Source organism: Arachis ipaensis, chromosome B9, assembly GCF_059453495.1.
Source record: "Arachis ipaensis isolate K30076 ecotype BB chromosome B9, ASM5945349v1, whole genome shotgun sequence".
NCBI classification, from domain to species: Eukaryota; Viridiplantae; Streptophyta; class Magnoliopsida; order Fabales; family Fabaceae; genus Arachis; species Arachis ipaensis.
Genome location: NC_142444.1, coordinates 39,297,929 through 39,370,017, shown reverse-complemented (window position 1 = coordinate 39,370,017; position 72,089 = coordinate 39,297,929). Strand labels below are relative to the sequence as shown.

The 72,089-nt window shown below is 37.7% G+C and overlaps 3 protein-coding genes across 3 annotated transcripts; 2 read left to right on the top strand and 1 right to left on the bottom strand.

Annotated features, from left to right (window-relative positions):
- Window positions 1-11,769: 11,769 nt before the first annotated feature.
- LOC107619613 (17.3 kDa class I heat shock protein) lies at window positions 11,770-12,698 on the bottom strand. The gene has a single exon (XM_016321913.3). The coding sequence runs from the start codon at window positions 12,432-12,434 to the stop codon at window positions 11,982-11,984; it is 453 nt and encodes a 150-aa protein (XP_016177399.1). The 5' UTR covers window positions 12,435-12,698; the 3' UTR covers window positions 11,770-11,981.
- A 2,782-nt stretch (window positions 12,699-15,480) lies between these two features.
- LOC148544376 (uncharacterized) lies at window positions 15,481-53,764 on the top strand. Its single transcript, XM_088498925.1, has 5 exons — window positions 15,481-15,885; window positions 47,115-47,281; window positions 47,681-47,729; window positions 52,080-52,361; window positions 53,699-53,764. The coding sequence occupies exons 1-5, from the start codon at window positions 15,481-15,483 to the stop codon at window positions 53,762-53,764; spliced, it is 969 nt and encodes a 322-aa protein (XP_088355051.1).
- LOC148544377 (uncharacterized) lies at window positions 17,092-38,045 on the top strand. The gene is made up of 3 exons (XM_088497942.1): window positions 17,092-17,289; window positions 37,169-37,513; window positions 37,590-38,045. The coding sequence occupies exons 1-3, from the start codon at window positions 17,092-17,094 to the stop codon at window positions 38,043-38,045; spliced, it is 999 nt and encodes a 332-aa protein (XP_088354068.1).
- Window positions 53,765-72,089: the final 18,325 nt, after the last annotated feature.

Genomic DNA, 72,089 nt, shown 5'->3' with positions numbered 1-72,089 from the left:
ATGAAAAAAAAAAGAGCAGAAAGTGTACTTAAGAACTCTGGACACCACTTTCTGGGGATTTTAGCAAAGTTGAATCACAATCCGAAAGGGTTCACCCAGTTAAGTGTCTTTGGCGTTTATGTATCCGGTGGTAATATTGAAAAACAAAGCGCTTAGGGTTACGACCAAGACTCAAAAGAAGCTGTGTTCAAGAATAAAAACGAACTAAATTAGGAGAATCAATAATATCATCTAGATTCTAAGTTCCTAAAGATGCCAATTATTTTGAGCTTCAATAGAAGGTGAGATGCCAAAACTATTCAGAAGCAAAAAGCTACTAGTCCCGCTCATCTAATTGAAACTGAGCTTCATTGAGAACTCTGAAATTTATTGTATCCTTCTCTTATTTTTAATCCTACTTTGTTTTTGGTTGCTTGGGGACAAGCAACAGTTTTAGTTTGGTGTTCTGATGAGTAGATATTTTATACGCTTTTTGGCATAATTTTCATATAGTTTTTATTATGTTTTGTTTAAGTTTTATTATATTTTCATAGGTTTTCGTGAAAAATTCACATTTTTGGATTCTACTTTGATTTGTTGTATTTTATGATGATTTCAAGTATTTTCTGGCTAAAATTGAGGAGTTTTGGCAAAGTCTGATTTAGAGACAGAGAAAGGACTCTAGATGCTGTCAGATTCTAACCTCTATGCACTTGAAAGAGCATTTCTAGAGCTGTAGAAATCCAAATGGCACGCTTCTAATGGCTATGGAAAGCTAACATCCAGGGCTTTCCAGAAATATATAATAGTTTATACTTTACTTTGGAAATGAAGGCCCAAAATTGGCATTCAACGCCAGCCACCAGCCCTATTCCTGGCATCCCCGGAAAATGGATTTTCGCACTATAGGACTAGTTATCTTATTTCTGTAATTGTTAGTTATCATATTATTATATATAGAACAAGGATCACCCTTGTTTAGGGGACCTTTATGCCATATTTTCGAATACATTACTTTTCTGTACAATATGAGTCACTAACCTCCTAGGTTAAGGTTAGGAGCTCTGCTAATTCTTATGGATTAATAATATCACTATTCTATTTCAATCTATGCTTGATTCTATTCTAAGATGTATCTTCGATCTTCATCCTAATGGATTGGGAGTGTAACTTGACCGTCATCCCTATTCACATGGGTTCTTGCGGTCCTTGACGGGATAGTATTGAACCATAAGCTTGATTATACATCTCTTAGACGGCTAATCCACGACTTCGTTGGGGACTTCTCGAGACATCAGTTCAACCGAGGTACGGGGCGATTAGGGCCTTTGTGGTATACGCTAGAACCAAAGAAGTAGCATTCTCAGATCCGGAAGATCCGACCTTGTCTGTGGCATTTTGAGTAGGATCACCAAGGGAATGGACTGCTAGAGCTTCACCCCCGTTCAGATTGGATGACCGCTGACCCGGCGTTTGATCTGAAGTAGAGGAGATTAATGATTGCTGACCTGACGTTAATCATATACAGCCTGCCATGGAATGAATCAATCAGAAGTTGGAGTAGATGGTGATAAAAGTTGATCCAGAAGGAAGAAGCAGCTCCGAAGCCTCAACCATTCCCATACCATTGATTTCACACCTATCTAGTAACGTTTTATTTAATTATCTGTTTTATGCATTTTCTCGTGACAACTATATCTTCTATCCGCCTGACTAAGATATGCAAGATAACGATTGCTTGCTCAAACTAACAATCTTCGTGGGATCGACCCTCATTCACCTGAGGTATTACTTGGACGACCCAGTGCACTTGCCAGTCTATCTGTGCAAAACTTTCGGAGTCAGTTTCGTGCACCAGTAGGCAATTAGCAATTAACATGAATAAACAATTAAGCAAGCCAAGCCAATGCACACTCAAACAAAACATACAAATGCACATGATGCATGCCTTTTCTATTGGCCGTGAGCTCACATGTCAGTTAAATCGCAAGAACCCGACACATCCGGTAGCTAACCCGGATATGGTCTCCAGGTTGCGCATCCCCAGGAGGAACTTTAACGAAGGAGAGTGCCTTTCCACCTTCTTCTGGAGGTTTCACGAAGGAGAGTGCCTTTCCACATCAAAGGAGTGTGTCTTTCGACTTTGCAACCAGAGAAGAATGTGGGGAAAAATAATACGAAGGAGAGTGCATTTCCACCTTTTCCACATCCACATCATGACAAGAGAGGGAATCCTCCGTCCTCAACTTGCCATCCGATAAGACTTTCAAGTTAACACATACGTGGGATCACACCTAGACCTTGCCATCTCGGCCATTCCGGCGATACTCGGTCATTGCCAATCTCAACATTTTACCTCTCAATACAGTCACATCACGAATCAAATCTTACCATTCTCAATTCATTAATCATACACCATCATCAATTCTACACTTCTCCAACCATAATTTATCCTTCCAAACCTTCCTTCACTTCCAAATAACTTCCTTTTTCATAGCTTAATCTCTTCACTACACTTAAAAATAATCTTTAGGGTGTAAAAGAGTGAAAATAGAAGTTTAGAGGTTAAAAATTGGGTTTTAAAAACATAAAATATCACTTTGCTGAAAACAGGGGTCTCGGATACGTGTGGGTGCGTTTTTCATTGATCGTGTACGCAAGCACCTTGCTCGCGTACGCGAGATTCCCAACCCGAAAGGGTTGGTCGCGTCGGGTGCAGGTGGTCGCGTACGCAAGTTCTGCAGAATAGGTAAAAATACTAAGTGCTGCAGAATTTAAATTTTTACACACCAAACTTCCAACTCGCGTAACTTTCTTGTTTTAAAATATTTTTCATTCATTTTTCAAACTGCATAAACTTTATTAACCCAATTTTCATATGAAATAAGTTTGAAAGAATTTAGGGGTCCGAAAGCCAAGTTATGACTTGCCGAAATTTGGCCAAAAATCAGATTTTCACAAAATCTTCCAAACCTTTATTTTCACAAAACACAACTCATTAACCATATTCACACAGCCCTATCCTACACTAAAACATACTATATCATAACCACACAGCCCCACATTCTTCATATCAATCATATCTCAATTTTGAATAATTTTATTCACAACATTTTGCAATCATACTTAATACAATCATCAACATTCAATGTTATTACATATCACCATCAACATCATCATCCATGAACTAGTCCCACTAAAACAAGCACATTCATATCACAATTATTCAATCTATCATACCTCATCAATTCATCATACATTATCAACTATAACTAACAATCAAGCTTCAATATTCATGATTCAACTTATCCTAGGTCGTCTAGCCTAAATTTTCACAAGACATTATATATTAAATACGAGAAACCAAAACTATACCTTAGTCGATTTCCTTATATAACCCAAGAACACCTCAAGCGTTCCCCGCACCGCAAGCTATTAACCACAACCCTTCACCCCAACGAACCCTAACTTCCAAAATTGATCTCAAGCTTCCGCCATCTTCAAATGAGTTCCAATTTCACAAGTTCGACCTCCAATTTGAGTTTACACCAACAATATTCAATCTAAACCACATATATCACTATAATTAATCCTTAAACTGAAAATCTCAAAAATTCACAAGAGGGTTAGGGTTCTTACCTTGTCCACAGCTCAAGTGCTAATTCGAACCTAAACACCGAAATTAACAATTTTCAACATAATTGTTCCTCAAAATTCAAAATTGGGAAGGAGAAAGTTGAGGAAGAAAACGTGACTTTCTTACCTAATCAAGAACTGGGTTTTATAGAGCTTGACGCTACGGTCGCATAGCCGCAAACGGTGCTGTGATCGAAACTCCGGATAAAAAAATATGTGAGATTGAATCCAAATCAAGGGTTTGAGTTCCTTCCCTTTGTTCTTCCCCTTGCCAGCGTGTGTTCCCTTTGATTTGGGAAGCAAGAGAGGTAACACTCTCATAATATTAGTGGGTTGATTGGGCCATGGGTCTAATACGGACTCGATTCATTCGGTTCGGTTTGTTTGGTCTAATTTTGGACTAAATTTTTTAAAACAATCTCGCTAGGGAACCAAGAGGGGTATAGCCAACAAGAAGCCAACAAACATATTTAAATTACACTCTATACTAATTAATTCTTATTAATTATTTAAATTTTATTTTTTAAAAATACAAAATTAATGATTATTAATTACCTCTTTTTACTTTCATTCATCTTTTACCATTTATTACGCAAACTCTAATTTCTCTTTTAAACAAAACGTCCAAACTAAAAAAAAACACCAAAACATAAGATAAAGAATAATCCAAATCTTAAGAGAAAAACATACAAAACAGAGGAAAAAGAATTATCCAAAACTAATAAAAAGAATCATCCAAAATTTAGGAAAAAGAAACATAAAAAACAAGTTAAAAGAATCGTTCAAAACTAAATAGGAGAGGAGAAGAAGAAGAGCCGTAGGGTGACCAGCGACAACATCTTGAACGGTGTTGCATGTACGGTGGGAGACTCGTGGTGGCACGTTGCTAGGAGAAAGCCACAGAGACCGCGCATTGTGAGTGGAAGAGTCGCCATGGATCAGAGTAGTTTGATCACGCGTCGCGAATGGAGGACCGGTGGTGGCTACGTCGCAACGGATGGGGTCGCGGTGGTGCAGATGCGTTGGGACGATGGGCGACGGCGTCGACGAAAGAAGGACGGTGACGGGACACGTGGAACACGCTCTGCAGTGCAACGAAAGACATGACGGTGGTCGGTGGGCGACGGCGAATTTATGGAGAGAGAGATTTGACTGTTTCCAAATGAATGAAAATGGATTACATTTTTTATGGATTGTATTTATTGTGTATTATAAATGTGATTAGGATAAATGTAGAACGAATTTTTTTTGAATTTTGATTTTTAAATTTTGTTTATTTATAAAATTTAAATTATAATAGAGTTGGCTTATGTTAATTTGTAGGAGAATTATTTTCCTATACTTTTCTTTTTTAAAATTAATGTCAAAATTCTTATTTTAATTAGTTCTATTTCATTAAACTAAAGTTTTATTTTCTAATTTTTTAAATTAATAAATATTTTTTTAACTACTTATTTTCTAATTTTGTGGATTTTACACTACCATTACTTTTTTTAACACGATTCTTCTTCTTCTTCCTTTTCCTAGCAGATCGATTCTTCGAGGGTGTCCCACAGATCCAATTCTACCGCAACGAACCAGTTTATTGTCGCTGCTTCTGATGTATCTATTAAGAATCGCCGATCATCATCATGTTTGAATTGCTTTTCACCAAGGCAGTCACTATTGATCACTTGCAATCGGTGATTCCTTCTTTCTAAGACGTGAATTTTTCTCTTCACCGATAGATTCATTTTTTGACATCACTGTACAGATCTAGCTCTACTGTAATAGACTAATTTTTTTGTCGCTATTCTACCGCAACAAAAAATTATTTTTTGGTCTTGTTTTTCTAATATTACCATTGCGGTGAGAGAGAAAAAACTATCAACTTACCATATTTTACTAAACTTTAATCACACATCAGTATTTTTATTTAGGACGACTTCTTGTAAAAATTTTGCAGTTACATGTCACCAATTTATTAATTAGTCAATTTTTAGTCTTTCTTAGCCACCAAATTTTTGGCCACCAAAAAATTACTCTCTATTTAGAAATAGAAATATAAGCAAAAGACAAAAGTAAAAATTCTCTTCACAAAATATTCTTATTCTCTAATTAAACCGAACGACTTTCTGTGAACTGACTACATTAGTTTCTCCGATTAGATTTCCTTCCATTCTTCTTTTTGGCACTTTATGCTTTTGCAAAACTTAAAACTTAGTTTATTTATTTTCTTTGTTTACTTTCTGATTATTTAAGTCCTTTGAATTTCTATAAAATTTCTTTCTTCGAATTTTTATAAAAGTTTGTTATTGTTTTACTCAAATTTTTGTTCCATTGTTAACAACAAATAAATCAACACTTTTCAAATTTTGTTTCACAATCTTAATTTAAGGAGCAAAAATGACTCCTTTTGTGGATGTCTCAAGGTCTCAATTATAGTTTCGAAAGTAAAATTAAAGATGAAAAGAAAACATGTAAGGTGCCGGAGGCAAAGTAAAATGCAGAAATTAAAACAAACAGGAAATTAAAAAGAAGATGAAGGAAGGAACATGAACGTAAAAGAGAAAAAGACGTAAAAGTAGAGGAATTTTATTAATAAAAACTGAAAAAAAACAAAGTACAAGTGTTTGAGTTAAGAGGAATTACTTAAGATTCCCAATTTTACTCTGTGATGCCAAGGGGCTGAGAGCGTTTTTTGGGTTTCTAAGCATTTTTCAAGAAGAACTGAACTGATTACAATGTTTTCCTAAAGCTCTATTTATAGACTAGCCTAATATCAGCTAACAGTTACCATTTGTATACCACTTGCAGAAAATTTGAATTTCTTGTAACTGTTCCCGCACTTCTTGCTTGATGTTAATTTCAAAATTTAAATAAATAACCAACTATCAAATGATCTAATTTAATTTAAAATAGATATAAATATTATATATAGGAACATTACCAAATAACTAATTATTTTTTTTTATAATTTTCTTATAAAAATTATATTTTGTCTAACAAGATGCCCCCCAAGATTTCTCACTTGAAGATATGCAATGATTGAAAGTGAGAAAACTTAGTTGTTTATTGACATTTTTCTTTTCTTTTTGATATTGAGAGTCAATTGACATTTTAGACACATCCGCTTGACAGATTAAATGCCTACTAGTAATAGACTTAACAGAATTTCTAAGTCTATAAAATGTTTTACATTAATAGTTGAACTGTCAATGGGGTCTATTCTTTTGTATGAAATTTTTAAGTGTGTCAAATGATATCTGTTCTAATTTTGGCACATTAAATGTGTATCAATTGACCTTTCTTTTGACCTTTAATATTTCAATTAAGAGTTTTTTTTTTGACACACACTTTCATTGTTTTAATTGACACAATTTTTCTAACTTCAGAAGTAACAAAATCTTAACTTCGTGAAGTCGTTTCTTTCATATGTTAAACTCCAGGTGTCAATTAAATTTGATAAAATTTTTAATCCTATAAAATCTCCACACTAACATTCTAATAGTTTTGACTCCAAGCGCTAAGAGACTCAACAGAATTTCTAAGTCAATTAGGCTTTTGTATTTATGAAGTACATACCCAAATGTCAATGAGAGATTATTTTTGTCCAAGATCTTAAACTTGATGCATTTTTTTTAAATAAAACCATTCATATCTATTTTACACATCTCAATACTTTCAGGATTAAATGTCTTGGTGTCAACTGTCAGTGGCTTGACTTCAGGATTATACATCCTGAACTCCACATGCATCTCATCATAGTAACAGGTACTATTATCAGCAAGAACTTCTTCCACTCCTCCATCTTCATTCCAGAAAATCAATTTTTGATGTAAAGTGGATGGAATAGCACCCATTCCATGAATCCAATCACGTCCCAAAAGCAAGTTAAAACCAACCTTTGAAGGAACCACAACAAATAGAGTTGGCCTATTGACAGAACCAACCTCAATTGACAGCAGAACCACACCTCTAACAGAAGAAGTCTTTCCATTAAAATCTGTCACCCCAATGCTACTTTTAATCAGATCTTTTTCAGTCTTTCCAAGCCTTCCCATCATTCTTTCAGGCATGAGATTAACAGCAGCTCCCCCGACAACCAAAATCTTATTGACTATCCTTCCGTCAACACGAGCCTTGATATGCAGTGGATGCAAGTGTTCCTTATCATTTTCGGTAGGCTTCTCAAATAATCCTCCACCACACATATTGTCATCTAGCAATAAGCATTCGCTTCTAGGGAAGACATCATAACAATCATCTTCTAATGACTTTACTTCCTGGACTTGACTATACTCCTCAGACAGTATTGACACCACAACTATAGGTTGCTTAACACCAAATATTGCTTATAAGCTGTCATCAAAACCAGTGTCAAAATTATCAGTAATTAAATCTTCATCCTTTTCTCTCTTGTTTTCAACCATTACCCTCTTCCTAGCAAGATTCTTCTTGATATTTTTATTGCACTTAGGGTGATTAGAAGAATTGCCTGTTTCTATAGACTTGGCCATGGTTGGCAAAGGAGGAAAATCTACTCCGTGTCCCTTGTATGGATCCAAAGAAACATACTCAGGTATATTCTCTTTCTGCTCAAAAGTTGTAAAAGGAGAATATTTTGGAATATTTTGACAATTTGACCAAGGAGAATAATTAGGAACCTGCTGCATGTGAGGATTATAACAAGAATAAATTGGCTTTGAGGGAACAGGCACATTTTTTGGAATATATATACTACCTCCGTCTTGTGCATGATTCATGTTCCATAACTGAGACTCATAGTACCTAGGCTTAAAAGGTCTAGGCTTCACCCATTTGCTTTTTCCTTTTGCAAAAGCAGTAGGTTGATTCTGCACATTTCTCACATTCTGGACCCATTTATTGTTTAAAATTTTGGTGGGAGAAACTCTTGTCTTTTAAGAAAATCCATCAGGTCTTCCATCAATCATGACCACAGTCTTCATCTTCTGGTTGACGGGTTGTACTCTAGTGTTGTTGACGCACTTGTTCAAAGGAGTTTGACCGCCCAACTTTTGTTTTTCCTCGACTATCTTCCGCTTTAGCTCGTTAGTTTCATTTTCTTTTTCAGCAATCTTCTTTCTCAACTCAGCCTTTTCTTTCTCTTCAACTTTGTGCTTTTCAAACTCTTTTGCAGCTTCCTTGTCAAAAACAGCATTGCACTTTGGGCACATGACGATGGTGCTATCAGATTCTTTAATTCTCAACAAAAAATCTAACAAATCCTCACCAGGACGAGAATAAATTGGCTTCTTGTCTTGCTCAAAGATCCTCAGGTCTTTATTTTCATCTTTAGCACTAACCATTGTGGCATCAACTTCTACCATGTTGACTGACAAGTTGAATGGCTCAACATAATTTGAGTCAGCAGCAAATGATTCAGTGTCCACCTTCATAGTAGTTTTATCTTCAAACTTCAACCTTCCCTCCTCAATTGCTTTTTGTATCAAATCCTTGAAACGGACGCAATTATTAGTGGTGTGTGAGAACACCTGATGAAACTTACAAAATTTTTTATTCTTTATTTCATCAGCTGAAGGCATCTTTTTTCCTTCTGGTAAAATAAGCTACTTATCTTTTAATAAAACTTCAAATATTTGATCTGTCTTAGAAATATCAAAATAATAAGTCTTATTTTCAGTTTTGGAATATGAAGAAACCTTTTCTTTTCTTTTAACAGGCTTCAAAGATTTGCATATATAAGGAGGACCCCCACGCAATTCAGCAATATAAATCTCTTTCTCATCTGAATCACTACTATCGGAAAAATAATCCACATATGCAACCTTTTTAGAACTTTTTTTGAAATTTTCTTTTTCTTTTTTAATTTTTTCTATTTGTCTTACTCTTTCAGCTAACTGGGAAAGATCTAAAGTATGTTGATTGACAAGTTTCTTCCTAACTCCAAATTCTAACCCATTAGTAGCCATTTTGACAACTTCAGTTTCCGGAATCGGAGTAAAACACTTATTTCTCATGTTTCTAAATCGCGCCAAATAAGTATCAATGGATTCTCCTTCTGCACGTTTGACAGAGAATAAATCCGTAAGACTAACTTTCAATTCGCCTCGGAAAAATTGATCATGAAAATTTCTTTCTAACTGCGCCCAAGAATGAATAGAATTTGGTCTCAAGTTGGAGAACCATGTAAATGCATTTTTTGTTAAAGAAGAAGGAAAATATCTCATCTTGAGTAGAAACTGCTTCCCCAATTTCAACAGTATATCGAGCAATATACTCTACTGTAGATTCATTTTCTTCTCCAGAAAATTTTGTAAGGGATTTTGGAATTTTCCAACCCCTTGGGAGCTCTGCTTGTTGGACACATTCAGGAAAAGCAGATACAAAATATGGCATATTTAAGCAACCAACATTAAATCCCAAATGGTTTAAAACTTGTTCAACATTTCTTGCTAGATTATAATGCCCCCTAAGTTGTTTTGCCTCAGTCTTTCTAACATATCGTCAGCATTTTGACCATGTCTAGGCATATGAACATCATAATTAGGAATTGCTCCACCGTTCTAATTGACATTATCAAATCTTAAACCCACTTGACTTGCCTATTTAATTGTTCAATTCTAGTGTTTCTGTTTTCTAAAAGATGATTTAAAACGGTCACCATTTGATGAGTTAACATGTTTACTAGATCATGGTGGCTTTCATCCATCTGTTGCCTAATATTTGTTAAAGATCCAACAGTTTGACTAGGTTGATTAACAGGCATTGCTCTTGACATGTCAGCAAATACAAGTCTGGAATTTTCTACCCTAGTGACAGTGGATGTAGTAGAATTAGATGCACTGTTATTTCCTGTATTAATAGAATGTGAAAAATTTTGTTGTGATACGTGTGAACCTGACGCCCCAAAAATAGGTACATTTGACATGCCATATGGATTTTGATAAATAGGATTTTGAAAAGTTGAGTAGAGAGGCACCGGCAATTCTTGTGTCACCATGGAGGGAATATACCCCGGTGGCAAGCCATATGGCGGCCACCCCACAATATTTATGTGAGTTGCATTTAACCCTGTATGGGTATGGCAACGCCATCATGCCTCACTAACATCAAGGTAGGCTCTGCGTTTGAAACCACAGGAGAATTTTCGGATTCATTTCCTCTAATCTCATCACTAGAAGTAGAAGAAGATGCTGCAGAAGTATTTGACATGTCAACTGACGCTGATTTCCTTGGCTCTGGACGCACGAACTTACCACTGCACAACTACATGCAAATTCAAAAACTCTTGCTTTTTCTTTTGACAAACTACAATCTATTGACAATGTCTCACCGGGCGTGCCAATTTGTTTTACTCAAATTTTTGTTCCATTGTTAACAACAAATAAATCAACAATTTTCGAGTTTTGTTTCACAATCTTAATTTAAGGAGCGAAAACGACTCCTTTTGTGGGTATCTCAAGGTCTCAATTGTAGTTTCGAAAGTAAAATTAAAGATGAAAAGAAAACATGCAAGGTGCCGTAGGCAAAGTAAAATGCAGAAATTAAAACAAACAGGAAGGAAGAAACATGAACGTAAAAGAGAAAAAGACGTAAAAATAGAGGAATTTTATTAATAAAAACTGAAAGAAAGCAAAGTACAAATATTTTGGATTTTTAAGCGTTTTCCAAGAAAAACTGAACTGATTACAATGTTTTTCCTAAAGCTCTATTTATAGACTAGCCTAATATCAACTAATAGTTATTATTTGTACACTACTTGCAAAAAATTTAAATTTTTTATAACTGTTCCCGCACTTATTACTTGATATTAATTTCAAAATTTAAATAAATAACCAACTATCAAATAATCTAATTTAATTTAAAATAAATATAAATATTATATATAGAAACATTACCAAATAATTAATTATTTCTTTTTATAATTTTCTTATAAAAATTATATTTTATCTACCAGTTATATTTTTAAAACACTTTATAATTACAAGTTACATTCTCCAAATGTTCATCTGTAATTATTTGCATTTATATTTATTTATATTTGTAATTCTACCAGGTTAATTTACAACATTTACTTCTTCAGGGCAAAAAAAATGACTTTGATGCTTTTCTAAAACTGGTACTTGCGAGAAAAAAAAACTAATTTTAGTCGTAAAAAATATAATTATACTCCCAAATCTAGATCTTAAACCATCATTTATACTTTAATTTTATCAATTCTTTCTCTGATTTCAAAATAACATCAATATAATAACATTACAAGACCAACTAAAACTGGCAGAGAATACAATACAAAATACCTCACCGTTGAATTTCCCATTTATTCACATGACACACAGGAAGCAAAATACAAGATTCAAAAGCAAGAGATTTCTAGACTAGTGTATACTACATAGTTTTGCTTAACCAGTGATCTGAATGGGCTTAACATCAGGCTTCTTGACCTCTGCCTTGGGAACAGTGACAGTGAGAACACCATTCTCCATAGATGCCTTCACCTCATCCATCTTGGCATTCTCCGGAAGCCTGAACCTCCTCATGAACTTGCCGCTGCTGCGCTCCACACGGTGCCACGTGTCGTTCTTGTCCTCCTTCTCAACGTTCCTCTCACCGCTGATCTGAAGGACACTGTTATCTTCGATCTCAACCTTCACTTCCTCCTTCTTGAGACCAGGCAGATCAGCCTTCAACACGTGCGCTTCAGGTGTCTCCCTCCAATCCACACGGGCGTTCACGAACGCAGAATTCTCGGAAGAAAGAGCGCTTGGGAACTGAAAGTCCCTGAAGGGGTCCCACACTTCGAGGGAGAAAGGGTCGCTCCTTCTGCCACCAAAGAAACTTGGAATCAGTGACATCTCTTTCGCAAGCAGAGAATACAGGTGTAGCTGTTGTTGTCAATGTTTGTGCTCCGACGGTGTTGCAGGTGGTAGAGGACACGAGGTATTTATAAATTATAATGGAGGAAGGGAATGAAGCTGTAGCTTCTAGAAAGATCGTACCTATTCCTTCATCTATTCAATTCGAACTTTCGAAGCTGTTCTGGATTCGTCTGGGAGAAATGAATCATGAATTTGATTGAACGAGAAGGCTCTAGATTGAACATTACAGCCTCTTGTGCGCCAAGCCCATCACTTAAAGGCATCCTTAGAAAGAAACAATCGGCCCAACAACAAAATATAAGGCTGCGTTTTGGTTCGGTAAACATTCACAACAAAACATAAATGATAAAGTTATAAATTTTTATATTTTGTTTTATGATAAATTAAAATAAATTAAAAACTTATGTTATTTTATTTTATTTTTTTAAAAATTTAAAAAAATATATAATAATAAAAAATATAATTATAAAAAATTAATAAGAATAAACAACAATAATAACAAAGTACTAAATAGTATTGGCTACATAGATTAAACGACATTATTGAGTCGTTTATATGTATATATGTAGATTTCATTTGATAACTTTATAAATGGTCTTTCTAGGAATAATAAAAAAATTAAAAATAACTTATATTTTTATTAATGTCTTTATATCTTTTTTATGAGATTAAATACAAAATACACTAATTTAATTTTTTAATTCAATTTTTTTAGATACAATATTTCTATTCATATCTCATCTATTAAATATAATTTTATATCTCTTATCTCAGTATCCTATACTTATAAATTAGTGCAATCTAATATACAATATGCCATCAATATTTACAAAATAAAGCAATAAATTTCAGTGCAGGGAGCCACCTTCATGGAAAAAGGGCAATAATCCCTCCCAAATTTTTTATTTTTTGGTTTAACTCTCTTTCAATTTTTAATTTTTTTAATTTATATTTTTTATATTCACTTCTCCCAAAAAAAATTTCTAACTCCGCCCCTCATAAATTTGTTCTTACCAATTTAATTTCTCTGAGCTACCAGCAGTTCAATAGAGATATGTGCGCCAACCAAAGTTTATTTAGCACTAATAATAATCAAGCCAAATTCAAGGTTAATATACTAAAAACATGTTTGCTCTCGTTTGATAATATTTAATTATTTACTTAAGAGCAAAAGAACTAAATATGACCACATTATGTATTGTTTTTACACAAGAGAATATATTTACATGTAACTGTGAAATGTAAATTACGTTGATGATTCGTTGTATGATAATGAAAATAGTTAAATACTGTTAATGTTTGGGGACGGAGTGAGTATGTTCTATTGTTTAATTAATAATGTTACTTCTCTGTCGTATGTTATTTTCAAATTATTCTTAATACAAATTTTTCTTATCATTATAAAAAAATTTAAAATTAAAAAATTATATAAAATAAAAATAATAATATCAATTTGGGGACTAATTTTAGATTTATGACTTTTACTAATTTTTTAATTATACTATTATAATATTTGAAATTGAGCTTTAAATATCATAGTAATCTCTTGACTTCTTTCTGAAGCTAACTCAACAAATGCAATGATAAACTGACACTCTTTTGCCATGCTAGACAAATGTGAGACGGCCATGCTTTTGTTTGGCGATCAATAAAGATCGAATTAACATCATTTTGAAATCGTTTTTTATATGCCCATAAGACTCAAAACGACATCGTTTCAAATTTATTATGCACCAACAAAAAACGTCACTTTTTCACATTAGTCCAGCATAATAAAAGAGTGCCAGCTCATTATTGTATTTGTTGAGTGAGCATCGAAAGGAGGTTAAAAAATCAGTAATACTCAGAACTCAATCTCATATATCACAATAATGTAATTAGGATCTTAGGGATCAAATTAATAAAAATCGTAAATCCGAAGAACCATTGTGAAGATTTAGTTCAAACTAAAAATGACAACATACTTCCCAATACATGATATTCAACAATAAAAAATTAGTAATATTATGCCTGTTGTAAATGATTTTACTTGTGGAATATTTTGACATTAGGATGAGTTAACATTCTGTTTTTATGAGGCTAGAATTGGTGATACTGAAGTTCTTATTTTTGACGACAACAATAATATTCTCAAAATATTTTAAAAGTAGATAAAAATAACTAAAAGATATTAATTTTTATAAGTGATGACAAATAATTTTTGTATTTAACAAAACGATTATGTATTTAATGGATTTTTTATTTTAATTAAATAAATATATAAATTATAAAATACATAAAATATAAAGTAATTACTTAAATGCGTAACCTTACACATATCGGTTATTGAGAGGTAAGATAAAAAAAATATGCATATCTCGGCGTCTAGAACACTGTTCTGTGACTAAGCGACGCTGTGACATATCCTGAATGCATCTGAGATATGTTTTACATGGGAGATCGGGTACTGAGCACCCGAAATACGTTTAAATTCAGAAGGGGTTTCAGTACCTGAGATACGTGCTACATGCCTAATTTGGGCCTCAGCATCCGAGATATAGTCAAACGTGTAATTTGGCTCTCAACACTCGAGATATGTGTATTATGGTTTAAGTGTCTCTGCACCCAAGATATCTTAGAGAATAACTCTATTTATAGAGGCCATCCATCAACCATCTCCTTACAAATCACAAATCAATCTTTTCTTCTCTTCTTTCCATTTTGTTCCCATAGAGAATAATCAGTTCTTTTTTGTTGTGGTTTATTCCAATGAGATAGTAAAACACGGTGATGAAGAAGTGATTTTCGAGTCTGATTCAATTCTGATGTTGCATACTAATCGGATTGATATCCTACATGTGCTAAAGATGATCATATTGAGCAATATAGGGGGAATAGGTACCAAGAAAATTGGCAGGTTGCATATAGATTTCTAGACGCGCTTCCAAGCGGTGGATTTATCAACAGGTTATTTTGGATTGATGGAGATCAGCATGTGAGAGTAATGTTTGACGTACATGCATGGCTAATGTCATAACATGTGATGGAGAAGTATGCTACAGTGTGTGATATCGTTGTTGGTGGTGGACCATCCCCTTCGAGTTCTGAAGTTGTCCTGCTAGATGCAATACCGATCCAGTACGCCCAGCCTCGTGATAGTGCCGACAAGGACGATAGTGGGTGTGATTCAACTTATATTGCTGGGTCCAAGTCGTCTGGCAATACTTCTTCCACTGATGGATATGTGCCAGAGACTCCCACCGGCAGTGGTGCTCGGTTTCTCCTGCCTCCCCCTTTGCCCATTCCTCGATTGTCAGAAGTTCCTAATCATTATCATACTTTGAATTTGGATGCAATGCAGCTAGACGATCCTTTCAATGTCGGTGAATGGGATGATTACAATACGGATGGTGGGGTGGAATTCCGAGTTGGCCATAGATTCTTTAACGCCCCGTTAACCTAAGCCTTATATATCCAAGAATTTATATAACTAGAAGCCCGATGAAGGAATAAAGCTCAAAGTCGCATAAAATGGAATTACAAAACGTGAAGCGTTCACACATGATAACTAAACGTGTAGGCACGGACAGAACAAGATATAATATATATATATATATATATATATATATAACTTTATAGATAGCTCCAAGATACACAAGGTAATAATTAAATTAACAAGATATATATATAAGTATGATATACCAAAAAGAGGACAAGTCACAGCCTGCGGAGTTTAGGCTGGCTAGTCAAATTGAAATACAAAATAGTTTTGGAAGTTTAAAACATATTATACAACTTGTTCCGTTCAGATCTAGCCGAGGTATATCTCTCCCAACAGGACTGCTTATCTGTTAGGGGAGCTATACGTCGTCCGGAAGGTAGCCTTCAGGAATAATCTCGGCACGATGAAACACGGCGGCGGGAGCACCTGCAAAAAGTACTCCAATGCTCAAGTAAGTATGTGAGTTATGAGGAAATAAGAGAAATAAATCAGAGTGAGTTTGTAACCTATTTTTCCTGGGCTATTAGGTTCGGTTTTATAGGTGAACAAAGTGCCTTGCTTGTTCCGATAATAGTGGCTTGGATAGTGAGTGCCTTGCTTGTTCCGATAATAGTGGCTTGGATAGTGAGTTCTGTTGTTGTTAGTAACGGCTAATGGATAGTGTTTGACTTGTGCTTAGTTTTGGTCAAGTGGTTATTTCAGATATGGTTTGTTTGTTTCCGACCTTTATGGTCGGTCTTAGTTCTAATCTTATCTCCGAGTTTATGGGGTACACATCATAGCCCCCAAGCTTGTCTGTCTCTATGTTTTATGGGGCAGGCAAGCTTTATGTGTTTGGTGCTTTTGTTGAATTTTTTGCTTAAGTTGGGCTTTGTTTATTGGGCCCATGCTTTTGGAGGTCAAGGGGGAGTCAAGGGGTTTTCTATCTTGCTTGGCGCGCTGCGATTAATGTGCTTCCCCTGCGTTTGGTTTTTCGAGGTTTGTAAGAGTTATGTTTTGATTTTCCCACTAAGTTAGTGGGCCTGGTAATAGTATTTGGTTTGTAGTTTTGGAACTGGTGCTCTGTTTCTTCATCTTCTGTCATTCATATCTTCGAGTATGACTTCCAGAGGTTAGTTCTTCCTTCATTTACTGTTTCTTTTCGTTTTTGCTATGGCGAGAGAGAAAGATAAGAAAACGGCTGTTGAGGAGAAGAAAGATAACCCATATCATTGGGTTCATGATGATGTGAAGACTCGATCGTCTTCGTATGTTGATTCTTCGTTGCTGCATGAGCTCGAGGGTTTGGCTTTCGTAAGAGAGGGTTCTGATATAGGTGTTGAGTTGCTTCACTGTTTGAGTGATGATAGGGTATTTGAGAGGAGAGGGGATTGGGAGTATTTTTATATGTACACACCTTGTCTGTTGGAGTTAGGTGTTAAATTTCCCTTTTCTTCCTTTGAATGTGACGTGCTGACCCAATTGAATTGTGCACTGTCTCAGCTACATCCAAATTCTTGGGCGTTTCTTCGTACTTTCGAGTGTCTGATGGAATTTTTGTTGTTTCCTTGTTCCCTTCCTTTATTTTTCTCACTGTTTTAGTCCAAGGGGGTTAGGAGAGGGCAGTGGGTATTGATGTGTGAACTTTTGTTGATATAGAATTTCTCAATTGAGTTCTCGTTGCAAGTATAGTTCTAGACCAACAAAGAGTCCTCACATACAAAAATTTGGTTGTCACAAATAACAAACCCCAAATAAGAATTAACCGAAGTATTTGAACTCCGGGTCGTCTCACAAGGAATTGCAATGAAATGCTCAATTATTGGCTATAGAGGTGGTAAGGGGGTTGGTTTTATCATTTTTGCAAGAAAAGTAAATGAACAATTAACTAATAAAATAAAAGAAAACAACTCTTGGCTAGACATAGGTAATTGAGATCACCATCCTTGTCAACAAACCATATATTGATAATTATGAGGTACCAACCTATTAAGTCTACTTCCAAAGCCTTAAGTACGTAATATCTACTCCTAGGCTTGAAGTACGTCAAATAGGCTTGATCACATCAACCCATAAGTCCCAACCTACCTACTAATTAGATTAGTAGTGGTTGGCGTCAATGAGTATCAAATTGATCACCAAGGGTTCTCAAATCATCAATTCAATGAGACCCAATGACTCAAGATCACTCAATTCCCTTGGCCTAGGCCAAGAGTCAAGAGAACTACCCAAAAACTAGAGGAAACATTTTATCAAACACTTAGTGTGCAAGAAAAGTAAACATCATAAAATGCAAGAATTAAAGGAAACCATAACCAACATAAGCAAGAAATCAATAATAGCAACTAAGATCAACATAAAAGAACATGGAAACATAAAAATTGCATTAAAGAAAATTGAGATCCAACAAGGTTCATGAACATAAAAGCAACAAATTAAAGGAAATGATCAAGAAAAACTAAGAAGATTAAGATGTAATAACAAGGAATTAACAAGGGAAAACTAAATCAAAACAAGAATTGAAAGTGGATTTAAGAAAATTAAACCTAAACTACCCTAAATTCTAGAGAGAAGAGAGAGCTTCTCTCTCTAGAATTCTACCTAAAACATGATGAAAACTAAACTATGACTACTTGGTTCATTCTCCCCTCAATCCTTGGGTTCAATAGCATCAGAAATGAGTTGGATTGGGCCCAAAATGAGCTAGAAATTGCTGGCCACGATTTCTCTTTAGTGGACCCACGTGCTCCATCGGCGCGCGCACGTACATGGCGCGTGCGCGCCCCTATGCGTCAGACAACATATGGCAAATTTTATATTATTTCATATCCCCGGATGTTAGCTTTTCAACGCAACTGGAACCGCCTCATTTGGATCTCTGTAGCTCACGTTATGGTCGATTGAGTGCAAAGAGGTCGGGCTTGACAGCTTTACGGTTCCTTCATTTCTTCATGAGTTCTCCCACTTTGCATGCTTCTCTCCTCACTTCTTCCATCCAATACTTGCCTTATGAACCTGAAATCACTCAACAAACACATCAAAGCATCGAATGGAATTAAAGTGAATTAAAATCATCAATTTTAGGGCCTAAAAAGCATGTTTTCACATTTAAGCACGAATTCAGGGAGAATTGCAAAACCATGCTATTTCGTTGAATAAATGTGAGAAAATGTGATAAAATCCCCCCAAAATAAGCACAAGATCCACAAAATCGGGGTTTATCAAATCTCCCCATACTTAAACCGAGCATGTCCTCACGCTAAGAATAAAGAAGGAGAAGAAAAGGGGTATGAACATTTATTCAATACAAATAAACTATATGCACATATCTATATGAATACAACTAAATGTAAAATGATTCTACCTACTTGGTCAAAAGTAAATCAATCTCCAAGAACATATATAAGCAAGTAGGGAAAAAGTTATATGACGACTCACAAACTCTACCAATTCAAATATAAAAATGAAGTTCAAATAGACTTACAAGAAGAAAGCTCATGAAAGCCGGGAACAAGGAATTGAGCATCGAACCCTCACCGGATGTGTATCCGCTCTAGTCGGTTAAGTGTATAGGGTCAATTCACTCAATTATCCTCTAATCATGCTTTTCAAGATTTGTTTTTCATCTAACAATCAACAATTATTCAATGCATACATTCATCATGAGGACTTATTCATAGGTTGTAATGGGGTTAGGGTAAAGGTAAGGATGCATATGGTCAAGTGAGCTTGAAATTTGAATCTTTGATTAACTTAAGCTCTCACCAAACACCTATAACAACCTATACAATTCTAATATAATGCCTAACTACCCATGATTCCCACTTTTCCACATACTCATGCATTCTCTTCAATTCACATTCCATATACATTGATTTTTATTGAACTTTACTTTGGGCCATTTTTGTCTTCTTTTTATTTCTTTTTCTCTCTTTTTTTTCTTTTTCTATTTTTTTCTTTATATATATATATATATATATATATATATATATATGTTCTTTTTTTCTTTTTCTTTATATTTTTTCTATATTTTTTTTTCATTTTTTTACACATTTTTTTCAAAGTATATACAAACGTATCAATGCATATGGTTTTACATATTTAATGCATAAGTATGTACCCAATTCCCAAAAATCTTCAACAAAAATATAAATTACACTTTTACCTCAACCAATGTCCTAAGTTTCCCATACCCAAATGTTACACACACTCACTAGCCTAAGCTAATCAAAGATCCAAATTAAGGACATTTATTATTTTTCACTTAGGGGTAGTGATGTGCTATAATTAAGAACAAAAGGGATTCAATAAGCTCAAAATTGGCTAATAATGGTTGATGAAAGGTAGGCTATTTGGGTAAGTGAGCTAAATGAAATGATGGCCTCAATCATATAAATGCATGTATACATGGAATAATGGACATAAAGAATCAAACAAATCAAAGATTACAATCATAGAAAGAGAACAATACACACAAGAATGGAAAATAAGTGGTTATAAGATGTAACCACACAATTAGGCTCAAAACTCACATGCTTGTGTTCTTAGCTCAAAAAGCATGTTCCAAAAAACATTCTTCAAGCAAGTTCAACACAAAAAAATTTTTTTTTTTTTCAAATTGTTAGGGTGCCCTAAAAATAATTTTTTTCTTGGAAAATAAATCATCACCCTAACCAAGTAGTCCTAACATAAAAAGAAATGGTGAAATATGTACAAATTCTAACTAACATGCAACCTATCATGCAATGCAACAACTAACTATGAAGGAAAATCAAGAATTGGTGTTGAAAGAAAGAAATTGTTACCCATGGAGATCGGTCGGACGACCTCCCCACACTTAGAAATTTGCACCGTCCTCGGTGCATGCAAAGAAGAGTAAGGTGGATGGGTTGCTACAATTAATGAGCTCCTTCAAAGGGTTGTGCGGGTGAACTTGTTTGTTGCCCCATTTAGAAGCTTCCTCATTCCTTTCCTTCTTGGTGGCCAACCTAAAAGGAAAGAGAAAGAAGGATAATTAAGCCTATAACAAAGATATCAAAGCAAATAGAACATAGGCAGGGGCTAATGCCAAATAAGAGTAAGGTTTTCACTACATGTTAGCTACGCATGTAAGTGAGAGAGCAACATAGGCAAATGGCATATCAATTAATACTTGATGCAAGAGGAAAGTCAAAGCATAGGCAAATGATATGAAGAGCATGTTGCATCAAGCTTAATCACAATTGACACAAACAAGATTAGTGATAAGCATGAGAGCATTTGGTCCCATCCTAACACAATGACAATAATGTACAAAAACAAGGGATCATGAGTTAGGAAGGACTAAAGTACTAATCTTGTGTGTAGAGCAAATATTACAATTAATGCCAAACAAGTCACAAAGCACCAAGATTAACCAAGAAATCCTCAACAATTGAATATAAGAATCCAACACCATTATGAAAACAAGAACTTAGAAAAGAAAACATGAACAAGCTATAAAAACAAAATTAAAATGTAATGAATGATAATATACCAATCCAACTTATAAAAGAAGATGAAAATAAGAAAAATAAAGAGTGAAAATTTTGAAAAGAAAGTAAGAAAGGAAGAAAGAAGAAGAAAGAAAGAGGAAGAAACTAGAAGGAAAAGAAGAGAAGAAGGGAAAAAGAAAGCAGGGCAGAACAGGGAAAAAACAGGGCGCGGAGGGCGACGCGTACGCGTCACGCACGTGTGCGCGTAGGGGGCAGGCGGGACAAGCGACGCGTACGCGCATAGCACACATGCACGCGGATGTAAAGATGGCGACCGACGCGTACGCGTTATGCACGCTTGCACGTGGGTTGCGGACACAGAGTGAGCACAACTTTGGCACAACTCTCTGGTTTTTGTACCAGGAGTGCGATATGCATCATCGGCGCGCGCGCACACATCGCGCTTGTGCGCCGATGCCCTTTTTTTTTAAGATGCTTAGAACAAAAACAGGGCACTCTCCTAATCTACAAGCATTCTAAAACAATCACAACTCAAATTTAATAACAAATCTTTTTAGTTTTTGAAAAAAATTTCAAACATACTAAAAAAAAACTTATACTACAAGTAAAACACTACTCAACAACAACTAAGCTACAACTTAAGGCACAAATCTAATCAAACAAACCAACAACCAAAATATTAAAACAAGAGTATGCAAAGAAGAAAACTACCTAACAATGGCAACCCAATTCATCCATTGATTATATTTACAAGAGAATGGAAAGAGTTTACCATGGTGGGGTGTCTCCCACCTAGCACTTTTAGTTTAAGTCCTTAAGTTGGACATTTGGGAAGCTCCTTGTTATGGTGGCTTATGCTTGTACTCATCTTGAAACTTCCACCAATGCTTCGACTTCAAGTAAGCTCCAAAATTCAAAATCAATGGCACCAAGCTTTGATGAAGTTCCACACAAGCTAAGGGCTTCCAAAATTGATCTTCATCTATTCCCAGATCCCAAATCTTGTTTCTACACCCATCTTCAAGTTGATCATCACAATTCCGATTGGGTGAGAAGTGATCCGAATTCTCAAGTAAACACCAAAGCATCTTTCTAGACCCCTTTAGTTGAGAACTATACCAACCATTGCACTTAGACCTTAAGCTTCCAACCATAAGGAACCTTGATTGGCATTTCCACCCACTAATAAATTCTCTTTTGCTCTTAACCCCACAAAGAACTCTAAGTTGTCCATCCGTCTCAATCAAACTATATTCAAGTGGGAAAGTAAAGATTAGAGGTAAGAATTTTACCCACTTGAATGTTATGTTGGATGGTGACTTAGGAAGGGGAACCTCCAATGGTCTTGTAAGTTCCATTCCCTTGTGCTCTTCTTTGACTACCTCCACCTCTTGGCAAGCTTTTTCAACTTCAATTCCTTGCCCACCAACTTCTTCCACACATTCTTCATTAGTGGAACTTGCCTTTTGATCATCCTCTTCCAATCTTTCATCATTTATACTATGCCTTGGAGGTTGCGCATTATCCTCCTCAACACCAAATTCAAACTCATTGGAAGAAGGTTCAACAACTTCCACAAAATCATCAACAATGTCACTTGGTGTGGAAGTGCTCTCAAGTTTGAAATCCACCTCTTGCTCAACTTTGCCTAGCTCTTCAACCACTTCTTCTTCTTCAATAATCTCTTCCTCCTCCACTTGTTGCAAGACATACCCCATCTCCTTGTCCTCATGTTGAGATTCTAAAATCTCCTTCATGTTTCTTTCTTCGGTTGATTTCTCACATTCATCCGTGGAGATGCATTGCTTGTTGCATGAGTCCCATGAGTCCAAGTTGGCTTTAATTTTGGCAAGGTTAGCCTCGATAGCTTTATAATTCTTTTGGGCTTCCTCTTGCTCCTTTTGACGGATTATTGCTTGAAGCCGATCCATTGCTTCCTTGAGACGATCCATTGGCTCTTGGATGGATGTGTATGGGTGTTCTTCCATGGAGGGTTGTGGTGGAAAGGAAAATTCATTATGTGGTTGAAAGTTATCATACATGGGAAGTGATTCATCTTGGTGATAATATAGAGGTGGTGGTTCTTAAGGGTATTGGTGGTGGAATTGGGGTGGTTCTTCATATGGTTCATATGGTTCACAAGGTGGTTGGTATAGTGGATATGGGTTGGGGTCATATGGGGGTGTTTGGTGAAAAGGGACTTGTGAGTAAGGTGGTGCAAAATTATGTTGAGGAGGTGGTTCATAGGCATATGGTGGTGGTTTTTGACAATCACAATAAGGGTCACTATATCCATTAGATTGATATGCATTAGGATGAGAGTTATGCCCATAAGAATCCGGAGGTTGTTGTTGCCAAGAAGGTTGATCAATACCTTGAGGCTCCTCCCATCTTTGATTGTTTCATCCTTGATGCATATTGTCATTATAGTTCACATTCCCTACAACATAATTTGAGCCAAACTCATAGCCAAAGGGGTGAGAATTCATAGTAACAAAATAAAAGCAAAAGCTAACAAAAACTAACAAATAAGCAAAAGACAAACATATTCACAATATTCACAATAGCCAATAACATAACACCATTGCAACTCCCCGGCAACGGCGCCATTTTGATGTGTGAACTTTTGTTGATATAGAATTTCTCAATTGAGTTCTCGTTGCAAGTATAGTTCTAGACCAACAAAGAGTCCTCACATACAAAAATTTGGTTGTCACAAATAACAAACCCCAAATAAGAATTAACCGAAGTATTTGAACTCCGGGTCGTCTCACAAGGAATTGCAATGAAATGCTCAATTATTGGCTATAGAGGTGGTAAGGGGGTTGGTTTTATAATTTTTGCAAGAAAATAAATGGCAAGAAAAGTAAATAAACAATTAAATAATAAAATAAAGGAAAAAACTCTTGGCTAGACATAGGTAATTGAGATCACCATCCTTGTCAACAAACCATATATTGATAATTATGAGGTACCAACCTATTAAGTCTACTTCCAAAGCCTTAAGTACGTAATATCTACTCCAAGGCTTGAAGTATGTCAAATAGACTTGATCACATCAACCCATAAATCCCAACCTACCTACTAATTAGATTAGTAGTGGGTTGGCGTCAATGATTATCAAATTGATCACCAAGGATTCTCAAATCATCAATTCAATGAGACCCAATGACTCAAGATCACTCAATTTCCTTGGCCTAGGCCAAGAGTCAAGAGAACTAACCAAAAACTAGAGGAAACATTTTATCAAACACTTAGTGTGCAAGAAAAGTAAACATCATAAAATGCAAGAATTAAAGGACATCATAACCAACATAAGCAAGAAATCAATAATAGCAACTAAGATCAACATAAAAGAACATGGAAACATAAAAATTGCATTAAAGAAAATTGAGATCCAACAAGGTTCATGAACATAAAAGCAACAAATTAAAGGAAATGATCAAGAGAAACTAAGAAGATTAAGATGTAATAACAAGGAATTAACAAGGGAAAACTAAATCAAAACAAGAATTGAAAGTGGATTTAAGAAAATTAAACCTAAACTACCCTAAATTCTAGAGAGAAGAGAGAGCTTTTCTCTCTAGAATTCTACCTAAAACATGATGAAAACTAAACTATGACTACTTGGTTCATTCCCCCCTCAATCCTTGGGTTCAATAGCATCAGAAATGAGTTGGATTGGGCCCAAAATGAGCTAGAAATCGCTGGCCACGATTTCTCTTTAGTGGACCCACGTGCTCCATCGGCATGCGCACGTACATGGCGTGTGTGCGCCCCTATGCGTCAGGCAACTGGCGCACGAAATTGTGACGTCCAGGCTCAAACAATCCCTGGCAACGTGAGCAACTTGGTACGCGTAATCGTGATTACGCTTTAATTATGTAAAATTCATGGCTCTTTCTTTCCCTGGCAATGGCGCCAAGAACATGGTGCCAATACCATGGTTCACAACTTCGATACAACTAACCAGCAAGTGTACTGGGTCGTCCAAGTAATACCTTACGTGAGTAAGGGTCGAATCCCACGGAGATTGTTGGTATGAAGCAAGCTATGGTCACCTTGTAAATCTCAATCAGGCGGATATAAAATAATTATGGAGTTTTCGAATTTAATATAATAAAATAGGGATAGAGGTACTTATGTAAATCATTGGTAGGAATTTTAGATAAGCGAATGGAGATGCTTTTCGTTCCTCTGAACCTCTGCTTTCCTGCTATCTTCATCCAATCAATCTTACTCCTTTCCATGGCTGGCTTTATGTGATACATCACCACTGTCAATGGCTACTTTCGGTCATCTCTCGGGAAAATGATCCAATGCCCTGTCACGGCATGGCTAATCATCTGGAGGCATCACCCTTGCCAATGGCTTCATCTTATCCTCTCAGTGAATAATATGCTCACGCACCCTATCACGGCACGGCTATTCATCTGTCGGTTCTCGATCATGCTGGAATAGGATTTACTATCCTTTTGCGTCTGTCACTAATGCCCTGCAATCGCGAGTTCGGAGCTCGTCACAGTCATTCATTCACTGAATCCTACTTGGAATACCACAGACAAGGTTTAGACCTTCCAGATTCTCTTGAATGCCGCCATCATTCTAGTTTACGCCACGAAGATTCCGGTTAAGAGATCTAAGAGATATTCATTCTAGCTTATTTCATGTAGAATGGAAGTGTTTGTCAGGCACGTGTTCATAGGGGAGAATGGTGATGAGCGTCACACATAATCATCACCTTCATCACGTTCTTGGGTGCGAATGGATATCTTAGAAGCGAAATAAGATGAATTGAATAGAAAATAGTAGTACTTTGCATTAATCTTTGAGAAACAGCAGAGCTCCACACCTTAATCTATGGAGTGTAGAAACTCTACCGTTAAAAATACATAAGTGAAGGCCCAGGCATGGCCGAGATGGCCAGCCCCCTAAAACGTGATCAATAGTCTCCTAAGATGAACAATGGATTAAAACTGAGACCAAAGATGTCAAATACAATAGTAAAAGGTCCTATTTATAATAAACTAGCTACTAGGGTTTACATGAGTAAGTAATTGATGCATAAATCCACTTCTTGGGCCCACTTGGTGTGTGTTTGGGCTGAGCTTGAGTGTTGCACGTGCAGAGGCCATTTGTGGAGTTGAACGCCAGCTTTTGTGCCAGTTTGGGCGTTCAACTCTGGTTTTGGCTCCTTTTCTGGCGCTGGACGCCAGATTTGGGCAGAGAGCTGGCGTTGAACGCCAGTTTGCGTCGTTTATTTTTGGCCAAATTATATATTGCTAGAAAGCCCTGGATGTCTACTTTCCAACGCAGTTGGAAGCGCGCCATTTCGAGTTCTGTAGCTCCAGAAAATCCACTTTGAGTGCATGCAGGTCAGAATCCAAACAGCATCAGCAGTCCTTTTTCAACCTCTGAATCTGATTTCTGCTCAAGTCCCTCAATTTCAACCAGAAAATACCTGAAATCACAGAAAAACACACAAACTCATAGTAAAGTCCAGAAATGTGAATTTAACATAAAAACTGATGAAAACATCCCTAAAAGTAACTAGATCCTACTAAAAACATACTAAAAACAATGTCAAAAAGCGTATAAATTATCCGCTCATCACAACACCAAACTTAAATTGTTGCTTGTCCCCAAGCAACTGAAAATCAAATAGGATAAAAAGAAGAGAATATACTATAAATTCTAAACTATCAATGAAACATAGCTGCAATCATATGAGCGGGACTTATAGCTTTTTGCCTCTTGAATAGTTTTGGCATCTCACTTTATCCATTGAGGTTCAGAATGATTGGCATCTATAGGAACTCAGAGTTCAGATAGTGTTATTGATTCTCCTAGTTCAGTATGATGACTCTTGAACACAGCTTCTTTATGAGTCTTGGCCGTGGCCCTAAGCACTTTGTTTTCCAGTATTACCACCGGATACATAAATGCCACAGACACATAATTGGGTGAACCTTTTCAGATTGTGACTCAGCTTTGCTAAAGTCCCCAATTAGAGGTGTCCAGGGTTCTTAAGCACACTCTTATTTTGCTTTGGACCTTGACTTTAACCACTCAGTCTCAAGTTTTCACTTGACACCTACACGCCACAAGCACATGGTTAGGGACAGCTTGGTTTAGCCGCTTAGACCAGGATTTTATTCCTTTAGGCCCTCCTATCCACTGATGCTCAAAGCCTTGGGATCCTTTTTATTTGCTCTTGCCTTTTGGTTTTAAGGGTTATTGGCTTTTTGCTCTTGCCTCTTGGTTTTAAGAGCTTTTGGCTTTTTCTGCTTGCTTTTTCTTTTTCTTTCTATTTTTTTTTCGCCTAATTTTTTTTTCTGCAAGCTTTGCTCTTTGCTGCTTTTTCTTGCTTCAAGAATCATTTTTATGATTTTTCAGATTATCAAATAACATGTCTCCTAGTCATCATTCTTTCAAGAGCCAACATATTTAACATTCTTAAACAACAACTTCAAAAGACATATGCACTGTTCAAGCATACATTCAGAAAACAAGAAGCATTGTCACCACATCAATATAATTAAACTAAGTTCAAGGATAAATTCGAAACTCATGTACTTCTTGTTCTTTTGAATTAAAACATTTTTCATTTAAGAGAGGTGATGGATTCATAGGACATTCATAACTTTAAGACATAGTTACTACTACTAATGATCATGTAATGAAGACACAAACATAGATAAGCACATAACATAGAAAACGAAAAACAGAGAAAGCAAGAACAAGGAATGAATCCACCTTAGTGATGGTGGCATTTCCTTCTTGAGGAACCAATGATGTCCTTGAGCTCTTCTATGTCTCTTCTTTGTCTTTGTTGCTCCTCCCTCATTGCTTTTTGATCTTCTCTTATTTCATGAAGCATGATGGAGTGCTCTTGATGTTCTACCCTTAGTTGTCCCATATTGGAACTCAATTCTCCTAGGGAGGTGTTGATTTGCTCCCAATAATTTTGTGGAGGAAAGTGCATTTGAGGCATCTCCGGGATCTCATGGAAATGAGCTTCTTGCGCCTCTTGAGCTCCATGATTGGGCTCTCTTGCTTGCTCCATCTTTTTCTTAGTGATGGGCTTGTCCTCTTTAATGAGGATATCTCCCCCTATGTCAATCCCAGCTGAATTGCATCGGTGGCAAATGAGGTGAGGAAAGGCTAACCTTGCCATAGTGGAAGACTTGTCAGCCACCTTGTAGAGTTCTTGAGGTATAATCTCATGAACTTCCACCTCTTCTCCAATCATGATGCTATGGATCATGATGGCCCGGTCTATAGTAACTTCAGACCGGTTGCTAGTGGGGATGATTGAGCATTGAATGAACTCCAACCATCCTCTAGCTACAGGCTTAAGGTCCAATCTTCTTAGTTGAACCGGCTTGCCTTAGGAGTCAATCTTCCATTGAGCTCCTTCTACACATATATCCACAAGGACTTGGTCCAACCTTTGATCAAAGTTGACTCTCCTTGTGTAGGGGCGTGCGTTCTCTTCCATGTTTGGCAAGTTGAACGCCAACCTCACATTTTCCGGACTAAAATCTAAGTATTTCCCCCGAACCATTGTAACATAGTTCTTTGGATCCGGGTTCTTACTTTGATCATGGTTCTTGGTGATCCATGCATTGGCATAGAACTCTTGAACCATTAGGATGCCTACTTGTTGGATGGGATTTGTTAGAACTTCCCAACCTCTTCTTTGAATTTCATGTCGGATCTCCGGATACTCATTTCTTTTGAGTTTGAAAGGGACCTCAGGGATCACCTTCTTTTTGGCCACAACATCATAGAAGTGGTCTTGATGGGCTTTGGAGATGAACCTTTCCATCTCCCATGACTCGGATGTGGAAGCTTTTGTCTTCCCTTTCCCCTTTCTAGAGGATTCTCCGGTCTTAGGTGCCATCAATGGTAATGGAAAAACAAAAAGCTTATGCTTTTACCACACCAAACTTAGAATATTGCTCGCCCTCGAGCAATAAACAAAAGAATAGAAGAAGAAGAAGAAGAAGAAATATGGAGAGGGAGAGGGAGATGTGGTTTCGGCCAAGAGGAGTGTAGAGGGATGTGTTGTGTGAATTTGATGAAGAATGGAGGTCTTTATATAGGGAAGTGAGGGGGGAAAGGTTTCGGCCATATGGGTAGGTTTGGGTGGGAAATTGGTTTTGAATTTTGAAGGTAGGTGGAGTTTATGAGGTAGGTTTATGGGGAAGAGTGGATGGATGTGAGTGGTGAAGAGGTGATGGGGAAGAGAGTTTGAGGTGATTGGTGAAGAGTTTTTGGGGAAGAGTGTTTATGGGGTTGTGTGAAAGAGAGTGGTGAGAAGAAGTGAGTGGAGGTAGGTGGGGATCCTGTGGGGTCCACAGATCCTGAGTGGATCCTGTGGGGTCCACAGATCCTGAGTGGATCCTGTGGGATCCACAGATCCTGAGGTGTTCAAGGATTTACATCCCTGCACCCATTAGGCATGTAAAAATGCCTTTGTACCCAACTCTGGGCGTTTAGCGCCAGGTTGGTGGCCATTTTGGGCGTTCAACGCCCATTTGTGTGCCATTTCTGGCGTTGAACGTCAGAACCATGCCTGTTCTGGCGTTCAGCACCCAGAAGCTGCCCATTTTGGGCGTTCAGCGCCAGAACCATGCTCTGTTCTGGCGCTGAACGCCAGACAGATGCTCCTCCAGGGTGTGATTTTTCTTCTGCTATTTTTAATTCCGTTTTCAATTTTTATATTTATTTTGTGACTCCACATGATCATGAACCTACAAAGACATATAACTAAGAAAAATATAGTTAGATAAATAAAAATTGGGTTGCCTCCCAACAAGCGCTTCTTTAATGTCAATAGCTTGACAGTGGGCTCTCATGGAGCCTCACAGATGTGCAGAGCTTTGTTGAGACTCTCCAACACCAAACTTAGAGTTTGGATATGGGAGTTCAACACCAAACTTAGAGTTTGGTTGTGGCCTCCCAACACCAAACTTAGAGTTTGACTGTGGGGGCATGGGTTGACTCTGCTTTGAGAGAAGCTTTTTCTGCTTCCTCTCCATGGTTGCAGAGAGAGATCCTTGAGTTTTAAACACAAGGGAGTCCTCATTCCATTGAAGGACTATTTCACCTCTGTCAACATCAATCACAGCTCTTGCTGTGGCCAGGAAAGGTCTTCCTAGGATGATGGATTCATCCTCTTCCTTTCCAGTATCCAGGACTATGAAATCAGCAGGGATGTAAAGGCCTTCAACCTTTACTAACACGTCCTCTACTTGTCCATATGCCTGTTTTCTTGAATTATCTACCATCTCTAATGAGATTTTAGCAGCTTGCACCCCATAGATTCCCAGTTTCTCTATTACAGAGAGGGGCATGAGGTTTATTCCTGAACCAAGGTCACACAGAGCCTTAAAGATCATGGTGCCTATGGTGCAGGGTATTATGAACTTTCCAGGATCCTGTCTCTTCTGAGGCAATGTCAGTTGATCCAGATCACTTAGTTCATTGATGAACAAGGGAGGTTCAACTTCCCAAGTATCAATGCCAAATAATTTGGCATTCAGTTTCATGATTGTACCAAGAAACTTGGCAGTTTGCTCTTCAGTAACATCCTCATTCTCTTCAGAAGAGGAATACTCATCAGAGCTCATGAAAGGCATAAGGAGGTTCAATGGAATCTCTATGGTCTCTAGATGAGTCTCAGATTCCTTTGGTTCCTCAGAGGGAAGCTCCTTATTGGTCACTGGACGTCCCAGGAGGTCTTCCTCCTTGGGATTCACGTCCTCCTCTCCCTCATTGGGTTCGGCCATTTTGCTTATGTCAATGGCCTTGCACTTTCCTTTTGGATTCTCTTCTGTATTGCTAGGGAGAGTACTGGGAGGGATTTCAGTGATCCTTTTACTCAGCTGGCCCACTTGTGCTTCCAAATTTCTAATGGAAGACCTTGTTTCATTCATGAAACTCACAGTGGCCTTGGACAGATCAGAGACTAAGTTTGCCAAATTAGAAGTATTTTGTTCAGAGTTCTCTGTCTGTTGCTGAGTGGATGATGGAAAAGGTTTATTATTGTTAAACCTGTTTCTTCCACCATTATTAAAGCCTTGTTGAGGCTTTTGATCCTTCCATGAGAAATTTGGATGATTTCTCCATGATGAGTTATAGGTGTTTCCATAGGGTTCACCTAAGTAATTTACCTCTGCTATTGCAGGATTTTCAGGATCATAAGCTTCTTCTTCAGAAGATGCCTCTTGAGTACTGTTGGATGCAGCTTGCATTCCATGCAGACTCTGAGAGATCATATTGACTTGCTGAGTCAATATTTTATTCTGAGCCAATATGGCATTCAGAGTATCAACTTCAAGAACTCCCTTCTTCATAGGCGTCCCATTGCTTATAGGATTCCTTTCAAAAGTGTACATGAACTGGTTATTAGCAACCATGTCAATGAGTTCTTGAGCTTCTGCAGGCATTTTCTTTAGGTGAATGGATCCACCTGCAAAAATGTCCAGTGACATCTTTGATAGCTCAGATAAACCATCATAGAATATATCCAGGATGGTCCATTCTGAAAGCATATCAGAAGGAAACTTTTTGGTCAACTGTTTGTATCTTTCCCAAGCTTCATAGAGGGATTCACCTTCTTTCTGTCTGAAGGTTTGAACATCAGCTCTAACCTTGCTCAGCTTTTGAGGAGGAAAGTACTTGGCTAAGAAAGCCGTGACCAGCTTATCCCAAGAGTTCAGGCTGTCTTTGGGTTGAGAATCCAACCATAATCTAGCTCTGTCTCTTACAGCAAAAGGGAAAAGCATGAGCCTGTAGACTTCAGGATCTACTCCATTAGTCTTAACAGTATCACATATCTGCAAGAATTCAGTTAAGAACTGAAAAGGATCTTCAGATGGAAGTCCATGAAACTTGCAGTTCTGCTGCATCAGAGAAACTAATTGAGGTTTCAGCTCAAAGTTGTTTGTTCCAATGGCAGGAATGGAGATGCTTCTTCCATGTAAATTGGAATTAGGTGCAGTAAAGTCACCAAGCATCTTCCTTACATTATTATTATTTTCGGCTGCCATCTCCTCTTCTTGTTCGAAAATTTCTAAAAGGTTATCTCTGGATTGTTGTATTTTAGCTTCTCTTAGTTTTCTCTTCAGAGTCCTTTCAGGTTCTGGATCTGCTTCCACAAGAATGTTCTTATCCTTGCTCCTGCTCATATGACAAAGAAGAGGGCACAGAAAAAATAATAATAATAATATGGATCCTTTATACCACAGTATAGGGATCCCTTTGTGAGTGGAAGAAGAGAGGGGGACAAATAGTGTAATGTAAAGAAAGAAACACAACTGTGAGGATGGCAGAGATGTGAGATGAGATGTTAGTAGATGAATAAATAAATAGAATAAGATGGGAGAGGGAGAATTTTCGAAAAATATTTTTGAAAAAGAGTTAGTGATTTTCGAAAATGGTTTTTGAAAAATGTTAGTATTTTTTCGAAAATTTTTTAAATCAAAAATAAAAATAAAAATGATTAGTTATTTAAAAAGAAATTTTTGAAAAAGAGGGAAGATATTTTCGAAAATTAGAGAGAGAGAGTTAGTTAGGTAGTTTTGAAAAAGTTAAGAAACAAACAAAAAGTTAGTTAGTTAGTTGAAACAAATTTTGAAAAGATAAGAAGTTAGGAGGTTAGAAAAGATATTTTGAAACCAACTTTTTGAAAAAGGTAAGATAAGAAGATATTTTAGAAATTAGTTTTGAAAAAGTTTTGATTTTTAAAATCTCAATTAATGACTTGATTCATAAGAAATCACAAGATATGATTCTAGAACTTAAAGTTTGAATCTTTCTTAACAAGTAAGTAACAAACTTGAAATTTTTGAATCAAAACATTAATTGGTTATGTTATTTTCGAAAATTTGGTATAAAAATGAGAAAAAGATTTTTGAAAAATATTTTTGGAATTTTCGAAAATAACTAAGAATTTTGAAAAAGATTTGATTTTTGAAAAAGATTTTGAAAAAGATAAGATTTTCAAATTGAAAATTTGATTTGACTCATAAGAAATAATTTGATTTTAAAAATTTTTGAAAAAGTCAATCCAAATTTTGAATTTGATGGGAGAAAAAGGGAAAGATATTTTTTTTTTTTGAATTTTTATGATGCAAGAGAAAAACACTAAAAAGATGCAATGCATGAAATTTTTAGATCAAAACATGTGATGCATGCAAGAATGCTATGAATGTCAAGATGAACACCAAGAACACTATGAATGTCAAGATGAACATTATAGACACAATTTTGAAAAATTTTTAATGCAAAGAAAACATGCAAGACACCAAACTTAGAATTCTTTAATGCTTAGACACTAAGAATTCAAGAATGCATATGAAAAACAATAAAAGACACAAAATAAAAAATCATCAAGATCAAACAAGAAGACTTACCAAGAACAACTTGAAGATCATGAAGAACACTATGAATGCATGAGATTTTCGAAAAGATGCAAGATGCACATGCAATTGACACCAAACTTATAACATGACTCAAGACTCAAACAAGAAACAGAAAAATATTTTTGATTTTTATGATTTTCTAATTTTTTTTTTGTATTTTTCGAAAATTAATTAAAAAAGGAAAATAAGGATTCCAAAATTTTTAATATGAATTCCAGGAATCTTGCATTCTTAGTCTAAAGCTTTAGTCCAGGAATTAGACATGGCTCATGAGCCAGCCAAGCTTTCAATGAAAGCTCCGGTCCAAAACACTAGACATGGCCAATGGCCAGCCAAGCTTCAGCATGTAATTCAGACATGACACGCCTGACATACTCATTCCCAAAGGAATTAGACATGGCTTTACAGCCAGCCAGGCTTCAACATGCTTCATGAAACACTAGAATTCATTCTTAAAAATTTTTGAATAAAATTTTTAAAAACATTTTTATTATTTATTTTTTTTTTCGAAAACAGATGAGAAAATTTTAGAAATATTTTTGAAAAATTTTTGAAAATAAAATAAAAAGAAAATTACCTAATCTGAGCAACAAGATGAACCGTTAGTTGTCCTTACTCAAACAATCCCCGGCAACGGCGCCAAAAACTTGGTGCACGAAATTGTGATGTCCAGGCTCAAACAATCCCTGGCAACGTGAGCAACTTGGTACGCGTAATCGTGATTACGCTTTAATTATGTAAAATTCATGGCTCTTTCTTTCCCTGGCAATGGCGCCAAGAACATGGTGCCAATACCATGGTTCACAACTTCGATACAACTAACCAGCAAGTGCACTGGGTCGTCCAAGTAATACCTTACGTGAGTAAGGGTCGAATCCCACGGAGATTGTTGGTATGAAGCAAGCTATGATCACCGTGTAAATCTCAATCAGGCGGATATAAAATAATTATGGAGTTTTCGAATTTAATATAATAAAATAGGGATAGAGGTACTTATGTAAATCATTGGTAGGAATTTCAGATAAGCGAATGGAGATGCTTTTCGTTCCTCTGAACCTCTGCTTTCCTGCTATCTTCATCCAATCAATCTTACTCCTTTCCATGGCTGGCTTTATGTGATACATCACCACTGTCAATGGCTACTTTCGGTCATCTCTCGAGAAAATGATCCAATGCCCTGTCACGGCACGGCTAATCGTCTGGAGGCATCACTCTTGTCAATGGCTTCATCTTATCCTCTCAGTGAATAATATGCTCACGCACCCTGTCACGGCACGGCTATTCATCTGTCGGTTCTCGATCATGCTGGAATAGGATTTACTATCCTTTTGCGTCTGTCACTAACGCCCTGCAATCGCGAGTTCGGAGCTCATCACAGTCATTCATTTATTGAATCCTACTTGGAATACCACAGACAAGGTTTAGACCTTCCGGATTCTCTTGAATGCCGCCATCATTCTAGCTTACACCACGAAGATTCCGGTTAAGAGATCTAAGAGATATTCATTCTAGCTTATTTCATGTAGAACGGAAGTGTTTAGCAGGCACATGTTCATAGGGGAGAATGGTGATGAGCGTCACACATAATCATCACCTTCATCACGTTCTTGGGTGCGAATGGATATCTTAGAAGCGAAATAAGATGAATTGAATAGAAAACAATAGTACTTTGCATTAATCTTTGAGGAACAGCAGAGCTCCACACCTTAATCTATGGAGTGTAGAAACTCTACCGTTAAAAATACATAAGTGAAGGCCCAGGCATGGCCGAGATGGCCAGCCCCCTAAAACGTGATCAATAGTCTCCTAAGATGAACAATGGATTAAAACTGAGACCAAAGATGTCAAATGCAATAGTAAAAGGTCCTATAATAAACTAGCTACTAGGGTTTACATGAGTAAGTAATTGATGCATAAATCCACTTCCTGGGCCCACTTGGTGTGTGTTTGGGCTGAGCTTGAGTGTTGCACGTGCAGAGGCCATTTGTGGAGTTGAACGCCAGCTTTTGTGCTAGTTTGGGCGTTCAACTCTGGTTTTGGCTCCTTTTCTGGCGCTGGACGCCAGATTTAGGCAGAGAGCTGGCGTTGAACGCCAGTTTACGTCATCTATTCTTGACCAAAGTATGGACTATTATATATTTCTGGAAAGCCCTGGATGTCTACTTTCTAACGCAATTGGAAGCGCGCCATTTCGAGTTCTGTAGCTCCAGAAAATCCACTTTGAGTGCAGGGAGGTGAGAATCCAAACAGCATCAGCAGTCCTTTTTCAACCTCTGAATCTGATTTCTGCTCAAGTCCCTCAATTTCAGCCAAAAAATACCTGAAATCACAGAAAAACATACAAACTCATAGTAAAGTCCAGAAATGTGAATTTAACATAAAAACTAATGAAAACATCCCTAGAAGTAACTAGATCCTACTAAAAACATACTAAAAACAATGTCAAAAAGCGTATAAATTATTTGCTCATCAGCAACATATGGCAAATTTTATATTATTTTGAAGCCCCAGATGTTAGCTTTCCAACGTAACTAGAACCGCCTCATTTGGACCTCTGTAGCTGAAGTTATGGTCGATTGAGTGCGAAGAGGTCGGACTTGACAACTTTACAGTTCCTTCATTTCTTCATGATTTCTCCCACTTTGCATGCTTCTCTCCTCACTTCTTCCATCCAATGCTTGCCTTATGAACCTGAAATCACTCAACAAACACATCAAGGCATCGAATGGAATTAAAGTGAATTAAAATCATCAATTTTAGGGCCTAAAATGCATGTTTTCACATTTAAGCACGAATTCAGGGAGAATTGCGAAACCATGCTATTTCGTTGAATAAATGTGAGAAAATGTGATAAAATCTCCCAAAATAAGCACAAGATAAGCCACAAAATTGGGGTTTATCAGGTATGCTTGAGTAGTTACCCCGGTCGTTCTTTGTTTTTGCTTTATAAATCTTCCTTTAAAAATTTTAAATCCTTGTTCGTTAACGTCCGGTCGAAGGAGGCTGATTATCCTTTCTATCTTGATGACGAGCTTATAGAGAGGTTTTCGATGTATTGTTATTCAGAGCCCTGTCAGATTCTTGAGGCTACTGAGCGTAGTGTGGAGGAGGAATGTGTGCTAGAGTTTTTGATAGAGTGTTTTGCTGATGGGGTGTGTTTGTCTATTCCTGAGCTCCTACGTTTGCATGATGCTGGTGACAATGAGGGTCTGAGGTCCTATATAGGTAACGGTAGTTGTTGTCTTTTTGTTGTTTACTTGTTTTATTTGTCTGACTGCTTTTCTCTGCACAGGTGGGCGAGCTCCTTTACTTGATCCTTCCCGGTTCTAATCCTTTTTGAAGAAGAAAAAGGAAAAGGATGCTGGTGTCTCTGGGATTGTGAAGGAGGCTGGTGGGGAAGCTGCTCAGTCTGTTGCTCAGCCTACCTCATCGTTCAAGAGGAAAAGGGTGGAAACTGATCAGTCCCTCGAAGTTATTTCTGACGGTGAAAAGGATGTGGCTGGTGGTGGTAGGTCTGTGTTTGATCGTCAGAGACGACTTCATGGGTTCATACCTGGGACGAACACTCACTCTTTGTGGAGCGACCAATTTTCCATTTCCGAGCTATCGGACAGGGTTTCCCAATATCCTGAAGATATGCTCATGACTCGCCGCATTGGTATGGAGGGCCTGGGGAAATTCATTCAGGTCGGTTTCTATTTTATAGTCGTCTTTCTTTTTTTGTTTTTATTCTCTCTTTGTTGATATCCTTTGTGGTTTGTAGATTGTTGCTTCACGCCTTATGTGTGTTGGCCATACTACTGAGTTAGTTGGAGCTGAACAACAGGTTGTTGTGGGGAAAGTTACTGATCTGGAGAAGTCATTGAAGGAAAAGGATATTGCTATGGAGAAAGTTTTGCAGGAGAATGCCGAGATATCAGAGAAGATGAAGTCGTCTGAAGACGAAGTTACTCGTCTTAGAGACCAAATCCGACTTCTTCAATCCGAAATTAAGGATAGTGACTTGGCTAAAGGGCAGCTGACTTCCCGAGTTCATGAACTGGAGGAATTGAGGATGGAAATGTTTGCCTTTGGTTTTGATCAGGCTGTTAGTCAGATTGCTGCTTTGGCACCTGAATTTGATTGTGCTCGGATGGACGTGACAAAGGTTGTCATTGATGGGAAGTTGGTGGTGGATGGCACTGTGGAGGACCATGACGAGAACGCCCCTCCTCCTTGAGTTATTTTTATTTATGTGTTGGGCATGTTTTGTTTGTAATGATAACTTATTTTGTTTTGTCTGGCCGAGCTATGGTCGGTTTGATGTTTTGTGAACACTTGGTTCTTGTTTGACTTAAAGTTTGTGTTGACCGTGGTTAGGTCATCTTGATGATATAGTTATTTTGATAGGATGGTATGTTAAGTAGTAGTGTAAAAATAGGTAAACAAATTATTAGTTGCATTTGTTTAATTTAGGCGTCCGGCCTCATTAAAACCCTCCTTAGGTAAAACCGTTTTTGGGAGAAAAAACCTCTAAGGGGGAAAAAGAGTACCTTCATTCGCGAAATGTACAACTTTATGATTTGTACAACTTTAGTGAAGAGATGTTCTAATTCCCTGAAATTGGATTGCCTTGTAATGTTTGTAGCTGGTAAGCCCCCATTCCGAGCACTCTGGATACTCGGAATGGTTCCTCCCAGTTTGCGGCGAGCTTTCCATGTGAAGGAGGTCGTCTGGCTTCTTCTGTTCGTCTGAGGATTAAGTCACCTTCCTCGAATGTCCTTGGCACCACTTTTTTATTGTGCCTTCTTTCTGCCAGTTGTTTCTGAGCTCTTTGTTTAATGGTGGAGATTTCTCAGTCCTCTTCTGGGAGATCAAGCTCGGCATTTCTTGCATTTATATTGTGTTGCTCATCATATAGGTCGGCTCTTAGCGTGGGGACTCCGACCTCTACCGGGATTAAAGCTTCCGACCCATAGACTAGCTTGAAGGGTGTTTCGCCCGTTGTTGTTTGTATTGTGGTGTTGTAACTCCATAATACTTCTGGTATTAGCTCCGCCCATTCTCCTTTTGCATTATCGAGCTTCTTCTTTATTGCCGGCAATATAACTCGGTTAGCAGCTTCGGTCTGCCCATTGGTTTGTAGGTGTTCGACTGAGCTAAAATGGTGCTGTATGTTAAAATTTTTTAGAAATGAGCCGAGCTTATTATCTATAAATTGTCTACCATTGTCTGATATTATTTCTTTTGGTATTCCAAATCGGCATATGATATTTTTTCATATAAAAGATCGTACTTTTTCGGTTGTTATTTTTGCTAGCGGTTATGCTTCTGTCCATTTTGAGAAATAGTCTATTGATACTAAAAGAAATTTTACCTGACCTGGAGCTATTGGGAATGGGCTAAGAATGTCGAGCCCCCATCTGTGGAAAGGCCAGCTTACCTCCATGCTGTGTAATGCTTCGGCCAGTTTTGTAGAGATGGCTGGATGCTTTTGACATTTATCGCATGTTTTGACTTTTGTTATGCAATCCCTCTTTATGGTTGGCCAATAATATCCTGTTCGGACAATCTTTGCGGCAAGAGCTCGACCTCCGATGTGGTTCCCACAGACTCCCTCATGGACTTCGTCCATCACCTCTTTTGCCTCATCTTTGTTTAGGCATTTTAGTAATGGTTGTGAAAAACCGCGCTTGTATAGCTCTCCTTCTATGTTTGTGTAGAGGCTTGCTTTTCGTCTGAAGTGTTGTGGGTTGAGCTCGTCTCTGGGAATGATACCTGCATTGATGTACTCAAGGAAAGGTGTTCTCCAGTCTTGGAGATGGTTAATGCTTGTTATAGATAATAGTTCAATGCTGGGTTTCTTAAGCGTTAGTTGTGATAGTGCCGATGTTTGTGTGTCCGCCCTAGTGGCGGCAAGTTTGGATAATATGTCTGCTCTAACATTCTTTTCTCTATGTACATGTTGAATAATGAATGAGCTGAACTTTGAAATGAGATCCTTTGCTGTGAGCCAATATCGCTCTAGCAAGGGATCTTTTACCTGAAATTCTCCTCGGATTTGTTGCACAACTAAGAGGGAATCGCAGTGTGCTGTCAGGCTTTTTGCTTGGAGATTTAGGGCGAGCTTGAGTCCTGCTATGAGGGCCTCATATTCGGCCTGATTGTTGCTTGCTGGAAAGTGGAACTGGAGGGATTGCTCGGCCATCACTTTGTCTCCTTCTTTCAGGATTATCCCAGCTCCGCTTCCACCTCGGCTGGATGCCCCATCCACGTGTAATTCCCAAGATTTGTTGTGCTCGTCCTGGGTTAGTTCTAAGATGAAGTCTGCGAGGATCTGTGCCTTTAATGTCGACCTTGGTTGAAATTGGATATCGAATTCTGAGAGCTCGATAGACCATTTGGTCAGATGTCCGGCCAGTTCTGGTTTTGTCAGTATTTGTCTTAGTGGTTGGTTTGTCCTTACTATTATTGTGTGACTTTGGAAATAGTGCCTTAGTCTTCTTGCCGTTATTACAAGTGCTAAAGCTAGCTGTTCTATCCTCGGATACTTTTGTTCTGTCGATTGCATGACTCTACTGACGAAGTATACCGGTTGTTGTATTTTTTCTGTCTCAAGGACCAGAGCTGAGCTTATAGAATAATTAGAAACAGATAAGTATAAGTATAAAGGTTTACCGACTTCTGGTCTTTGCAGCACGGGTAGTGATGAAAGAATGGTTTTGAGTTCAGTAAACGCTTTCTCGAACTCTTCTGTCCATTGAAACTTCTTATTCTTTGATATTGTTTGGAAGAAATGATATGATTGGCTTGATGCTGCTGGCAAGAACCGAGATAGTGCCGCTACCTTTCCTGCTAATTGTTGTACTTCTTTTACTATTTTAGGGCTCGCCATGTTAAGTATTGCCTCACATTTCTCAGGGTTTGCTTCAATTCCTTGTGAGGTCAGCATGAACCCAAGGAATTTGCCTCCTTGTACCCCGAAGGCACATTTCTCTGGGTTGAGCCTCATGTTGTATGCTCAGATTTGTTCGAAAACCTCCCTGAGGTCATCGCAGTGTGATTTTTCCTGTGTAGTTTTGGCGACCATATCGTCCACATAGATTTCCATGTTCTGACCTATTTGATGGCGGAATACTTTGTCCATCAGTCGTTGGTAGGTTGCACCTGTATTCTTTAGGCCAAATGGCATTACTCTATAACAAAAATTTCAATGCTCGGTTATAAATGCTATTTTGCTTTGGTCTTCTGGATGCATGAGGATCTGGTTGTAGCCAGAGTATGCATCCATGAAGCTCAAGCTTTTGAAACCTGATGCGTTGTCTACGAGTCTATCAATGCAAGGTAAAGGATAAGCATCTTTAGGGCATGCCTTATTTAAATCTATAAAGTCGACGTACATGTGCCATTTACCTGAGTTTTTTCTTACCATTACCACGTTTGAGAGTCATGTAGTGAATCTGATTTCTCTGATGAAGTTATCTTAAAGAAGTTTTCCAGTTTCTTCTAGGGCTGCCTTTGATTTTTCGGACCCGAGATTCCTTTTCTTTTGAGCTATGGGTCGGCTGGTTCTGTCCATGGCGAGCTTGTGGTAGATGATGTTTGGGTCTATACCTGGCATGTCTGCTGGGGTCCAGGCAAATAAGTCAGCATTGTCTTGTAGTACTTTTATGAGCTCCGATCGTTCTTTTCCTTTTAGTGCTTGACCGATGTATGTGACATGCTCCGGTTTCGACATTAGCGGGATCTTCATGAGCTCGTCCGCTGGCTGAGGTCTTTCTTGGGTGTCTTCTCTGGGTCAAGCTCTGCTAGGGACAATACCTCGTTTGAGCTGTGAATTGCTTTGACCTCTTGTTCGAACTCCTATCTTACGATCAACCTTTTCAGGCTTGCGTTATAGCATTGCCGAGCTTGTTGGTGATCTGAGTGGAGTGTAGCTATTCTGCCGTCCTGTGCCTGAAATTTAACACATAGATGAAAAGTAGATACTACTGCCCTGAACATGTTCAGAGTAGGTCTTCTGAGAATGATATTGTAAGGGCTTGGGTAGTCAACTACTAGGTATTGCATATCAATGGTTTGTGACAATGAGCCCTCTCCCATCATTGTTTTTAACCATATGTACCCTTTAAATGGGACCCTTTCTCTGGAGAACCCTACCAGTTCTCCAGATGAAGGTTGCATGAGTTTTTCAGATAGTTTTATTTTTAGGAAAGTAGAGTAAAAAAGAACATCTACACTGCTACCTGGGTCCAAAAGTACTTTTCTTACCAGTAATTCGCCTGTTTGGATAGAAATTACCACTGGGTCGTCTAGGTTTGGTGCCGTCAAGCATATATCTTCCTGGCTGAAAGTGATATTGAAGTCGGGCGCACTTTTGTTGTTTTGTGGTGTTGTTCCTTCGATTGCCAACATCGCGCGGTAACTTTGTTTTCGCGCCGAAGTTGTCTCACCTCCCCCAGCGAATCCTCTGGATATACAGTTTATGATGCTTTTGGGTGGAGTGTTGTTCGACCTTGTGCCTGGAGCTTGGTGATGCTCTTCTCGGTCCTTGTTACCTTCTTTATGCTTTTTCCCTTCGATGTATTTGTCGAGGAGGCCTTGCCGAGCCAGTCTTTCTAGTAGATCTTTAGCTATCACACACTCATCAGTTGTATGTCCATACTTCTGATGGAAAGCGCAGTGTTTGCTTTTGTCAACAAAGCCCTGATCTTGATACTTTCCTACCCTTGTAGGTGGTTTTATGATCTTAGCACTGAGGATTTCTTTAATTATCTTTTCCCTCTTTGTGTTGAATTTTGTGTAGTTGTCAAATTTTGGGGTTAGTTTGAAGGGCTTTCTAGAGTCTTTGATATTTACCGACCTTGTGGCTCTGTCATCCTCTCTCTTTGGTTGTTTTCTCTCTGTTCTTTCGGCTTCGTGGAGCTCTTCAATCTCCATCTGTTCTGCTACCATTTCTCGGAATTCTTCCAGTGTCTTTGGCTTAGTTACCGCGATTGTTTCTCTAAATTTTCTGGGTTGGAGTCCGGCTTTCAGGGCATGCAGGTGGACAGCGGGATCCAGGTCGGGTATCTCCATTGTGGCTTCTGCAAATCTGGTTAGATAATCTTTCAAGCTTTCCTGGGGACCTTAGCGGATGGTGCCGAGGTAGTCCGATCCGTGTACATATATCCGTACTGTAGCGAAGTAGTCTATGAAGGATTTTGCCAATTATTCAAAAGAAGAGATTGATCCTGTAGGTAATTTTGAAAACCAAAGTAGAGCAGCGCCGTCAAGGTAAGTAGGGAAAGCTCTGCAAAGAACAGGTTTGTTGTTAGGGCCATTAAAGAACATCATACATTGAAATTTCTTAATATGAGCCCGGGGGTCACCAATCCCCTTATACGGCTCGAGTGAGGAAGGTAGTGAGAAATGTTTTGGCATCTGGTAATTGGTGATCTCCTCGGAGAATAGGTTGTCCAAGGTCAGTTTCTCCTTTGGTGGGTCCACACTTAGTAGGTCTGCATTGCCTTTTCCTTTGGGACCATTCTCTTCACGTTTTACTGGCGTTGTTTTGGGTGGATAGTTCAACAAGTCTTTTGACTTCTGCTTGCAGATCGGCCATTTGAGCTATGAGTTTGGCCTGAGTAAGTTGGTGAACTCCATTATTGGCCATGTTCGAAAGTTGGGGAACCCTGCGTAGAAAAGAAATACAAAGTGCGATATAGAAAGATAGTGGGGTTAAATTAACTTTTCGGGCCCACGGTGGGCGCCAAATGTTCCGTTCAGATCTAGCCGAGGTATATCTCTCCCAGTAGGACTGCTTATCTGTTGGTGGAGCTATATGTCGTCCGGAAGGTAGCCTTCATGAATAATCTTGGCACGATGAAACACAGCGGCGGGAGCACCTGCAAAAAGTACTCCGACACTCAAGTAAGTATGTGAGTTATGAGGAAATAAGAGAAATAAATCAGAGTGAGTTTGTAACCTATTTTTCCTGGGCTATTAGGTTCGGTTTTATAGGTGAACGAAGTGCCTTGCTTGTTCCGATAATAGTGGCTTGGATAGTGAGTGCCTTGCTTGTTCCGATAATAGTGGCTTGGATAGTGAGTTCTGTTGTTGTTGGTAATGGCTAGTGGATAGTGTTTGACTTGTGCTTAGTGGTTATCTCAGATATGGTTTGTTTGTTTCCGAACTTTATGGTCGGTCTTAGTTCTAATCTTATCTCCGAGTTTATGGGGTACACATCACAATTTATCTCTCAAATCAAGCCTTTAAGACCATAAAGTCTAAAATAAAAAGGTGAGAGAAAGTACTACAATAAATAATTAAAATACAAAATAGTGCATAAAATCCTCCACTTTGTCACCATATCCGCAAACTCACCGAGGTGGGTTGCGACCTGCATCTGAAAAATAACAACAACATATGGTATGAGGACCGGATGTTCTCAGTATGGTAACAGTGCCTAATATGTAAGATATAAGGTCCCGGAATGCCAAAGGCAATCCTAAAACTTCACATCAAAAACAGATATTCAAACTTAACAATTTTTAACTAAAACTAGTCACCATTGTCCCATAGCCTTCACCAACGTACCCTCCATGAGATCACATCGCTACCGCCTACCTAGCCTCCTCAGCACCAGACAATCACAGGTAAAGCAAGCAAGTAAAACACAAGTAATATATATGTACAAGAAGTAAAACAACTAGAAAGTAGGCATATTATACATTTAGGTAAAGGATGCAATTAGGAAAAACAAGCAAAGCACATAAAAGATGCACATGATAAATGCCTGTCCTATTGGCTCGTGATATCACTTGTCGGTCCATAAATGCCAACCTGACACATCCTTTCGGATGTCGCCTTTCTGCCATGTCCGAGGATATAGTGCCTGGCACGCTTTTGTTCCGAGGATATAGTGTCTGGCACACTAATGTTCCGAAGATATAGTGTCTGGCACACTTGCATGCTCATTCCGAGGATATAGTGCCTGGCACACTCTTGTGACAGAGAAGAAAAACAACAACATTATCTGTTTCATCATAAATCATTCTAGGGATATAGTGCTGGGTACACTATCGTTCCAAGGATATAGTGTCTGGCACACTTTTAACATCCAACAAGTCCATCAACCTCAAATCATCGCCAGTCACCACCATTTTCTCCTCTCAATCCATTCTCAACTCTCAAGTCTCAACATTCCACGGATATAGTTCCCAGCACACTATCATTCCAAGGATATAGTTCCTGGCACAATATCTTTCAATATCCATCAAGCTCGTCATTCCTTTTCAAGTTTTCAACTCATCATAACCATCATCAAATTTCCATTTCATCATAATCATTCTCCTTTCTCAAAATCTCCTCAAAGACATACTTCACAATTCGACATACACTAATTTCGTCTACAACCTTCTAGAACCTAAGTCATCGGCTCTAAACTCATACAGAATTTCACTAATTTTATTCACCAAACTATCTCTATCAATCTTAGGGCCTAATTACTAATTTGCACTCTTATACGATAGATAAAGAAGTTTGGAAGGCTAGAAAATCCTTGAAAACGAAGAAAAATCATTTTTCCAGCAAAACAGGGTCTGTGCGTACGCACACCCCTGCCGTGAGTACGCACATATTAAAAAAGAACGTGTCAGTGTACGTGGCACTTACTCATGTACGCGAGTGTTCCAACCTGAATGGAATGCTCGCGTCACATGTTCTGGGTCGCGTACGCATGCTGCAATAAACTTAGAAAAATTTTAAAGCTGCGGAAATAAGATTTTTATACCAAACTTCAAACGCTCATAACTTCCTCTACAAAACTCTGTTTTTCTCAAACTTTAGAAATCTCTTAAAATCATCTTTAATTTAAAACAAAAATCATTCAATTTCAATATTTGAGGCTCAAGTTATGATTTACCAAAGTTCACCAAAAATTAAGTTTTACACAAAAATATCAAAATTCTCTAGTTTCCAAATTCCAAAACCAAACCAACCTAAAACTTACTTAATTCATCACAAAACACTACTAAATACTACACTTTACCATTCCATTGCACTTAAATAAACTCAACCTCCATTTCACTCAATCTTTCCACCATAAATCCTCATAATTATCATTATTCATCTCAATCTCAATAATCAATACCATTCACCAACAACATCATAATTCATCAATATCCTTCATCAATCATCATAATCATAAACAACAACAATACTCGTCATATTATCATCATAATTCATATATCACACATTCCAACACTCCATATCATCTTTTTCATCATCAAACATAAATTCACAAATAATTAACGCACCAATATCATTCAATCCTATCTTAGAGTCCACTAGCCTAAGTGTCTAGAAATATTACATATTACATAGAGAAAACCAAAATCATACCTTGGCCGATTTCCACACAACTCAAAACACCAAGCTCAAGCTCAAAGCTCCAAAACCATCAAGCTCACTCCAACAAATATCAAACCTCAATCTAACATTATATAACATACAAAAACAACACTAAGACTAACCCAAAATATAAAACCACAAGAGATTGAGGAGACTTACCTTATCCAATGAGATTAGTGGCAAAATCTAACAATATTCCAATGCTAGATCACCCCTAAACAACCAAAATCACAAAACTTACTCAAAAACCAAACCCAAAAATGTGAAATTACTTAGGACAGGAAAATAGAGTATGAGATGCAAGTTCTTACCAGAAAAGCTTTGTTAGAAATGAAGAGCTCGACAAGAGCCTCGCGTAGCCGCAAACGACTCATCAATCGAAGCTCCATAGCTCAAGATATGGCCAATTGAAGGAGAAGATGAATAGTAACTTCTCTTCTCATCTCCCTTCACCACCAACAGCACCCCTATCATCAAATTAGGGCTAGAATGAGCTGAAGGCTCATTAAAAGGGGTTTATATATGTTGGGCTTGGGTCCAACTTGTGCGCGGTCTAACCTGTTAGTGTTTAAGGTCTGTTTGGCCCACTTTGGGCCAAAATTTTTAGAATTAGTATCATGTTTTCAATTCTAAATTATTTTTGTCTTTCAAAAACAATAAATTTAATTTTTAAAATCTTTTTTTCCTCAATACACAGTACTGGACAGACTAGAGCTGGTACTGCCGGCTTAAGTGTCGGTACGCGTTTTTACAAAAACTTTTCATAAAAGATACATTTTTCCACACAGAAAAATCTATTGAATTCAAATTTTACTTTTATATTTTCAAATTAAGATGTTTAATTTTTCGAACCGATTCTGGACAGTTAAAATTATTATTTTATTAAAGCGGTTATTCCGGTTCTTATATATTCAAGAACTGTGATGCAGTTTTGATAGCGGTGAAGAACTACAGTATTCGAAGGAATGTGGAGTACGAAGTTTTGGAGTCGGATAGGCTTAAATATCACTATCGATGCAAGCAATTCACCAATAGTTATCCATGGAGTCTTCGTGTGTCACCACACCAGAACTTGAACTACTGGTATATTTTAAGGTTTATTTTGGATGAATTAAAGTATATTATGTTAATTATGTGTTATACTAAACGTTGACATCTACGAGCAATTTGTATGGAGGTGCGTAGGTTTAGTAGAGCACACACCTGTTTGGCACTAACTCTGTCTTAGGACCATGCTCAGTTGGATAGTAGTTTGATTTGCAAGGTCGTGTTCCCTATAATAAAGACTGACCCAGCAGTGCCTATCTCGGTGTTGCAAAGTGCGGTGCATTGATGAGCAGATATTTTATACGCCTTTTGGCTTAGTTTTCATGTAGTTTTTAATAAGTTTTATTCAGTTTTTATTAAGTTTTTACATGTTTTACTGATAAATTCACATTTTTGGATTTCACTTTGAGTTTGTGCATTTTTGTACCATTTCAGGTATTTTCTGGCTAAATTTGAGGAGCTGAAGCAAAAGTCTGATTCAGAGGCAGAGAAAGCACTACAGATGTTGTCCAGATCTGACCTCCTTGCACTCGGAAGAGATTTTTTGGAGCTACAGAAGTTCAAATAGAGCATTCTCAATGGCTATGGAAAGCTGACTTCTAGAGCTTTACAGAAATGTATAATAGTTTATATGTTATTTCGGATTAGAAGTCCCAAAACTAGCGTCCAACGCCAGCTTCCTGCCCCCTTTCTGGCGTCCAGCGTTCAAGGAGCAGAGCCCAACGTCCAAACGCCCAGAGAGGACCCCCTAGCTGGTGTTCCATACCCAAGAGACTTCAAAGCTCGTGGACTTCATCAAAGTTCAGCCCAAACACTCACCAAGTGGGCCCCAGAAGCGGATTTTAGCACTAGAAATACTGTTTTACCCTTACTAGTCATTGTTTAGTATTTAAGGGATTTTATTCATGTTATTCGAGACTTTTACATCATTTTTACCATCATACACATTTTACCATTATTTTTCACTTCAGTATGAGTTTCTAAACCTCCTAGGTTAAGGAGAGGAGCCCTGCTGAGTCCTATGAATTAATAAAAGTACTACTGTTTCTCTTCGATATGTGTTTGATTAATTCGAAGATGTATATTCGTACTTCATTGTGGTGAATAAGATGATCTAACAAATTAGCTCTGTTCATACATTAAGACAAACGTACCTGACAAACACCCACGTCTACTTGGGTTCAGAGTGCGTCTTTCACTGGACAATGACGAACCAACAACTTGAATATACATCTCTCAGACGGCTAATCCACGACTTCATTGGGGACTTCTCGAGACATTAGTTCAGCCAATTTCTGGGGAGATTACGGTCTCTGTGGTAGAGGCTAGAACTCAAAGATGTAGCATTCTCTGATTCGAAAGATCCGACCTTGTATGTGGCGTTTTGAGTAGGATCATAAAGGAGAATGGACTGTACACGCTTCACCCTAGTAGAGATGGATCCGCACTAAACCTGGGGTTCAGATCTCGAGGAGTATTGGCAGCTGCTCAAACCAGTATGAATCATATACAGCCTACCATTAAAGAAATCACTCACAAGCAAGGAGAGCAGTAGTACCAGAGTTAATTCAGAAAGGCAAAGCAACTCCAACTCTCAACTCTATTCCCTTACTCGATTCCATTTACTTCCTTATCCTTGTTTACCTTTTAATATAACAAGTACTTATACAAAGTTCAACTAACTCCTTCTGATCTGCCTAACTAAGACCTGCAAGATAACTATAGCTTGTTTCAAAACACAATCCTCGTGGAATCGACCCTCACTCGCTCAGGTATTACTTGGACGACATAGTGCACTTGCTGGTACAATAGTATGAAAGTGTGGGGATTCGTGCTACCAAGTTTTTGGCACCGTTGCCGAGGATTGTTGAGTTTGGACAAATTGAAGGATTGTCTTGCTCCATAAATAAGGTATTTTATTTTATTTTATTTTATTTGAGTCTTTTAATTTTTGTTTTTTTCTTCCTTATTTTTTTCGAAAATTTTAAAACTTTTTCCAAAAACCTTTTTCAAAAAGTTTATTTTCAAGCATCCTTAGCTTTCTATTTGAGAGTCTTTGTTTGTGTTCTTATTGAGTTTTTCTATTTGAAAGTTTTCAAAAATATTTTTCTTTTTTTGTTTAATTTTCGTTCTTGATTTGAATCTTTTCGTTTTTGTTCTTGATAATTGTTGTTCCTGTTGAGTACTTATTTTTATTCTTTACAGCAATTTTCGATTTTTTGGTATCTTTTCTTTTAAAAATCTTTCAAAATTAATTTTTCTTTGGTTAAATCTTGTTTCAACTTTTAAGTTTGGTGTTTTCTTGTTGTTTTCTTTAATTTTCGAAAATTTCTTTTTAGTTTTCTAAAAATTTTAAGTTTGGTGTTCTTTTTATGTTCTTGTGTTCTTTGAGTCTTTGAATTTTGTTCCTTGTGTTCTTAGTTAGTATTCAAGGTGTTCTTGAGTCTTCCTTGTTTTTTATCTTAAAATTTTTAAGTTTGGTGTCCCTTAGAGTTTCCCTCCAAAAATTTTCGAAAATAAGGTGTGTTAGATCTAAAAATTTTAAGTTTTGTGTCTTTTATGTGTTTTTCTCTTTCATCATTAAATTCAAAAAAATTAAAATAATATCTTTTCTAACTAACTTTTAGCTAATTTTCGAAAATCATAAATAAAAATTCAGATTTTAATTTCAAAATTTTATCTTATCATATCTTAGTTGTCAAGTTTTCAAAAATCAAATCTTTTTCAAATTTAAAAATCTTGTCTTTTTCAAAAATCATATCTTTTTCAAAATTTTATCTTATCTCATTTCAAAATTCAAATTTCAACTTTCAAAATTCAAAATTCAAAATTTTCAAATTTTAATTTTCAAAATTAAATCTTTTCAAAATTCAAATCTTTTTCAAAATTTAAAAACTCAAATTTCAAAATTTAAAATTCAATTTTCAATTTTCAAATCTTAAATCAAATCTCTTTTTAATTAATTGCTTATCTTCTCTCTCTTCTTTTTCAAAACTTCCTAACTAACTCTTCTCTCTAATTTTCAAAAATTCTCTTCCTCTTCTCTCTCTTCTATTTTCGAAATTTAACAATTAAATTTTAAATCCTTTTTAATTAATTAATTTCAATTTCTGTTTAATTAAATAAAATAAAAATAAAAATATTTTAATTCTTATTCCTGTTTTCTACTTCTTCTTCTATTCCTATTTCTTCTCCCTCTTCTTCTACCCTCCTTCACTATGAATCCAAGTGAGAATGAAGAGTTCAGAAGAAGTCTGAGATCTTTTACAAATCCCAATGCTGACTTCTATGGAAGAAGTATTAGCATACCTCAATTCTGAGCTAGTAGCTTTGAATTAAACCCTCAACTCATTACTCTAATTGAGCAAAACTACCAGTATTTTGGGCTTTCTCAGGAAGAACCTACAGGATTCCTGGCAGATTTTTTAAAGATTGCTGACACAGTATACAGTGAGGGAGTAGACCAAGATGTCAATAGATTATTGCTTTTTCCTTTTACTGTGAAAGACCAAGCAAAAAGGTGGTTGGATAACCAGCCTAAAGCTAGTTTAAAAACTTGAAAACAAGGAGACATTGAATCTCTTTATGATGCCTGAGAGAGGTATAGGAGGATGCTAAGAAAATGTCCCACTGAAATGTTTTCAGAATGGGTACATTTAGACATCTTCTACTATAGGCTTTCATACATGGCTAGAATGTCTTTGGACCACTCTGCTAGTGGTTTCATACACATGAGAAAGACCATTGGAAAGGCTCAAGAGCTTATTAAGACAGCTGCCACTAATCAGCATCTGTACTCATCTCCTGAGGGCTCTATAAAAGGAGAGGTTAAGGCAATTGATGCTGGACCTAACCCTCCAGAACAGGATGGCCCACTAACTCAGCAACTGCACGCCCTTTCCCAGCAAATGCTGGAACTGCAAGAGGCTATACGAAAAACTCAGGCTTCTAACAGAAATGTAGAAGCCCAGTTGAGTCAAACAAGGCAGCAGTTATCTAAGCAGATAACAGATGAATGCTAGGCTATCCAATTAAGGAGTGGAAAATCTTAAGCACTCAACCTCAGTATAATAAAAATGAAAAGCCCATAGAGGATAACCAGGTCTCTGCACAAGATTACTCTGGGCGCTTAAACGCCCAGAGAGGTATCCCTCTTGGCGTTGAACGCCAGGAAATGGCAGAGACTGGGCGTTCAAACACCCAGAGAGGTATACCCCTTGGCGTTGAACGCCAGGAAAGGGTAGAGAATGGGCGTTCAAACGCCTAAGGGGGCAGCAGCATGGGCATTGAACGCCCAAGCAAGGGAAGTCAACCACCTAATGACAACAACCCTACTAAATAAGGTAGTAACCCCCCTTCCAACACACATGGCATTCGACCTCCATCAACCAAGGTTGATGATTATAAGGCTAAGATGCCATTTTCTCAGAAACTCTGTCAAGTGGAAAGGGATAAACAGTTTACCCGCTTTACGGAGTATCTCAGAACATTAGAGATAAAGATCCCTTTTGTAGAAGCTCTTGAACAGATACCTTCTTATGCAAAGTTCATGAAGGACATTCTAAGTCATAAGAAGGATTGGAGAGAGACACAAACAGTCCTCCTCACTGAAGAATGCAGTGCAATCATTCAGAACAGCTTACCAGAAAAGCTTAAAGACCCTGGAAGCTTTATGATACCATGCACTCTAGGTGATGCTTGTACAAGGACAGCTTTATGTGACCTTGGAGCAAGCATCAACCTAATACCTGCTTCACTAATAAAGAAGCTTTATTTGACTGATGAAGTCAAACCAACCCGCATATGTCTTCAACTTGTTGATGGTTCTATTAAGATACCATCAAGAGTAATAGAGGACATGATTGTCAGGGTTGGACCCTTTGCCTTTCTCAGTGACTTTGCGGTATTGGACATGGAGGGGCACAATAATGCATCCCTTATCCTAGGAAGACCTTTCCTAGTTTCAGGACAGACCCTCATTGATGTTGAAAAAGCAGAAGTAACCCTAAAATTCAATGAGGAAAAGTTTGTCCTAAATACTGTCAAAGCTATGCAGCATTCAGACATTCCTGAGGAATGTATGAGCATTGACCTCATTGATTCCCTGGTGGAAGAGGTGAACCCAGCTATGAAGGAAGTAGTGCAGAAAGAAGTCACTAAGCTCTATGAGGCTGGGATTATATTATCCCATTTCTGGCAGCCCATGGGTGAGCCCTGTCCAGGTTGTTCCTAAGAAGGGAGGAATGACAATGGTTCACAATGAAAAGAATGAGTTGATCCCTTAAAGGATAGTTACAGGGTGGCGTATGTGCATTGACTATAGAAGACTCAATGACGCAACCAGGAAAGATCACTTTCCTTTGCCCTTCATTGACCAAATGCTAGAGAGACTAGCAGGTCATGCTTTTTATTATTTTCTGGATGGATATTCCGGGTACAATCAAATAGCAGTAGATCCATAAGATCAAAAGAAGACAGCATTCACATGTCCATCTGGCGTGTTCGCCTATAGACGAATGCCATTTGGCCTGTGCAATGCGTCTGCCACTTTTTAGATATGCATGTTATCCATCTTCTCTGATATGGTAGAGAAGTTCCTTGAAGTATTCATAGATGACTTTTCTGTTTATGGAGACTCATTTGACTCTTGTCTTGATCATCTGACCCTGGTCCTAAAAAGATGCCAAGAAACAAACCTAGTTCTAAATTGGAAGAAATGCCACTTCATGGTAACTGAAAGCATTGTTCTTGGGCATCGGATCTCAAATAAGGGGATAGAGATAGATCAAGCTAAGGTGGAAGTGATAGAACGCTTACCTCCACCTACTAGTGTCAAGGCAATCAAAAGTTTCCTAGGACATGCAGGATTCTACAGGCGGTTCATAAAAGATTTTTCTAAAATCGCCAAACCCCTGTGTAAACTCTTAGCCACCGATGTTTGATTCATCTTTGACCAAGAATGTATGCATGTTTTTGAAACTCTGAAAGCCAAGCTTGTCACTGCTCCTATCATCTATGCACCCAATTGGGACTTTCCATTTGAGCTAATGTGTGATGCAAGTGATCATGCAATTGGCATAGACCTAGGGCAGAGACATGACAAGCTTCTGCATGTCATTTATTATGCTAGTCGCGTATTAAATGATGCGCAGAAAAACTACACTACTACAGAAAATAAGCTACTTGCAGTGGTCTATGCCATTGACAAGTTCAGATCTTACTTAGTAGGATCTAAGGTCATCTTTTATACTGACCATGCTGCTCTAAAGTATCTACTCACTAAGCAGGATTCTAAACCTAGACTTATAAGATGGGTATTACTCCTGTAAGAATTTGATATAGAAATTAGAGATAGAAAAGGGACAGAAAATCAGGTGGCTGATCACTTGTCTCGGATTGAGCCAGTAGTAGGGACTTCTTCTCCCTCTACTGACATATCTGAATTCTTTCCAGATGAGCAGCTCTATGCCATCCGGACAGTACCTTGGTTTGGAGACATTGCAAACTACAAGACCATAAGGTTCATTCCCAAGGAGTTTACCAGGCAGCAAGCCCGGAAACTCATGCATGATGCAAAATATTACCTATGGGATGAGCCATATCTCTTTAAGAGATGCTCGGATGGAATAATCCGACACGGTGTATTGATGATTGGATTCATGATGGTTTAGAATTCACAAATGAATTCTCGTTGCAAGTATAGTTTCTAAACCAAGCAATAATCATTTCATACAAAAATTTGTGTTTGTCACAAGTAACAAACCCCTAAATTTATAAATCTAAGTATTTAACCTCGGGTCGTTCTCCCTAGGAATTGCAATAAAGTGTCCTTGTTATTGGTTATGAAGTATGTTTTGGGGTTTTGAGGTTTTAGACAAGAAACATAAATGGTAATGAAAGTAAACTAATAACTATGAAAGCTCTTGGCAAGGTTATGAGAACTAGAAGTCCTATCCTAGTTATCCTCCTCAATTGTGACCACAATTGTCCATTGCTACTACTTAGTTAACCTCTACAATGGAGAAAACTCAAGTGGATCAATTAACTTGATTCCACAAGTCCTAGCCAACTCCCAAGGAAAATACTAGCTTTAGTGGTATCCAAATCAATTAGCAATTTCTAATTATCAATCTACAAAGGAATTAGATAACTCAGGCATCACTAATTACTCTACCAAAGCCAAGAGGAGAAAAGTCTATGCTAAAATCCAACCAAGCATTTCATCAAACACTTGGAAGGCAAAAAAAAAAAGAAGCATAGTAAATTGATAACAAAAATAGAATTTAACAACAATAAAATGTAAGAAATCAACAACAACAATAAAAGGAAACACAATTATTATGAATTACCTCAAATTGCATTGAAAGAAAATAGAGTGAACAAGAATAGATCTACAAACAAAGTAGAAGAAAGTAATAACAACAATAGAAGAATGATGAATGTAACAACAAGGAATTAAGAAGGAGAGGTAGAAGAGAGCATTGAAACCTAGATCTAAGAACTAAACCTAATCCTATTATAATTCTAGAGAGAAGTGAGAGCTGCTCTCTCTAAAACTAACTAAAACTAGCCTAATGTGTGTGTATGATTCTCCATGCTCTTCCCCTTCATTCCTTGGTCTTTTTAGTCTTTTTTCCGCCAAAAACTCAGCTCCAAATGGGGCTGGAAATCCTCCAAAATCTCCAGGCACGTTTTTCTCTTTAAAAATCACGTGCGGTCATCGGCGCGTATGCGCACAGTGCGCGCGCGCGCCCCTGGAGAATTTCGCGATCTGCACGTAAGCGCGTAGTGCGCGTGCGCGCCCATGGAGTTTTCTAAACTTTTGGCTTTTCATGATTTTTCATTTTGTATGCTTTTCTTTCACTCCTTTAATCTCTTCCTAGCCCTTTTCAACCTGAAATCACTTAGCAAACACATCAAGGCATCTAGTGGAATCAAAGGCAAATCAAAATTATCAAATTAAAGATCTAAAAAGCATATTTTCACATCTAAGCACAAGTACGGAGACAATCACAAAATCATGCTATTTCCTTGAATAAATGTGAGGAAAGGTTATCAAAATGCTCTAAATACAACACAAGATAAATCCTACAAAGGGGGTTATCAACCTCCCCACACTTAAACTAAGCATGTCCTCATGCTTAACCAAGAATGAAGCAAAGGGTATGACATTTATTCAATGAAATTAAAATACCTATATGCAACTATCTAAATGAATGCAACTAATTATATGAATGCTAATGCTTGGTCAAAACAAATCAAATTCTAAGAGAATACATGTAAGCACAAGGGGCTCAAACAATGGAAATTGAATCCAACCCACAATTGTATTGAATTATCATAGGAATTTACAAACTTGCATAACATAGATGATAGTGGTGAATACATGTAATTTGAGCAATCGAACCCTCACCGGATGTGTATCCGCTCTATTCACTCAAGTGTTTAGGGGTTGATTTACTCAATTCTCTCCTAATCATGTTTTTCAAAATTTGTTTTTCTTCTAACAATCAACATTTATTTTATGTATGCATACAAGTATCATGAGGTCTTTTCTTTAGGTTGTAATGGGGCTAGGGTCAAGGTAAGGATGCATATTTGGTCAAGTGAGCTTGAAAATTGAATCTTTGATAAGCTTAAACTTCCCACCTAACCTATGACATCCTATACAATTTCAAAGCTAACCTAACTACCCATTTTTCTCACTTTTTCACATACTCATGTATTCCTTTTCATTTCACAACACTTATGCATTGACCCTTATTGAGCTTTGCTTTGGGGTATTTTGTCCCTTTTTTATTCCTTTCTTTTTATTTGTTTCTTTCTTTTTCTATTTTTTTCTTTTCCTTTTTCTCATTTTTTTCTATATACAAGATCATCAATGCATAATGTTTTACATTCATTACACATGAGCATGTACCCAATTTCTAATGTTTACAATAAAAATACAAAACTACCCTTTTATTCACCCATTGTCCCAAGATTTTCCACACTTAAATGTTACACACTCACTAGTCTAAGCCAATCAAAGATCCAAATAAGGACTTTTATTGTTTTCCGCCTTAAGGCTTGTAATGTGCTAAATTAAGAACAAAGTGGGTTAATCGTAGGCTCAAATTTGGCTAACAAAGGAAGATAAAAGGTAAGGCTATTTGGGTAAGTGAGCTAAATGAAATGATGGCCTCAATCATATAAATGCATGAATACACAAAATAATGGACATAAAGAATCAAACAAATCAAAGATCACAATTATAGAAAGAGACAATCACACACAAGAATGGAAAGTAAGTGGTTATAAGATGTAACCACACCATTAGGCTCAAATCTCACAAGCTTGTATTTTTAGCTCAAAAATATGATCCACAAAATTATGAATTCAAGCAAGTTCCAAAAAATTTTTTTCCAATCAATTGGGGTGGTGCCTTTTTAGATAAATTCTTTTGGGAATTCTATCATTTTGACTAAGCATATCCTAAATGCAATGTTGTGACTAAGAATTTCAAAAATCCCTTAGTGTACCCTCTTTCCTAATCAAAATAATTTATTTTATGTACAAAGGGTTTAACTAAGTTTTTAACAATTCAAAACATTTTCAAAATCACAACCACAAGGCTAAAATGCAATATATATACAATAAAAGTGTACAACAGTCAAAATAAAAAGTATCCATGCTAGAAAGTATATACAATAATTTTAAAATAGTGCAAAATAAAGTAAAATAAGAGGAACTAAGTGATAATGTCCAAAAAGTGTTCATCACATTCACCGATGACGACGGTGACCTCCCCAAAAAAAAGGAAAAGCATTGTCCTCGATGCTACTGATCGGGTACATAGTGAGGGTCAATGGTCACATCTACGTCCTGCTGGATCTCAGAATGGGGCACGGGCTCCTCAGCATGCTGTTGAGTATCCTGGTAGCCTGAGTCTCTAGAGGTGCTTCCTGACGAATCGACTCCTCAACATGCTCGGTCTCATGCTCTGCCCCGTGCTCCTCCGCATGCGTATCCTCATGCCGTCCCTCGTGGGCCTCCTCATCTGAACCGGAGGACTCTGGAAAAGGGGATAGCTCAATGCCCTGGAAAACAAACACCTGGTTGATTCTGTCGAGACGTCGCAGGATACGACGCTTGCTGGGCTCCATAAAGCGAAACAGGCGCTGGACCAGCATGTAAGTTGGCTCGGGTGCTGGTGGTGGCGGTGATACTGCTGCTGGTGCTGTAGAAGAAGATGGTCCTACTGCTGCTGTGGAAGATGAGGGTCTAGCTACCTCGACTACTGCTCTAGCTCGAGAGCGGCGCCTGGAAGGGGGCTTCTCGTGTACCCACCCACCCCACGGGATAGTAACTTCCTTCTCATCCTCGTCCGGGGGTGGTGGAATCGCATCATCATCCCTCCATGGGGCGCTAGCCAACTCAACCATCCTAGTGACCATGGTGGAAAATGGCAGAAGGCCACGGATGTGAGAGCGCCACATGCTTCTCCTGATCAGCCGGGGGAAATATACCTCCTTCCCCTCCATGACACAGCCAATCAGAAGAAGCATATCCACCAGAATCTCAAAAAAGTGTGTAGTAAGCAGGACATAGTACGCGAATATCTGCTGCCAGGTCCTAGCCTCCTTAGTCAGATAGGTGAATAGCATCCCCTTGGGCCTTGTGTTGGTAGACTCCATCACCCAAGGGGCGTCCGGCGTGGCAATAACGCTCTTCAGCGCCTCATAATCAAAAGTCATAGTGTTTATTGTAGTCTCTGCCTCCTGATATGCACAAATATCACCAGTCCGAGGTAGGCACTATAAAACACTTTCAATAGCTGCCTCAATGATCGAGATCTGCCCACCCCGTAGGTGCACTGAATCCAGAGTCTCTCGAAAGAAGTTACAATAAAACTCCTTGACCCAGGAAGTGTTGATCCGTCCCAAATCCCTATCAATAAAGCCAAGCCTAATCCCTGAATACGGGCCTCAATGGGTTCCTTCAGATCGTCGGGTAAGGCCAATTTCTTCTCAATATTCAAGTTCGTCTTCCGATAGGTGGGAAAATGGAGCTCACAGTAGAGATTTGGGAACATGTATGTATCGGTGGGCGGCTTTAGCTGATTCTCCTTATCCACCTTAGTAATTGGATTCTTGGCATAATGGACATAAGGGGAAAGGGTAAGATCTTGAGATTTCTTCCTCTTTTTGGAGGTAGTGGCCTTTTCTATTCCTCTATCGGCCATCCTGAAAATCAAATATGATATATAAGCACTTAGCCAAGTAGAGAGATAGAAAGCAAGTAATGGGATAGTCATGAAGTGAGTTAAAAATGAAGAAAACTTGGAATGCAAGTAACTATAAAAGAGAAAGATAAGGTCACAAACCAAAAATTCCAACATCAAACACATCATGCTTGTTGATTAAGTTCAATGAGCATCATACCCAAAAGAATGGTCAATGGATTAGATTAAAACAAAAAGGAAGGTGCGTAAGGTAAAATAAGTCAGAAGTTAGAAAATTCTATTCAAAAGTTAGGGATATGATGGACATTGTTTCAATCAAATGAGATTTACAAAGCAAAGAAAACAAGCATGCTCACAATCATGAGAAAAGTGCAGTCATTGATGATGAAATATGAAATTGCAAAAGAAGCAATTACTTGGAAGCAAGTCATCAATCAATGTCGTGATCACTGGATTGCAGTAATTGGTGGAAGTGTATGGAACATGCACTAAGTATAACGAAAAGCAAATTGAAAAAATTTAGACCAAGAAAGTCAAACTAGTGAAAATCACCAATATTGGAAATGAATGAATCCTTTAGAGAAATTGTAGGGTATAGTCAAATGTAAAGTTGAATTCAAATCAAAAGGTATTTGACTTATTTTTGAAAAGCGAAGCCTCAAAAGGGTCCAAACTAATGAGCGATGTGAGGTTAGTTGACATAGAAAACCGTCAAATAATTCCTCACTACACTTTTCCAATGCATACGAACGGAAATTAAATTGGATGCAGGAATGTTAACCCAAGTAACCTAAGAATTGAACTTGGCGAGGTTGGGCAACCTTAATTGAGGAAATTGCAAGTTCAATTCCAGGTAATAGGTTGGAATCAAGGAATTTATAAAAATTTGGACAGCATCCCGGCAGTAAAATGGACGTTCCCGGATAGTAAACAGCAGGAAAAAATGCAAGTATATGAATCCAAAGGAAATTACAACAACATGATCAAGCAAGGATTGCATATATGCAGCAGCAAACCGAAGGTCACAAACAGAGTTTAGCAGGCAGCAATGAAATAGCAGCAAAGCAGTATTAATATGGAAACAGAACAACCCATGAACCATCACTCAGCAAAAAGAGAATATGCATTTCAAACAGATAAACACGAATGGAGTAATTATCAGGCCTAGAATCCTCTATCCAGAACCTAACTACCTAACAGCAGACATCTCTATCTATCCTAACATGCAAAAATTAAATTCCAACTAAAAGACTAACAGTAAACTAATGAAAATAAAATAAAATGCAAGGAACAGAAACAGGGGATGAACCTGGAAGCAGACTAGGGATGGAATGGGGGGAATTGAGAAAGGAACGGAGGAGAGGGCAGATAACTGCACTCACCGGTGGTGGAGGGTGGCGGCGCTCGGTTGAGGCCGCGATGGTGAGAACAGGGAAGGCGTGAGAGTGAGAAAGGAGGGATGAGTGAGAAAGAGAGAGAGAGAGAGAGAGAGAGAAAGAGAAAGAGAGAAAACGGGGGTGAGAGAGAGGAAGGGCGACGGCAGCGGCGCGGTCGGCGTGGTGGTCGGAGGTGCGACGGAGATGAAGAAGGGGGTAGGAGAGGTGTTGGAGAAGAGGGGGGTGTGAAGGGGGTGCTTTTGCGCGAGTGTTCGTCACGCCCTAGGGTTATCCTGATTTTAGAATCGACGCGGGCGGGCACAGCGCGTGTCCGCGTGCATTGATGAATTTAGGGATAGACGCGAGAGCGTCCCGTGCACTCATGCGTGACTGGAAGAATTGGCAAGGACGCGCTCGCGTACAGTACGCGTCTGCGTACTATGAGTTGGGCTGAAGGCTTAGTGCTGGCCTAGCGCCAGCATAACTCTCTGGACAAATGTATGGGCTGGTACCAGCCGCTTAGGGACGCGTACGCGTAACGTGTGCGTCCGCGTGCATGGCCACCTAGTCTAGAGGCGCGCAAGCGCGATGTGCACGCTTACGTGTCTCCCCTCAATGCTATATGGACGCGCACGCGTACGGTGCGCGTCCGCGTGGGACGAGTTGGGCTAACAACTTAACGTTCGCACAAGAGAGGCCCAACTCTCTGGAAAATCTATGAGGTTGCATCCGCTCATGGACGCGTGCGCGTGCGTCCTCCCCCCCCCCCCCCCCTTTTTTTTAGAAAAGCTAAAGGCTCACAATGCCCAAAAACTCCCTAGCAACACTTACAACTTCTAACTAATCAAAAAGTACACCATTTACAAGGATTTTTCCTTCAACTACTAACAAGCATAACATACATGTTAAAATGCTAACAATCAATTCATTAAAACAACTAAAATGACATAGAAAACTACCTAAAATGGTAGCTCAAATCACTTATTGATGAAATCTGCAAGAGGGTGGAAAGAGTATACCATGGTGGGGTGTCTCCCACCTAGCACTTTTGGTTTAAGTCCTTAAGTTGGAGATTTGGGAAGCTCTTGTCATGGTGGCTTATGCTTGTACTCATCCTTGATTCTCCAAAGATCTTTGTGCCTCAAATGGTTGACAGAAATTCCAACCTTCTTCACCAAGTTTGGATGGAGTTCCACCCAAGATATGAGCTCCCTTAGTTGGTCTTCGTACTGCGATCCGGGATCCCATATCTTATTTTCGTACCCATCTTCTAGTTGAGCTTCATGGACTTTCCGTTCGGGTGGTTGATAAGAAGAACAAGCAGAATTCTCTCTAGCATACCAAGCCTTCTTCCCAGACCAACACAAAATAGCATGCTTCCAATCATACTTTCCACATTTTGAAGCTTTGACCTCAATGAGCCTAATTCCAAACTTCCAACCTCTACACAATCCTTTCTACTCTTAATTTCACTAAGAGTTCTAAGTTGTCCATCATTTTCAATCAAGCCATATTCAAGTGAGAAAGTGAAGCCTAAGGGTAGGGGTTTTACCCACTTGAATGGTGTGTTGGATGGTAACTTAGGGAGGGGAACCTCCCCACACTTAGACAATGCAAGGTCGGTTTCTTTTTTCTCTTCTTTGTGTATTTCTACCTCGTGACAATTCTTTTCAACTTCTTCTTGCTTGTTGACCTCTTCCAATTCCTCCTTATCATCATTCAAATCAAACTCGGGAGGTCGTGTGAGATCTTCTTCCGCATCAACTTCACACTCATTGAGAGGGTCTTCAACAAGGTTACCAATAGTGCTTGGTGTGGAGTTGCCTTCAATAGCTACATTTTCATGCCCCAAAGGAGAGGATTCCACTTTTGATAAAAATTCATTGATGATTGAATCCATCTCTTGATCAACCTTTTCATATTCTTCAATTTTGATATGCTCCGGAGGTTGTTGGGGTTCACATGGTGGTTCCGCATCTCCTAAATCTTAAACCACTTCTCCCCTTTCTTCAATGACTCTAGGTTTCTCCAATTGCTCTAACACAAAGCTTGACTCTTCCTTCTTCTCCACCGAATTTTCCAATCTCTCTTTCATACTTTGCTCCTCTTTTGATTTTTCACATGTGACTATGGAAGCACCTTGAGTGTTCAAGCATTGGTAGGCTAAAGTATGTACTACCTTAGTCAAATTAGTCACAAACTCTAGGGTGTTCCTTTGCATATCCGCTTGTCCTTGAAGTAGCAAGGTGAATGAGTCATCTATTGGGGTTTGGAGTGGGTAGAGAGGTTCATCAATTTGGAGAGAGGGTTCATAGTAGGAAAGTGATTCTTCTTGGTAAGGGTATGGAGATGGCGTGCATTGAGGTGGTTCATGGTAATAGTCATGATAAGGTTGTGGTGGTTCTAGAGGTTCTTGCTCATAATGGTCATAAGAATATGGTATGGGTGATTGGTATGGAAAGGCTTGTGAGTATGGTTGAGGTTCATGTTGAGGATAAAAGTCATAGGCACATAATGGTGTTGATTGATTATCCAAAAAGGATTCACCATAGCCATTGAATTGACATGCATTAGGATGGTGATTATACCTATATGTATCCGGAGGTTGTTGCCAATAGGAGTGATCAATTCCTTGAGGCTCCTCCCATCTTGAAGTTTTCTATCCTTGGTACATGTTATCATTAAAGTCCACGTTTCCTACAATATAGTTGGAGCCAAACTCATAGCCAAAGTGAGAATTCATGATAGCAAGAGAAAATAAGAAACAAAAGCCAATAGGAAATAAAGAAACAAAGTCCTAAAATTAGCAAAAACTAACAAGTAATCCAAAAATCAAGCTATTCACAATATTCACATATATACAATAAACCAATAACATAACACCATTGCAATTTCCCGGCAACGGCGCCATTTTGATGATTAGATTCTTGACGGTTTAGAATTCACAAATGAATTCTCGTTGCAAGTATAGTTTCTAAACCAAGCAATAATCCTTTCATACAAAAATTTGTGTTTGTCACAAGTAACAAACCCCTAAATTTATAAACTGAAGTATTTAACCTCGGGTCGTTCTCCCTAGGAATTGCAATAAAGTGTCCTTGTTATTGGTTATGAAGTATGTTTTGGGGTTTTGAGGTTTTAGACAAGAAACATAAATGGTAATGAAAGTAAACTAATAACTATGAAAGCTCTTGGCAAGGTTATGAGAACTAGAAGTCCTATCCTAGTTATCTTCCTCAATTATGACCACAATTATCCATTGCTACCACTTAGTTAACCTCTACAATGGAAGAAAGTCAAGTGGATGAATTAACTTAATTCCACAAGTCCTAGCCAACTCCCAAGGGAAAGACTAGGTTTAGTTGTATCCAAATCAATTAGCAATTTCTAATTATCAATCTACAAAGGAATTAGATAACTCAAGCATCACTAATTACTCTACCAAAGCCAAGAGGAGAAAAGTCTATGCTAAAATCCAACCAAGCATTTCATCAAACACTTGGAAGGCAAAAAAAGAAGCATAGTAAATTGATAACAAAAATAGAATCTAACAACAATAGAATGTAAGAAATCAACAACAACAATAAAAGGAAACACAATTATTATGAATTACCTCAAATTGCATTGAAAGAAAATAGAGTGAACAAGAATAGATCTACAAACAAAGTAGAAGAAAGTAATAACAACAATAGAAGAATGATAAATGTAACAATATGGAATTAAGAAGGAGAGGTAGAAGAGAGCATTGAAACCTAGATCTAAGAACTAAACCTAATCCTAATCCTAATTCTAGAGAGAAGTGAGAGCTTCTCTCTCTAAAACTAACTAAAACTAGCCTAATGTGTGTGTATGATTCTCCATGCTCTTTCCTTTCATTCCTTGGTCTTTTTAGTCTTTTTCCCGCCAAAAACTCAGCTCCAAATGGGGCTGGAAACCCTCTAAAATCACCAGGCACGTTTTCCTCTTTAAAAATCACGTGCGGTCATCGGTGCGTGCGCGCACAGTGCGCGCACGCGCCCCTGGAGAATTTTGCGATCTGCGCGTAAGCGCGTAGTGCGCGTGCGTGCCCATGGAGTTTTCTAAACTTTTTGCTTTTCATGATTTCTCCATTTTGTATGCTTTCCTTTCACTCCTTTGATCTCTTCCTAGCCCTTTTTAACCTGAAATCACCTAGCAAACACATCAAGGCATCTAGTGGAATCAAAGGCAAATCAAAATTATCAAATTAAAGATCTAAAAAGCATATTTTCACATCTAAGCACAAGTACGGAGGCAATCACAAAATCATGCTATTTCCTTGAATAAATGTGAGGAAAGGTTATCAAAATGCTCTAAATACAACACAAGATAAATCCTACAAAGGGGGTTTATCATGTATCTGAAGAAGAGGCACAGAGAATTCTATGGTATTGCCATGGTTCGAACTATGGAGGACACTTTGGAGGTGAGCGGACAGCCACTAAGGTACTCCAAAGTGGCTTTTACTGGCCTACTCTCTTTAAGGATTCTAGAGAGTTTGTCCGTAACTGTGACAGTTGTCAGAGGACTGGCAATCTCTCCCATGGTCACAGCATGCCTCAGCAAGGAATCCTAGAAATTGAGTTGTTCAATGTATTGGGCATAGATTTTATGGGACCCTTCCCGCCTTCATACTCAAACGTCTACATCCTTGTGGCAGTAGATTATGTGTCTAAATGGGTTGAAGCAATAGCAATACCCACTAATGACACTAAAGTAGTAATGAAGTTCCTCCAAAAGAACATTTTCAGCAGATTTGGTGTCCCTAGGACACTAATTAGTGATGGAAGAACTCATTTCTACAACAGACAGCTGGATTCTGTCTTAAGCTGATACGGTGTTCGCCATAAAGTAATGACACCGTATCATCCCCAAATAAATGGACAAGTTGAAGTCTCAAATAGAGAACTAAAGCAAATCCTAGAGAGGACAATAAGTGCCTCTAGAAAGGATTGGGCTAGAAAGCTTGATGATGCTCTGTGGGCATATAGAACAACTTTCAAAACCCCCATCGGAACTTCACCATATCAGTTAGTATATGGGAAGTCTTGTCATTTGCCAGTGGAACTAGAACACAAAGCCTACTGGGCTACTAGATTCCTCAACCTTGATGCTAAAGCAGCGGGAGAGAAACGGCTTCTCCAACTAAATGAGTTGGACGAATTCCGCCTGAATGCATTTGAAAATGCAAAAATTTATAAGGAAAAGGCAAAAAGGTGGCATGACAAGAAGTTATCTTTCAGAGTCTTTGAACCAGGACAGAAAGTCTTATTCTTCAACTCAAGGCTCAAATTGTTCCCAGGGAAACTCAAATCCCGCTGGCAGGGACCGTATGTGATTACAAGAGTATCACCTTACGGACACATAGAACTTCAAGGAAAAGATCCTGAAAACCGGTTCACTGTCAATGGACAAAGGGTTAAGCATTACCTTGAAGGCGATATAGAGCCAGGAGGCTCAACACTGCTGCTAAGTTAAGCACAGTAAAGTCCAGGTTAAGACATTAAAGAAGCACTTGTTGGGAGGCAACCCAATAATCACTCATACTTTATTAATTTTCTAGTTACTTTCATTTTATATAGTTCTCCTTTTAATTAGTTTTTCATTGTGTTTTAAGTTAATTTTAATGTTAGTGATCATGTACAGTGCTTAAACAGAGACAGAATGAAGCAGAACAGCAAACAGAATAACCTGGAATAAGGATCTTGCTAGCGTTAAACACCAGAAAGGGTAGGCTATTGGGCATTTACATGCCCATGGAGGCAGCAGGCCTGGCGTTAAACGCCAACCAAGAGGCCTTGGCTGGGCGTTTAACACCATGAAGGGAGCACAAGCCTGGCGTTTAAACGCTAGCCAGGAGGCTCTGGCTGGGCGTTTAACGCCCCATAGGGAGGACTACTCTTTGCGTTAAATGCCAGAATGCTAGCATTCTTGACGTTTAAACACCAGCATGGCAGCATGGAGGTAACTTCAAATTTTCAATCTTTTCTTGATTCAACTCATCTTCATCCAATTTAATTTAAAAAATTCTTTAATTTTTATATCAAATCTTGTTCAAATACCTCAATTTCAATTTAATTTCAAAATTAAAACATTTTTTCAAAATTTTTCAAATCCTTTTCAAAATTTCAATCTTTTACAACTTGTTTTCAAAATCTTTCAAATCTTTTCTTATCTTGTTCATATTTTTTCAAATCTTTTTCATACTTCATATCTTGTCTTTAATGCCTTTTCTATCCTCTTTAAATCTTTTCCTATCTTTTCAATTTAACAACTTATCTTTTTTTATCTTTTTCAAAAATCTTTATCTTTTATTCATGATTATTTTCGAAAATCCCTCCCCCCCTCCCTATATATATGAGTGCCCGTGCCTCTCTCCCTCACTCATCACCTTTCATTCGAATTCTCCCCTCTCTTTCCTTCTGACCCAGTTTTCGGCCCAGAACACACAGATTAGAGGCTATAAAGTGGGAGAATGCATCCATTCATAAGCAGGCTCTCATAATTCACTTTTCATGATTTAGATGTAGTTTTTAGAGAGAGAGGTTCTCTCCTCTCTCTTAGGATTTAGTTTTAGGATTTAGGATTATTTCTTCTTCATCACAGGTTCAAAGTTTCTTTTATTTATTTTCAATTTAATTTATGAACTCTTCTATGTTACATATAATTTTCTTAATTAATGTTATTTGAGGTATTTCAGTTTATGATTGTTTTATTTATGCTATGAATGCTTTTGATTTATCCAAATTATTTTTATTCCAGTAGATTTATTTTTCTCCTTTTGGTCTTGGTTAAGAAATCAGTAACTCAGGAGTTATCAAACTCAACATGATTGATAATCGTTATCTTTGCTAATTGAATTGAACTTCAATAATCCCAATCTTTCCTTAGGGATTAACTAGGATTTGAGGATCTAACTAATTAGTCACTTGACCTTCCCTTGCTCTAGCAAAGGTTAACTGAGTGGAATTAAGATTCAATTTTCATCATCATTGATAAGGGTAACTAGGATAGGACTTCCAATTTCTCATACCTTGCCAAAAGTTTATTTTACAGTTATTTATTTATTTACAGTCATTTACTTATTTTAATTGCAATTTAAATTACTTGTTCCTTATCTTCAAAACCCCGATTTACAATCTCCATAACCAATAATAAGAACATACTTCCCTGTAGTTCCTTGAGAAGACGACCCGAAGTTTAAATACTTCGGTTATCAATTTTTAAGGGGTTTGTTACTTGTGACAACCAAAACGTTTGTAAGAAAGGTTGATTGCTTGGTTTAGTAACTATACTTGCAACGAGAGTTTACTATAACTTCTGAACCATCAATCTTCCAGTTCTTATCAAAATGGCACCGTTGCCGGGGAATTGCAAACGTGTGCCTTATTATTGGTTATTGTAAATATTTACTTTTTACTTGTTTATTTGTTTTTATTTTTATTTTTATTTTTGTTTTTTCATAAATTAAGAGGTTATTGGTTTTTATTTAGTTATTAAAAATTTTTTCAAAAAATTGTTCTTCGTATTCATCTTGACCTTCAAGTTGTTCTTAGTTGTTTTCTTCGTTTTGATCTAAAAATTTTTAAGTTTGGTGTCATTTTATTGTTTTTCTCTTTCCTCATTAAATTCAAAATATTCAAAATTTAAAACTCAAATTTCAAAATTTTAAATTTCAATTTTCAAAATTCAAATTTAAAAATTTAAAATTCAAATTTCAAATTTCAAAATTTAAATTTTAAAATTTAAATCTTTTTCAAAAAAATCATATCTTTTTCAAAATCTTATCTTATCTTATTTCAAAAATCAAATTTCAATATTTAAATTTCAAAAATTCAAATTTCAAATTTCAAAATTCAAATTTCAAAAATTTAAAATTCAAAATTTAAAATTTCAATTTCAAATATTAAATTTAAAATTTAAATTTCAATTTGTTTTTATTTTCATTTTTAATTTTATTTGCTACTATGAACTCTCACCCCATCGCTATGAGTCTAGTTACAATTATGTTGCAGGAAGAAGAAATTACAATGAGAACAGGCATCAAGATTGGAACAATCAAAGATGGGAGGAGCCAAAAGGATTTGATCAACCCTCATAGCAACAACCACCTCCAATGGACTATCAACAACCACCACCATGTGCCTATAAACCCTTTCCTCAACATAACTTTGGACCACCATACTCACAAGCCCCTTTTCACCATTCACCTCCATATGACCCTAACCCGTATCCACCATACCAACCATCTTATGAGCCAAATGAACCCTCATATCCACCCCAAACCTCCATGGAAAAAGCACTTACTGATCTAAACTCTATTATACAAGCTCTCGTCGCCCAAATCGGACCACCAAACACCTTCAACAATCAACCCTCAAGCTCTAGTGCACTTCCTTTTCAACCACAGAATGATCTCTCCATCCCATCACCACCAACCATGGAAGAGCACCCACATCCATCAATCCAAGAGCAACATGATCCCAATGATGCTATTGACATGGAACAAGAGAGAAGGGATCATCTTTGCGAATCCATACTTCATAAGGAGCTAGAGGAGGCCCTAAAGGTGGAGGTAGTAAAGACCCTTGAAGATGAAAGAATAGTTGAAAGGAGTTGTCATGGAAAGAAAATCATCAAGGATGAGTACGATTTTATATTAAAACTACTGGACAAAGCAGTAATTATTGAAGAGAAAAAAGTGGTTGAAGACTTGCGAGATGCTGAACCTCCATGGGAAAGTCAAGACAAAGAGCCTCCTTCCAAGACGGTTGCATTTGATGTTGAGGAGGGTGTACAACCTCCAAGGCATATCATAGTTGAAGACTTGGAAGAGGTTGGTCAAGAGATGGAGATTAAAGAAGAAGAAGCACAGCCTCCCATGCCCTTGGTGAGCAATGAAGAAAAGATTGAATTGGAAGAAAGCTACCAAGAGGAAGAGGTTGATATTGAAGAAACTTGCAAAGAGGTGGAAGTTGTCAGAGAAGAGCACAAGGGAGTGGAGCTTGCAAATTCGTTAACAATACCTCCCCCTAAGTTGCCATCATCCTTCACAACATTCAAGTGGGTAAAATTCATATCCCTTAGCTTTCTAATTCCACTTGAATATGGGCTACTGGAGACGAATGGTCAACTTAGAGCTCTTTGTGGCATTAAGAGTAAGAGGAAGATGGTTAGTGGTTGGAGTTGTCAAGCAAGGCTCAATATGGTTGTATGCTCGAAGTTTAAACGCAAAGGTTGGTGTAGAGCTCAACTGAATGGGTCTAGGAAGTTGTTTGGCCGCTTTAATGAGAATTCAGATTGCTTACTACCCGGATGGAATCATGATGATCAACACAAAGACGGGTGTAAAAGCAAAGTTTGGGATCCTGGAGTCTGTTCTGACATTCAGCATACTGGAAGCCTGAGACCCTGTTTAAAACTGCTCAAGGGCTTTACGTGCCTAGTTTGGGATCCCGGAGGATATTGGAATCACAAACATTAGTGGAGATTCCTGGATGAGTTCAAGCATAAGCCACCATAACAGGAAGCTCATCAAATGTCCAACTTAAGGACTCTAACTAAAAGTGCTAGGTGGGAGACAACCCACCATGGTATAATCGTTCCTTTCTCAATTTTAATTTTATTTCGTTTTGTTTGTTTTTCATTTTATTTTATCCTATTTTTATTGAACCTAGATTTATTCATACCATCCACATCCATGTCATTTTGTATTCTGCATACTGCATCAAAAAAAAATCGCACGCGACCGCGTGGCCCTGTAAATCGACGTAAAAAGGTGTATGGCCGAAAGTTGAGCTGGAATTGGGCTGGACTCGTGCTGGAAGCCCAAGCCCTACCACGCGACCGCATGTCGCATGCGGTCGCGTCATATTAAGAAAATGGCCATTGATGCGTTCGCGCCAACCACGCAACCGCGTCACCCAAAATTTGGCAAAAGAGTTTCGAACAGAGAGTTGCGCGAACGCGAGGCTGCACTCGCGCTAATTGCACAAATCAGGCCACACGATCACATGACCCACGCGTCCGCGTCACCTGACCTTATCGCGCATCACGCGACCGCGTCACTCACGCGTCTGCATCGCCTGCGCCGCACAACTTATCCAGATCAGCGCCAATTATCTTATCTTTTCTTCTCTAAATCCTAATTTCTTCTATCTTTTCTCCTTTCTTTCTCACTTTATTTCTTTCACTTCTCATTCCTTTTCACCTTCATTCTATTTTACTTAATTTATTTGCATATTTTCATTCATTGCATTTTAATTTTGTGCATATTTTTATTTTCTAAATTTATTATTTTACCATTGGTGTTAAATGTTCTTAGACAACTGTTGCATCTTTTCTTGAATTATTTTTAGTGACTTATTTTACACTGTGGCATGATATTAATTATCTGCCAATGCCAATCTTTTATGATATTTGCACTTCATTTGCATTGACATGAACTTATATTGATATTTTCATTACCCACACTCCTCCCCTTTGTTGCAAATTTTGCACCACTGGTATGCCATGTGCTTCTATTGTTTTCTCACGTACATGTTGAAGCTTCCATGTAAATGAGACCCTTATCAGTTGGCATTAACCCACCCATACTTCATTTATTTTCTTATCTTTATCTCTGAGTTACTGTTCTTCTTTTTCTCTTCTTTCAGGATGGCCACCAAAGACGGAAAAAGGGAGAAACTTCTAAAAAGGAAGACAAACAAGTCCATATGCACAATCCTTGAAGAAAAGCATCAGTTGGAACAACCCGTCCACCTGCACATCTCAGCATGCACTGAGGACGGTGCAATCTTTAAGTGTGGGGAGGTCGATACCGATCTCCATGGGTTAGTACTTTCTTGTCTCAACACCAATGTTTAAATTTTCTTTGTAATTAGTTGTTGCAATTGCATATTTGTTTGATTTTTTTTTTTTTTGCATATTTTACCACTTGGTTGAAGTAATATTTTCTTTTTCAAGAAACCTTTTAGAGCATTTTACTAATTTGAATAAAATTTAATGTTAAACTTGTTTGAAGAAATATTATACTGGAACATGGTTTAGAGCTCGAACACACAAAACCAGTGAGATTTTGAACCTATTTGATTGGTTGCATTTTATCAACCAATATTTTATTTTTGTGTGTATTTTTCTCTCTAAAATTGTGATCTTTGTCTTGCTTAATTCTATATTTCCATTATTTGATGTATGCATACACTTACATGATTGAGGCCTTATTTCACTGAGCTTACATACCCATATGGCCTTAACCTTTTCATTATCTATTGCAAACCAATTTTGAGCCTATTTTATCCCTTTTATTCTTTACTTTAGCACATCATTAACTCTAAGCGGAAAACAATATTGTCCTTAATTTGAATCCTTAGTTAGCTTAGACTAGTGAAAGTGCTTATGATTTAAGTGTGGAAAAATTGGGTTTGGAAACATTTGGTTTGAGAATTGAGTATGTTAGAATTTTCTGAAAATGTGAAAGAAATGTTTAGGACATGATTCATGCATCTAATAATTTAATCAGATGCATTGAAAAAAAATAAAAAGAAAAGAAAAAAATATATATATAAAAAAAAGTGAGAAAAAGAAAAGAAAAAAAGAGCAATTAAGCAAAAAGGGGACAAAATGCCCCAAAATAAGTGGTAAAAGCAATGCATATGTACTGTACTTGAAATTAGAATGCATGAATATGTGGAAAACATGGTTAATGGACAGTTAGGTTTTGTACTTTGATACATGGATTGTCTTAAGTTAGGTGGGAAAAGTTTAAGTTAATTAAGGATTCAGATTTTAGTCCACTTGACCAAATACAATCCTACCTTGACCCTAACCCCATTACAACCCTTAAAAGACCTCTTGATTTGTGTATTTGTGCATTAAATTTTTGTTGATTGGTAGAAGAAAAGCAAGCCTTAGAAAGCAAGGTTAGTAGAGAATTGAGAGAATCGAACCTTAAACACTTGAGTGATTAGAGTGTATACACTATCAGTGAGGGTTCGATACTCAATTCCTTGTTCCCGGCTTTCATGAGCTATTTTCTTCTTGCAAGTTTACTTGTACTTCATTTTTGTGATTTGAATTAGTGAAATCCAGTTCATATTTATTCTTAAAAGATTTATTTACTTTTAACCAAGTAGGTAGAAACATTTTGTATGTAGTTACATTCATATAGATAGGATTGCATTTTATACATTTTACCATTCCCCTTCACTTCTTTATAGTTTCTCTT

Excerpts from the sequence above, each read along its gene's own strand:
- LOC107619613 (XM_016321913.3), bottom strand. The coding sequence starts at position 12,434 with ATGTCACTGATTCCAAGTTTCTTTGGTGGCAGAAGGAGCGACCCTTTC.
- LOC148544376 (XM_088498925.1), top strand. The coding sequence starts at position 15,481 with ATGGAGAAGTATGCTACAGTGTGTGATATCGTTGTTGGTGGTGGACCA. Across the intron at positions 15,886-47,114 it reads TTGGCCATAGATTCTTTAAC|AACTGTGATGCAGTTTTGAT; the intron begins GCCCCGTTAACC and ends TATATATTCAAG. Across the intron at positions 47,730-52,079 it reads AGCAAAAGTCTGATTCAGAG|ATACCATCAAGAGTAATAGA; the intron begins GCAGAGAAAGCA and ends GGTTCTATTAAG.
- LOC148544377 (XM_088497942.1), top strand. The coding sequence starts at position 17,092 with ATGGCGAGAGAGAAAGATAAGAAAACGGCTGTTGAGGAGAAGAAAGAT. Across the intron at positions 17,290-37,168 it reads ACTGTTTGAGTGATGATAGG|AAGAAAAAGGAAAAGGATGC; the intron begins GTATTTGAGAGG and ends TCCTTTTTGAAG. Across the intron at positions 37,514-37,589 it reads GCCTGGGGAAATTCATTCAG|ATTGTTGCTTCACGCCTTAT; the intron begins GTCGGTTTCTAT and ends TGTGGTTTGTAG.